Here is a 72,089-nt window from a genome sequence, read left to right as displayed (position 1 = left end):
GTTTGTGTTTTGAGCGGCTCCTGGGAGACGAGTATTAGATTCCGATGCACCAGTGCAGGTTTACTGTATCCCTTGGTCCTTCACATTGACGATGAAATACAGAAATCGCATCGGAATTGAATATAAAACGCACATTGCCGACTTAAGTACAAGAAGAGTGAATCTTCTAAGACTTTGTGGTTTGAGCGGTTCCTGGAAGTCCAGTATTGGATTCCGATGCACCAGTGCAGGTTTACTGTATCCCTTGGACCTTCACATTGACGATGAAACACAGAAATCGCATCGGAATTGCATATTAAAGGCACAATGCCGACTTAAGTACAAGAAGAGTGAGTCTTCTAACAGTTTGTGCTTTGAGCGGCTCCTGGGAGCCGAGTATTAGATTCCGATGCACCAGTGCAGGTTTACTGTATCCCTTGGACGTTCACATTGACGATGAAACACAGAAATCGCATCCGAATTGAACATAAAACGCACAATGCCGTCTTAAGTACAAGAAGAGTGAGTCTTGTAACAGTTTGTGCTTTGAGCGGCTCCTGGGAGACGAGTATGAGATTCCGATGCACCAGTGCAGGTTTACTGTATCCCTTGGACCATCACATTGACGATTAAACACAGAAATCGCATCGGAATTGAATATAAGAGGCACAATGCCGACTCAAGTACAAGATGTGTGAATCTTCTAGGAGTTTGTGCTTTGAGCGGCTCCTGGGAGACCAGTATTGGATTCCGATGCACCAGTGCAGGTTAACTGTATCCCTTGGTCCTTCCCATTGACGATGTAACACAGAAATCGCTTCGGAATTGAATATAAAAGGTACAATGCCGACTTAAGTACAAGAAGATTGAGTCTTCTAACAGTTTGAGCTTTGAGCGGCTCCTGGGAGACCAGTATTAGATTCCGATGCACCAGTGCAGGTTTACTGTATCCCTTGGACCTTCACAGTGACGATGAAACACAGAAATCGCATCGGTATTGAATATAAAAGGCACAATGCCGACTTATGTACAAGGAAAGTGAATCTTCTAAGAGTTTGTGCTTTGAGCGGCACCTGGGAGACCAGTATTGGATTCCGATGCACCAGTGCAGGTTTACTGTATCCCTTGAACCTTCACATTGACGATGAAACACAGAAATCGCATCGGAATTGAATATAAAACGCACAATGCCGACTTAAGTACAAGAAGAGTGAATCTTCTAAGAGTTTGTGGTTTGAGCGGTTCCTGGAAGACCAGTGTTGGATTCCGATGCACCAGTGCAGGATCACTGTATCCCTAGGACCTTCACAATGACGATGAAAAACAGAAATCGCATCGGAATTCAATATAAAAGGTACAATGCCGACTTAAGTAGGAGAAGAGTGAATCTTCTAAGAGTTTGTGTTGTGAGCGGCTCCTGGGAGACCAGTATTGGATTCCGATGCACCAGTGCAGGTTTACTGTATCCCTTGGACCTTCACATTGACGATGAAACACAGAAATCGCATCGGAATTGAATATAAAAGGCACAATGCCGACTTAAGTACAAGAAGAGTGAATCTTCTAAGAGTTTGGTCTTTGAGCGGCTCCTGGGCGACCAGTATTGGATTCCGATGCACCAGTGCAGGTTTACTGTATCCCTTGGACCTTCACATTGACGATGAAACACAGATATCGCATCGGAATTGAATGTAAAAGGCACAATGCCGACTTAAGTACAAGAAGTGTGAATCTTCTAAGAGTTTGTGGTTTGAGCGGCTCCTGGGAGACCAGTATTGGATTCCGATGCACCAGTGCAGGTTAACTGTATCACTTGCGCCTTCACATTGAGGATGAAATACAGAAATCGCATCGGAATTGAATATAAAAGGCACAATGCCGACTTAACTACAAGAAGAGTGAGTATTCTAACAGTTTTTGGTTTGAGCGGCTCCTGGGAGACCAGTATTTGATTCCAATGCACCAGTGCAGGTTTACTGTATCCCTTGGACCTTCACATTGACGATGAAACACAGAAATCGCATCGGAATTGAATATAAAATGCACAATGCCGACTTAAGTGCAAGAAGAGTGAGTCTTCTAACAGCTTGTGCTTTGAGCGGCTCCTGGGAGACCAGTATTGGATTCTGATGCACCAGTGCAGGTTTACTGTATCCCTTGGACCTTCACATTGACGATGAAATACAGAAATCGCATCGGAATTGAATATAAAAGACACAATGCCGACATAAGTACAAGAAGAGTGAATCTTCTAAGAGTTTGTGCTTTGAGCGGCTCCTGGGAGACCAGTAGTAGATTCCGATGCACCAGTGCAGGTTTACTGTATCCCTTGGCCCTTCACATTGACGATGAAACACAGAAATCGCATCGGAATTGAATATAAAACGCACAATGCCGACTCAAGTACAAGATGAGTGAATCTTCTAGGAGTTTGTGCTTTGAGCGGCTCCTGGGAGACCAGTATTGGATTCCGATGCACCAGTGCAGGTTAACTGTATCCCTTGGTCCTTCACATTGACGATGAAACACAGAAATCGCTTCGGAATTGAATATAAAAGGCACAATGCCGACTTAAGTACAAGAAGAGTGAGTCTTCTAACAGTTTGAGCTTTGAGCGGCTCCTGGGAGACCAGTATTAGATTCCGATGCACCAGTGCAGGTTTACTGTATCCCTTGGACCTTCACATTGACGATGAAACACAGAAATCGCATCGGTATTGAATATAAAAGGCACAATGCCGACTTATGTACAAGGAAAGTGAATCTTCTAAGAGTTTGTGCTTTGAGCGGCACCTGGGAGACCAGTATTGGATTCCGATGCACCAGTGCAGGTTTACTGTATCCCTTGGACCTTCACATTGACGATGAAACACAGAAATCGCTTCGGAATTGAATATAAAAGGTACAATGCCGACTTAAGTACAAGAAGATTGAGTCTTCTAACAGTTTGAGCTTTGAGCGGCTCCTGGGAGACCAGTATTAGATTCCGATGCACCAGTGCAGGTTTACTGTATCCCTTGGTCCTTCACATTGACGATGAAATACAGAAATCGCATCGGAATTGAATATAAAACGCACATTGCCGACTTAAGTACAAGAAGAGTGAATCTTCTAAGACTTTGTGGTTTGAGCGGTTCCTGGAAGACCAGTATTGGATTCCGATGCACCAGTGCAGGTTTACTGTATCCCTTTGACCTTCACACTGACGATGAAACACAGAAATCGCATCGGAATTGAATATTAGAGGCACAATGCCGACTTAAGTACAAGAAGAGTGAGTCTTGTAAAAGTTTGTGCTTTGAGCGGCTCCTGGGAGACGAGTATTAGATTCCGATGCACCGGTGCAGGTTTACTGTATCCCTTGGACCTTCACATTGACGATGAAACACAGAAATCGCATCGGAATTGAATATAAGAGGCACAATGCCGACTCAAGTACAAGATGTGTGAATCTTCTAGGAGTTTGTGCTTTGAGCGGCTCCTGGGAGACCAGTATTGGATTCCGATGCACCAGTGCAGGTTAACTGTATCCCTTGGTCCTTCCCATTGACGATGAAACACAGAAATCGCTTCGGAATTGAATATAAAAGGTACAATGCCGACTTAAGTACAAGAAGAGTGAGTCTTCTAACAGTTTGTGTCTTGAGCGGCTCCTGAGAGACGAGTATTAGATTCCGATGCACCAGTGCAGGTTTACTGTATCCCTTGTTCCTTCACATTGACGATGAAATACAGAAATCGCATCGGAATTGAATATAAAAGGTACAATGCCGACTTAAGTACAAGAAGATTGAGTCTTCTAACAGTTTGAGCTTTGAGCGGCTCCTGGGAGACCAGTATTAGATTCCGATGCACCAGTGCAGGTTTACTGTATCCCTTGGACCTTCACAGTGACGATGAAACACAGAAATCGCATCGGTATTGAATATAAAAGGCACAATGCCGACTTATGTACAAGAAGAGTGAGTCTTCTAACAGTTTGTGCTTTGAGCGTCTCCTGGGAGACGAGTATTAGATTCCGATGCACCAGTGCAGGTTTACTGTATCCCTTGGACGTTCACATTGACGATGAAACACAGAAATCGCATCCGAATTGAACATAAAACGCACAATGCCGTCTTAAGTACAAGAAGAGTGAGTCTTGCAACAGTTTGTGCTTTGAGCGGCTCCTGGGAGACGAGTATCAGATTCCGATGCACCAGTGCAGGTTTACTGTATCCCTTGGACCTTCACATTGACGATGAAACACAGAAATCGCATCGGAATTGAATATAAGAGGCACAATGCCGACTCAAGTACAAGATGTGTGAATCTTCTAGGAGTTTGTGCTTTGAGCGGCTCCTGGGAGACCAGTATTGGATTCCGATGCACCAGTGCAGGTTAACTGTATCCCTTGGTCCTTCCCATTGACGATGAAACACAGAAATCGCTTCGGAATTGAATATAAAAGGTACAATGCCGACTTAAGTACAAGAAGAGTGAGTCTTCTAACAGTTTGAGCTTTGAGCGGCTCCTGGGAGACCAGTATTAGATTCCGATGCACCAGTGCAGGTTTACTGTATCCCTTGGACCTTCACATTGACGATGAAACACAGAAATCGCATCGGTATTGAATATAAAAGGCACAATGCCGACTTATGTACAAGGAAAGTGAATCTTCTAAGAGTTTGTGCTTTGAGCGGCACCTGGGAGACCAGTATTGGATTCCGATGCACCAGTGCAGGTTTACTGTATCCCTTGAACCTTCACATTGACGATGAAACACAGAAATCGCATCGGAATTGAATATAAAACGCACAATGCCGACTTAAGTACAAGAAGAGTGAATCTTCTAAGAGTTTGTGGTTTGAGCGGTACCTGGAAGACCAGTGTTGGATTCCGATGCACCAGTGCAGGTTCACTGTATCCCTTGGACCTTCACAATGACGATGAAACACAGAAATCGCATCGGAATTCAATATAAAAGTACAATGCCGACTTCAGTAGGAGAAGAGTGAATCTTCTAAGAGTTTGTGTTGTGAGCGGCTCCTGGGAGACCAGTATTGGATTCCGATGCACCAGTGCAGGTTTACTGTATCCCTTGGACTTTCACATTGACGATGAAACACAGAAATCGCATCGGAATTGAATATAAAAGGCACAATGCCGACTTAAGTACAAGAAGAGTGAATCTTCTAAGAGTTTGGTCTTTGAGCGGCTCCTGGGCGACCAGTATTGGATTCCGATGCACCAGTGCAGGTTTACTGTATCCCTTGGAACTTCACATTGACGATGAAACACAGAAATCGCATCGGAATTGAATGTAAAAGGCACAATGCCGACTTAAGTACAAGAAGAGTGAATCTTCTAAGAGTTTGTGGTTTGAGCGGCTCCTGGGAGACCAGTATTGGATTCCGATGCACCAGTGCAGGTTAACTGTATCACTTGCGCCTTCACATTGAGGATGAAATACAGAAATCGCATCGGAATTGAATATAAAAGGCACAATGCCGACTTAACTACAAGAAGAGTGAGTATTCTAACAGTTTGTGCTTTGAGCGGCTCCTGGGAGACCAGTATTAGATTCAGATGCACCAGTGCAGGTTTACTGTATTCCTTGGACATTCACATTGACGATGAAACACAGATATCTCATCGGAATTGAATAAAAAGGCACAATGCCGACATAAGTACAAGAAGAGTGAGTATTCTAACAGTTTGAGGTTTGAGCGGCTCCTGGGAGACCAGTATTTGATTCCGATGCACCAGTGCAGGTTTACTGTATCCCTTGGACCTTCACATTGACGATGAAACACAGAAATCGCATCGGAATTGAATATAAAATGCACAATGCCGACTTAAGTGCAAGAAGAGTGAGTCTTCTAACAGCTTGTGCTTTGAGCGGGTCCTGGGAGACCAGTATTGGATTCCGATGCACCAGTGCAGGTTTACTGTATCCCTTGGACCTTCACATTGACGATGAAACACAGAAATCGCTTCGGAATTGAATATAAAAGACACAATGCCGACATAAGTACAAGAAGAGTGAATCTTCTAAGAGTTTGTGCTTTGAGCGGCTCCTGGGAGACCAGTAGTAGATTCCGATGCACCAGTGCAGGTTTACTGTATCCCTTGGACCTTCACATTGACGATGAAACACAGAAATCGCATCGGAATTGAATATAAAAGGCACAATGCCGACTCAAGTACAAGATGAGTGAATCTTCTAGGAGTTTGTGCTTTGAGCGGCTCCTGGGAGACCAGTATTGGATTCCGATGCACCAGTGCAGGTTAACTGTATCCCTTGGTCCTTCACATTGACGATGAAACACAGAAATCGCTTCGGAATTGAATATAAAAGGCACAATGCCGACTTAAGTACAAGAAGAGTGAGTCTTCTAACAGTTTGAGCTTTGAGCGGCTCCTGGGAGACCAGTATTAGATTCCGATGCACCAGTGCAGGTTTACTGTATCCCTTGGACCTTCACATTGACGATGAAACACAGAAATCGCATCGGTATTGAATATAAAAGGCACAATGCCGACTTATGTACAAGGAAAGTGAATCTTCTAAGAGTTTGTGCTTTGAGCGGCACCTGGGAGACCAGTATTGGATTCCGATGCACCAGTGCAGGTTTACTGTATCCCTTGGACCTTCACATTGACGATGAAACACAGAAATCGCATCGGAATTGAATATAAAAGGCACAATGCCGACTTAAGTACAAGAAGAGTAAATCTTCTATGAGTTTGTGCTTTGAGCGGCTCCTGGGAGACGAGTATTAGATTCCGATGCACCAGTGCAGGTTTACTGTATCCCTTGGACCTTAACATTGACGATGAAACACAGAAATCGTATCGGAATTGAATATTAAAGGCACAATGCCGACTTAAGTACAAGAAGAGTGAGTCTTCTAACAGTTTGTGCTTTGAGCGGCTCCTGGGAGACGAGTATTAGATTCCGATGCACCAGTGAAGTTTTAGTGTATCCTTTGGTCCTTCACATTGACGATGAAATACAGAAATCGCATCGGAATTGAATATAAAACGCACATTGCCGACTTAAGTACAAGAAGAGTGAATCTTCTAAGACTTTGTGGTTTGAGCGGTTCCTGGAAGACCAGTATTGGATTCCGATGCACCAGTGCAGGTTTACTGTATCCCTTGGACCTTCACACTGACGATGAAACACAGAAATCGTATCGGAATTGAATATTAGAGGCACAATGCCGACTTAAGTACAAGAAGAGTGAGTCTTGTAAAAGTTTCTGCTTTGAGCGGCTCCTGGGAGACGAGTATTAGATTCCGATGCACCGGTGCAGGTTTACTGTATCCCTTGGACCTTCACATTGACGATGAAACACAGAAATCGCATCGGAATTGAATATAAGAGGCACAATGCCGACTCAAGTACAAGATGTGTGAATCTTCTAGGAGTTTGTGCTTTGAGCGGCTCCTGGGAGACCAGTATTGGATTCCGATGCACCAGTGCAGGTTAACTGTATCCCTTGGTCCTTCCCATTGACGATGAAACACAGAAATCGCTTCGGAATTGAATATAAAAGGTAAAATGCCGACTTAAGTACAAGAAGAGTGAGTCTTCTAACAGTTTGAGCTTTCAGCGGCACCTGGGAGACCAGTATTAGATTCCGATGCACCAGTGCAGGTTTACTGTATCCCTTGGACTTTCACATTGACGATGAAACACAGAAATCGCATCGGAATTGAATATAAAATTCACAATGCCGACTTAAGTACAAGAAGAGTGAATCTTCTAAGAGTTTGGTCTTTGAGCGGCTCCTGGGCGACCAGTATTGGATTCCGATGCACCAGTGCAGGTTTACTGTATCCCTTGGACCTTCACATTGACGATGAAACACAGAAATCGCATCGGAATTGAATGTAAAAGGCACAATTCCGACTTAAGTACAAGAAGAGTGAATCTTCTAAGAGTTTGTGGTTTGAGCGGCTCTTGGGAGACCAGTATTGGATTCCGATGCACCAGTGCAGGTTAACTGTATCACTTGCGCCTTCACATTGAGGATGAAATACAGAAATCGCATCGGAATTGAATATAAAAGGCACAATGCCGACTTAACTACAAGAAGAGTGAGTATTCTAACAGTTTGTGCTTTGAGCGGCTCCTGGGAGACCAGTATTAGATTCCGATGCACCAGTGCAGGTTTACTGTATTCCTTGGACATTCACATTGACGATGAAACACAGATATCTCATCGGAATTGAATAAAAAGGCACAATGCCGACATAAGTACAAGAAGAGTGAGTATTCTAACAGTTTGTGGTTTGAGCGGCTCCTGGGAGACCAGTATTTGATTCCGATGCACCAGTGCAGGTTTACTGTATCCCTTGGACCTTCACATTGACGATGAAACACAGAAATCGCATCGGAATTGAATATAAAATGCACAATGCCGACTTAAGTGCAAGAAGAGTGAGTCTTCTAACAGGTTGTGCTTTGAGCGGCTCCTGGGAGACCAGTATTGGATTCCGATGCACCAGTGCAGGTTTACTGTATCCCTTGGACCTTCACATTGACGATGAAACACAGAAATTATATCGGAATTGAATATAAAAGACACAATGCCGACTTATGTACAAGAAGAGTGAATCTTCTAACAGTTTGTGCTTTGAGCGGCTCCTGGGAGACGAGTATTAGATTCCGATGCACCAGTGCAGGTTTACTGTATCCCTTGGTCCTTCACATTGACGATGAAATACAGAAATCGCATCGGAATTGAATATAAAACGCCATTGCCGACTTAAGTACAAGAAGAGTGAATCTTCTAAGACTTTGTGGTTTGAGCGGTTCCTGGAAGACCAGTATTGGATTCCGATGCACCAGTGCAGGTTTACTGTATCCCTTGGACCTTCACACTGACGATGAAACACAGCAATCGCATCGGAATTGAATATTAGAGGCACAATGCCGACTTAAGTACAAGAAGAGTGAGTCTTGTAAAAGTTTGTGCTTTGAGCGGCTCCTGGGAGACGAGTATTAGACTCCGATGCACCAGTGCAGGTTTACTGTATCCCTTGGACGTTCACATTGACGATGAAACACAGAAGTCGCATCGGAATTGAACATAAAACGCACAATGCCGACTTAAGTACAAGAAGAGTGAATCTTCTAAGATTTTGTGGTTTGAGCGGTTCCTGGAAGACCAGTATTGGATTCCGATGCACCAGTGCAGGTTTACTGTATCCCTTGGACCTTCACATTGACGATGAAACACAGAAATCGCATCGGAATTGAATATAAAAGACACAATGCCGACATAAGTACAAGAAGAGTGAATCTTCTAACAGTTTGTGCTTTGAGCGGCTCTTGGGAGTCCAGTATTGAATTCCGATGCACCAGTGCAGGTTTACTGTATACCTTGGACCTTCACATTGAGGATGAAACACAGAAATTGCATCGGAATTGAATATAAAATTCACCTTGCCGACTTAAGTACAAGAAGAGTGAGTCTTGTAACAGTTTGTGCTTTGAGCGGCTCCTGGGAGACCAGTATTAGATTCCGATGCACCAGGGCAGGTTTACTGTATCCCTTGGACCTTCACATTGACGATGAAACTCAGAAATCGCATCGGAATTGAATATTAAAGGCACAATGCCGACTTAAGCACAAGAAGAGTGAGTCCTGTAACAGTTTGTGCTTTGAGCGGCTCCTGGGAGACGAGTATCAGATTCCGATGCACCAGTGCAGGTTTACTGTATCCCTTGGACCTTCACATTGACGATGAAACACAGAAATCGCATCGGAATTGAATATAAAAGGCACAATGCCGACTTAAGTACAAGAAGAGTGAGTCTTCTAACAGTTTGTGTTTTGAGCGGCTCCTGGGAGACGAGTATTAGATTCCGATGCACCAGTGCAGGTTTACTGTATCCCTTGGTCCTTCACATTGACGATGAAATACAGAAATCGCATCGGAATTGAATATAAAACGCACATTGCCGACTTAAGTACAAGAAGAGTGAATCTTCTAAGACTTTGTGGTTTGAGCGGTTCCTGGAAGACCAGTATTGGATTCCGATGCACCAGTGCAGGTTTACTGTATCCCTTGGACCTTCACATTGACGATGAAACACAGAAATCGCATCGGAATTGCATATTAAAGGCACAATGCCGATTAAGTACAAGAAGAGTGAGGCTTCTAACAGATTGTGCTTTGAGCGGCAAATGGGAGACGAGTATTAGATTCCGATGCACCAGTGCCGGTTTACTGTATCCCTTGGACGTTCACATTGACGATGAAACACAGAAATCGCATCCGAATTGAACATAAAACGCACAATGCCGTCTTAAGTACAAGAAGAGTGAGTCTTGTAACAGTTTGTGCTTTGAGCGGCTCCTGGGAGACGAGTATCAGATTCCGATGCACCATTGCAGGTTTACTGTATCCCTTGGACCTTCACATTGACGATGAAACACAGAAATCGCATCGGAATTGAATATAAGAGGCACAATGCCGACTCAAGTACAAGATGTGTGAATCTTCTAGGAGTTTGTGCTTTGAGCGGCTCCTGGGAGACCAGTATTGGATTCCGATGCACCAGTGCAGGTTAACTGTATCCCTTGGTCCTTCACATTGACGATGAAACACAGAAATCGCTTCGGAATTGAATATAAAAGGCACAATGCCGACTTAAGTACAAGAAGAGTGAGTCTTCTAACAGTTTGAGCTTTGAGCGGCTCCTGGGAGACCAGTATTAGATTCCGATGCACCAGTGCAGGTTTACTGTATCCCTTGGACCTTCACATTGACGATGAAACACAGAAATCGCATCGGTATGGAATATAAAACGCACAATGCCGACTTATGTACAAGGAAAGTGAATCTTCTAAGAGTTTGTGCTTTGAGCGGCACCTGGGAGACCAGTATTGGATTCCGATGCACCAGTGCAGGTTTACTGTATCCCTTGGACCTTCAAATTGACGATGAAACACAGAAATCGCATCGGAATTGAATATAAAAGGCACAATGCCGACTTAAGTACAAGAAGAGTAAATCTTCTAAGAGTTTGTGCTTTGAGCGGCTCCTGGGAGACCAGTATTGGATTCCGATGCACCAGTGCAGGTTTACTGTATCCCTTGGACCTTCACATTGACGATGAAACACAGAAATCGCATCGGAATTGAATATATAAAACGTACAATGCCGACTTAAGTAGAAGAAGAGTGAATCTTCTAAGAGTTTGTGCTTTGAGCGGCTCTTGGGAGTCCAGTATTGAATTCCGATGCACCAGTGCAGTTTTACTGTATACCTTGGACCTTCACATTGAGGATGAAACACAGAAATTGCATCGGAATTGAATATAAAAGTCACCTTGCCGACTTAAGTACAAGAAGAGTGAGTCTTGTAACAGTTTGTGCTTTGAGCGGCTCCTGGGAGACCAGTATTAGAATCCGATGCACCAGTGCAGGTTTACTGTATCCCTTGGACCTTCACATTGACGATGAATCTCAGAAATCGCATCGGAATTGAATATTAAAGGCACAATGCCGACTTAAGTACAAGAAGAGTGAGTCTTGTAACAGTTTGTACTTTGAGCGGCTCCTGGGAGACGAGTATCAGATTCCGATGCCCCAGTGCAGGTTTACTGTATCCCTTGGACCTTCACATTGACGATGAAACACAGAAATCGCATCGGAATTGAATATAAAACGCACAATGCCGACTTAAGTACAAGAAGAGTGAATCTTCTAAGAGTTTGTGGTTTGAGCGGTTCCTGGAAGACCAGTGTTGGATTCCGATGCACCAGTGCAGGTTCGCTGTATCCCTTGGACCTTCACAATGACGATGAAACACAGAAATCGCATCGGAATTCAATATAAAAGGTACAATGCCGACTTCAGTAGGAGAAGAGTGAATCTTCTAAGAGTTTGTGTTGTGAGCGGCTCCTGGGAGACCAGTATTGGATTCCGATGCACCAGTGCAGGTTTACTGTATCCCTTGGACTTTCACATTGACGATGAAACACAGAAATCGCATCGGAATTGAATATAAAAATTCACTATGCCGACTTAAGTACAAGAAGAGTGAATCTTCTAAGAGTTTGGTCTTTGAGCGGCTCCTGGGCGACCAGTATTGGATTCCGATGCACCAGTGCAGGTTTACTGTATCCCTTGGACCGTCACATTGACGATGAAACACAGAAATCGCATCGGAATTGAATGTAAAAGGCACAATGCCGACTTAAGTACAAGAAGAGTGAATCTTCTAAGAGTTTGTGGTTTGAGCGGCTCTTGGGAGACCAGTATTGGATTCCGATGCACCAGTGCAGGTTAACTGTATCACTTGCGCCTTCACATTGAGGATGAAATACAGAAATCGCATCGGAATTGAATATAAAAGGCACAATGCCGACTTAACTACAAGAAGAGTGAGTATTCTAACAGTTTGTGCTTTGAGCGGCTCCTGGGAGACCAGTATTAGATTCCGATGCACCAGTGCAGGTTTACTGTATTCCTTGGACATTCACATTGACGATGAAACACAGATATCTCATCGGAATTGAATAAAAAGGCACAATGCCGACATAAGTACAAGAAGAGTGAGTATTCTAACAGTTTGTGGTTTGAGCGGCTCCTGGGAGACCAGTATTTGATTCCGATGCACCAGTGCAGGTTTACTGTATCCCTTGGACCTTCACATTGACGATGAAACACAGAAATCGCATCGGAATTGAATATAAAATGCACAATGCCGACTTAAGTGCAAGAAGAGTGAGTCTTCTAACAGGTTGTGCTTTGAGCGGCTCCTGGGAGACCAGTATTGGATTCCGATGCACCAGTGCAGGTTTACTGTATCCCTTGGACCTTCACATTGACGATGAAACACAGAAATTATATCGGAATTGAATATAAAAGACACAATGCCGACTTATGTACAAGAAGAGTGAATCTACTAACAGTTTGTGCTTTGAGCGGCTCCTGGGAGACGAGTATTAGATTCCGATGCACCAGTGCAGGTTTACTGTATCCCTTGGTCCTTCACATTGACGATGAAATACAGAAATCGCATCGGAATTGAATATAAAACGCCATTGCCGACTTAAGTACAAGAAGAGTGAATCTTCTAAGACTTTGTGGTTTGAGCGGTTCCTGGAAGACCAGTATTGGATTCCGATGCACCAGTGCAGGTTTACTGTATCCCTTGGACCTTCACACTGACGATGAAACACAGCAATCGCATCGGAATTGAATATTAGAGGCACAATGCCGACTTAAGTACAAGAAGAGTGAGTCTTGTAAAAGTTTGTGCTTTGAGCGGCTCCTGGGAGACGAGTATTAGACTCCGATGCACCAGTGCAGGTTTACTGTATCCCTTGGACGTTCACATTGACGATGAAACACAGAAGTCGCATCGGAATTGAACATAAAACGCACAATGCCGACTTAAGTACAAGAAGAGTGAATCTTCTAAGATTTTGTGGTTTGAGCGGTTCCTGGAAGACCAGTATTGGATTCCGATGCACCAGTGCAGGTTTACTGTATCCCTTGGACCTTCACATTGACGATGAAACACAGAAATCGCATCGGAATTGAATATAAAAGACACAATGCCGACATAAGTACAAGAAGAGTGAATCTTCTAACAGTTTGTGCTTTGAGCGGCTCTTGGGAGTCCAGTATTGAATTCCGATGCACCAGTGCAGGTTTACTGTATACCTTGGACCTTCACATTGAGGATGAAACACAGAAATTGCATCGGAATTGAATATAAAATTCACCTTGCCGACTTAAGTACAAGAAGAGTGAGTCTTGTAACAGTTTGTGCTTTGAGCGGCTCCTGGGAGACCAGTATTAGATTCCGATGCACCAGGGCAGGTTTACTGTATCCCTTGGACCTTCACATTGACGATGAAACTCAGAAATCGCATCGGAATTGAATATTAAAGGCACAATGCCGACTTAAGCACAAGAAGAGTGAGTCCTGTAACAGTTTGTGCTTTGAGCGGCTCCTGGGAGACGAGTATCAGATTCCGATGCACCAGTGCAGGTTTACTGTATCCCTTGGACCTTCACATTGACGATGAAACACAGAAATCGCATCGGAATTGAATATAAAAGGCACAATGCCGACTCAAGTACAAGATGAGTGAATCTTCTAGGAGTTTGTGCTTTGAGCGGCTCCTGGGAGACCAGTATTGGATTCCGATGCACCAGTGCAGGTTAACTGTATCCCTTGGTCCTTCACATTGACGATGAAACACAGAAATCGCTTCGGAATTGAATATAAAAGGCACAATGCCGACGTAAGTACAAGGAGAGTGAGTCTTCTAACAGTTTGAGCTTTGAGCGGCTCCTGGGAGACCAGTATTAGATTCCGATGCACCAGTGCAGGTTTACTGTATCCCTTGGACCTTCACATTGACGATGAAACACAGAAATCGCATCGGAATTGAATATAAAAGGCACAATGCCGACTTAAGTACAAGAAGAGTAAATCTTCTAAGAGTTTGTGCTTTGAGCGGCTCCTGGGAGACCAGTATTGGATTCCGATGCACCAGTGCAGGTTTACTGTATCCCTTGGACCTTCACATTGACGATGAAACACAGAAATCGTATCGGAATTGAATATTAAAGGCACAATGCCGACTTAAGTACAAGAAGAGTGAGTCTTCTAACAGTTTGTGTTTTGAGCGGCTCCTGGGAGACGAGTATTAGATTCCGATGCACCAGTGCAGGTTTACTGTATCCCTTGGTCCTTCACATTGACGATGAAATACAGAAATCGCATCGGAATTGAATATAAAACGCACATTGCCGACTTAAGTACAAGAAGAGTGAATCTTCTAAGACTTTGTGGTTTGAGCGGTTCCTGGAAGACCAGTATTGGATTCCGATGCACCAGTGCAGGTTTACTGTATCCCTTGGACCTTCACATTGACGATGAAACACAGAAATCGCATCGGAATTGCATATTAAAGGCACAATGCCGATTAAGTACAAGAAGAGTGAGGCTTCTAACAGTTTGTGCTTTGAGCGGCTAATGGGAGACGAGTATTAGATTCCGATGCACCAGTGCAGGTTTACTGTATCCCTTGGACGTTCACATTGACGATGAAACACAGAAATCGCATCCGAATTGAACATAAAACGCACAATGCCGTCTTAAGTACAAGAAGAGAGAGTCTTGTAACAGTTTGTGCTTTGAGCGGCTCCTGGGAGACGAGTATCAGATTCCGATGCACCATTGCAGGTTTACTGTATCCCTTGGACCTTCACATTGACGATGAAACACAGAAATCGCATCGGAATTGAATATAAGAGGCACAATGCCGACTCAAGTACAAGATGTGTGAATCTTCTAGGAGTTTGTGCTTTGAGCGGCTCCTGGGAGACCAGTATTGGATTCCGATGCACCAGTGCAGGTTAACTGTATCCCTTGGTCCATCACATTGACGATGAAACACAGAAATCGCTTCGGAATTGAATATAAAAGGCACAATGCCGACTTAAGTACAAGAAGAGTGAGTCTTCTAACAGTTTGAGCTTTGAGCGGCTCCTGGGAGACCAGTATTAGATTCCGATGCACCAGTGCAGGTTTACTGTATCCCTTGGACCTTCACATTGACGATGAAACACAGAAATCGCATCGGTATGGAATATAAAACGCACAATGCCGACTTATGTACAAGGAAAGTGAATCTTCTAAGAGTTTGTGCTTTGAGCGGCACCTGGGAGACCAGTATTGGATTCCGATGCACCAGTGCAGGTTTACTGTATCCCTTGGACCTTCACATTGACGATGAAACACAGAAATCGCATCGGAATTGAATATATAAAACGTACAATGCCGACTTAAGTAGAAGAAGAGTGAATCTTCTAAGAGTTTGTGCTTTGAGCGGCTCTTGGGAGTCCAGTATTGAATTCCGATGCACCAGTGCAGGTTTACTGTATACCTTGGACCTTCACATTGAGGATGAAACACAGAAATTGCATCGGAATTGAATATAAAAGTCACCTTGCCGACTTAAGTACAAGAAGAGTGAGTCTTGTAACAGTTTGTGCTTTGAGCGGCTCCTGGGAGACCAGTATTAGAATCCGATGCACCAGTGCAGGTTTACTGTATCCCTTGGACCTTCACATTGACGATGAATCTCAGAAATCGCATCGGAATTGAATATTAAAGGCACAATGCCGACTTAAGTACAAGAAGAGTGAGTCTTGTAACAGTTTGTGCTTTGAGCGGCTCCTGGGAGACGAGTATCAGATTCCGATGCCCCAGTGCAGGTTTACTGTATCCCTTGGACCTTCACATTGACGATGAAACACAAAAATCGCATCGGAATTGAATATAAAAGGCACAATGCCGACTCAAGTACAAGATGAGTGAATCTTCTAGGAGTTTGTGCTTTGAGCGGCTCCTGGGAGACCAGTATTGGATTCCGATGCACCAGTGCAGGTTAACTGTATCCCTTGGTCCTTCACATTGACGATGAAACACGGAAATCGCTTCGGAATTGAATATAAAAGGCACAATGCCGACTTAAGTACAAGAAGAGTGAGTCTTCTAACATTTTGAGCTTTGAGCGGCTCCTGGGAGACCAGTATTAGATTCCGATGCACCAGTGCAGGTTTACTGTATCCCTTGGACCTTAACATTGACGATGAAACACAGAAATCGCATCGGTATTGAATATAAAAGGCACAATGCCGACTTATGTACAAGGAAAGTGAATCTTCTAAGAGTTTGTGCTTTGAGCGGCACCTGAGAGACCAGTATTGGATTCCTATGCACCAGTGCAGGTTTACTGTATCCCTTGGACCTTCACATTGACGATGAAACACAGAAATCGTATCGGAATTGAATATTAAAGGCACAATGCCGACTTAAGTACAAGAAGAGTGAGTCTTCTAACAGTTTGTGCTTTGAGCGGCTCCTGGGAGACGAGTATTAGATTCCGATGCAGCAGTGAAGGTTTACTGTATCCCTTGGTCCTTCACATTTACGATGAAATACAGAAATCGCATTGGAATTGAATAAAAAACGCACATTGCCGACTTAAGTACAAGAAGAGTGAATCTTCTAAGACTTTGTGGTTTGAGCGGTTCCTGGAAGACCAGTATTGGATTCCGATGCACCAGTGCAGGTTTACTGTATCCCTTGGACCTTCACATTGACGAAGAAACACAGAAATGACATCGGAATTGAATATTAAAGGCACAATGCCGACTTAAGTACAAGAAGAGTGAGTCTTGTAACAGTTTGTGCTTTGAGCGGCTCCTGGGAGACGAGTATTAGATTCCGATGCACCAGTGCAGGTTTACTGTATCCCTTGGACGTTCACATTGACGATGAAACACAGAAATCGCATCGGAATTGAACATAAAACGCACAATGCCGACTTAAGTACAAGAAGAGTGAGTCTTGTAACAGTTTGCGCTTTGAGCGGCTCCTGGGAGACGAGTATCAGATTCCGATGCACCAGTGCAGGTTTACTGTATCCCTTGGACCTTAACATTGACGATGAAACACAGAAATCGCATCGGTATTGAATATAAAAGGCACAATGCCGACTTATGTACAAGGAAAGTGAATCTTCTAAGAGTTTGTGCTTTGAGCGGCACCTGAGTGACCAGTATTGGATTCCTATGCACCAGTGCAGGTTTACTGTATCCCTTGGTCCTTCACATTGACAATGAAATACAGAAATCGCATCGGAATTGAATATCAAACGCACATTGCCGACTTAAGTACAAGAAGAGTGAATCTTCTAAGACTTTGTGGTTTGAGCGGTTCCTGGAAGACCAGTATTGGATTCCGATGCACCAGTGCAGGTTTACTGTATCCCTTGGACCTTCACATTGACGATGAAACACAGAAATCGCATCGGAATTGCATATTAAAGGCACAATGCGGAGTTAAGTACAAGAAGAGATAGTCTTCTAACAGTTTGTGCTTTGAGCGGCTCCTGGGAGACGAGTGTTAGATTTCGATGCACCAGTGCAGGTTTACTGTATCCCTTGGACGTTCACATTGACGATGAAACACGGAAATCGCATCCGAATTGAACATAAAACGCACAATGCCGACTTAAGTACAAGAAGAGAGTCTTGTAACAGTTTGTGCTTTGAGCGGCTCCTGGGAGACGATTATCAGATTCCGATGCACCAGTGCTGGTTTACTGTATCCCATGGACCTTCACATTGACGATGAAACACAGAAATCGCATCGGAATTGAATATAAGAGGCACAATGCCGACTCAAGTACAAGATGTGTGAATCTTCTAGGAGTTTGTGCTTTGAGCGGCTCCTGGGAGACCAGTATTGGATTCCGATGCACCAGTGCAGGTTAACTGTATCCCTTGGTCCTTCACATTGACGATGAAACACTCAAATCGCTTCGGAATTGAATATAAAAGGCACAATGCCGACTTAAGTACAAGAAGAGTGAGTCTTCTAACAGTTTGAGCTTTGAGCGGCTCCTGGGAGACCAGTATTAGATTCCGATGCACCAGTGCAGGTTTACTGTATCCCTTGGACCTTCACATTGACGATGAAACACAGAAATCGCATCGGTATTGAATATAAAAGGCACAATGCCGACTTATGTACAAGGAAAGTGAATTTTTAAGAGTTTGTGCTTTGAGCGGCACCTGGGAGACCAGTATTGGATTCCGATGGACCAGTGCAGGTTTACTGTATCCCTTGGACCTTCACATTGACGATGAAACACAGAAATCGCATCGGAATTGAATATAAAAGGCACAATGCCGACTTAAGTACAAGAAGAGTAAATCTTCTAAGAGTTTGTGCTTTGAGCGGCTCCTGGGAGACCAGTATTGGATTCCGATGCACCAGTGCAGGTTTACTGTATCCCTTGGACCTTCACATTGACGATGAAACACAGAAATCGTATCGGAATTGAATATTAAAGGCACAATGCCGACTTAAGTACAAGAAGAGTGAGTCTTCTAACAGTTTGTGCTTTGAGCGGTTCCTGGGAGACGAGTATTAGATTCCGATGAACCAGTGCAGGTTTACTGTATCCCTTGGTCCTTCACATTGACGATGAAATACAGAAATCGCATCGGAATTGAATATAAAACGCACATTGCCGACTTAAGTACAAGAAGAGTGAATCTTCTAAGACTTTGTGGTTTGAGCGGTTCCTGGAAGACCAGTATTGGATTCCGATGCACCAGTGCAGGTTTACTGTATCCCTTGGACGTTCACATTGACGATGAAACACAGAAATCGCATCGGAATTGAATATTAAAGGCACAATGCCGACTTAAGTACAAGAAGAGTGAGTCTTGTAACAGTTTGTGCTTTGAGCGGCTCCTGGGAGACGAGTATTAGATTCCGATGCACCAGTGCAGGTTTACTGTATCCCGTGGACGTTCACATTGACGATGAAACACAGAAATCGCATCGGAATTGAACATAAAACGCACAATGCCGACTTAAGTACAAGAAGAGTGAATCTTCTAAGAGTTTGCGGTTTGAGCGGTTCCTGGAAGACCAGTATTGGATTCCAATGCACCAGTGCAGGTTTACTGTATCCCTTGGACCTTCAAATTGACGATGAAACACAGAAATCGCATCGGAATTGAATATAAAACGCACAATGCCGACTTAAGTAGAAGAAGAGTGAATCTTCTAAGAGTTTGTGCTTTGAGCGGCTCTTGGGGGTCCAGTATTGAATTCCGATGCACCAGTGCAGGTTTACTGTATACCTTGGACCTTCACATTGAGGATGAAACACAGAAATTGCATCGGAATTGAATATAAAAGTCACCTTGCCGACTTAAGTACAAGAAGAGTGAGTCTTGTAACAGTTTGTGCTTTGAGCGGCTCCTGGGAGACCAGTATTAGAATCCGATGCACCAGAGCAGGTTTACAGTATCCCTTGGACCTTCACATTGACGATGAATCTCAGAAATCGCATCGGAATTGAATATTAAAGGCACAATGCCGACTTAAGTACAAGAAGAGTCAGTCTTGTAACAGTTTGTGCTTTGAGCGGCTCCTGGGAGACGAGTATCAGATTCCGATGCCCCAGTGCAGGTTTACTGTATCCCTTGGACCTTCACATTGACGATGAAACACAGAAATCGCATCGGAATTGAATATAAAAGGCACAATGCCGACTCAAGTACAAGATGAGTGAATCTTCTAGGAGTTTGTGCTTTGAGCGGCTCCTGGGAGACCAGTATTGGATTCCGATGCACCAGTGCAGGTTAACTGTATCCCTAGGTCCTTCACATTGACGATGAAACACGGAAATCGCTTCGGAATTGAATATAAAAGGCACAATGCCGACTTAAGTACAAGAAGAGTGAGTCTTCTAACATTTTGAGCTTTGAGCGGCTCCTGGGAGACCAGTATTAGATTCCGATGCACCAGTGCAGGTTTACTGTATCCCTTGGACCTTAACATTGACGATGAAACACAGAAATCGCATCGGTATTGAATATAAAAGGCACAATGCCGACTTATGTACAAGGAAAGTGAATCTTCTAAGAGTTTGTGCTTTGAGCGGCACCTGAGAGACCAGTATTGGATTCCTATGCACCAGTGCAGGTTTACTGTATCCCTTGGACCTTCACATTGACGATGAAACACAGAAATCGTATCGGAATTGAATATTAAAGGCACACTGCCGACTTAAGTACAAGAAGATTGAGTCTTCTAACAGTTTGTGCTTTGAGCGGCTCCTGGGAGACGAGTATTAGATTCCGATGCACCAGTGCAGGTTTACTGTATCCCTTGGACGTTCACATTGGCGATGAAACACAGAAATCGCATCGGAATTGAACATAAAACGCACAATGCCGACTTAAGTACAAGAAGAGTGAATCTTCTAAGAGTTTGTGGTTTGAGCGGTTCCTGGAGGACCAGTATTGGATTCCGATGTACCAGTGCAGGTTTACTGTATACCTTGGACCTACAAAATGACGATGAAACACAGAAATCGCATCGGAATTGAATATAAAAGGCACAATGCCGACTTAAGTACAAGAAGAGTGAATCTTCTAAGAGTTTGTGGTTTGAGCGGTTCCTGGAAGACCAGTATTGGATTCCGATGCACCAGTGCAGGTTTACTGTATCCCTTGGACCTTCACATTGACGATGAAACACAGATATCGCATCGGAATTGAACATAAAACGCACAATGGCGACTTAAGTACAAGAAGAGTGAATCTTCTAAGAGTTTGTGGTTTGAGCGGTTCCTGGAAGACCAGTATTGGATTCCGATGCACCAGTGCAGGTTTACTGTATCCCTTGGACCTTCAAATTGACGATGAAACACAGAAATCGCATCGGAATTGAATATAAAACATACAATGCCGACTTAAGTAGAAGAAAAGTGAATCTTCTAAGAGTTTGTGGTTTGAGCGGTTCCTGGGAGACCAGTATTGGATTCCGATGCACCAGTGCAGGTTAACTGTATCACTTGCGCCTTCACATTGAGGATGAAATACAGAAATCGCATCGGAATTGAATACAAAAGGCACAATGCCGACTTAACTACAAGAAGAGTGAGTATTCTAACAGTTTGTGCTTTGAGCGGCTCCTGGGAGACCAGTATTAGATTCCGATGCACCAGTGCGGGTTTACTGTATTCCTTGGACATTCACATTGACGATGAAACACAGATATCTCATCGGAATTGAATAAAAAGGCACAATGCCGACATAAGTACAACAAGTGTGAGTATTCTAACAGTTTGTGGTTTGAGCGGCTCCTGGGAGACGAGTATCAGATTCCGATGCCCCAGTGCAGGTTTACTGTATCCCTTGGACCTTCACATTGACGATGAAACACAGAAATCGCATCGGAATTGAATATAAAAGACACAATGCCGACATAAGTACAAGAAGAGTGAATCTTCTAAGAGTTTGTGCTTTGAGCGGCACCTGGGAGACCAGTATTTGATTCCGATGCACCAGTGCAGGTATACTGTATCCCTTGGACCTTCACATTGACGATGAAACACAGAAATCGCATCGGAATTGAATATAAAATGCACAATGCCGACTTAAGTGCAAGAAGAGTGAGTCTTCTAACAGCTTGTGATTTGAGCGGCTCCTGGGAGACCAGTATTGGATTCCGATGCACCAGTGCAGGTTTACTGTATCCCTTGGACCTTCACATTGACGATGAAACACAGAAATCGCATCGGAATTGAATATAAAAGACACAATGCCGACATAAGTACAAGAAGAGTGAATCTTCTAAGAGTTTGTGCTTTGAGCGGCTCCTGGGAGACCAGTAGTAGATTTCGATGCACCAGTGCAGGTTTACTGTATCCCTTGGACCTTCACATTGACGATGAAACACAGAAATCGCATCGGAATTGAATATAAAACGCACAATGCCGACTCAAGTACAAGATGAGTGAATCTTCTAGGAGTTTGTGCTTTGAGCGGCTCCTGGGAGACCAGTATTGGATTCCGATGCACCAGTGCAGGTTAACTGTATCCCTTGGTCCTTCACATTGACGATGAAACACAGAAATCGCTTCGGAATTGAATATAAAAGGCACAATGCCGACTTAAGTACAAGAAGAGTGAGTCTTCTAACAGTTTGAGCTTTGAGCGGCTCCTGGGAGACCAGTATTAGATTCCGATGCACCAGTGCAGGTTTACTGTATCCCTTGGACCTTCACATTGACGATGAAACACAGAAATCGCATCGGTATTGAATATAAAAGGCACAATGCCGACTTATGTACAAGGAAAGTGAATCTTCTAAGAATTTGTGCTTTGAGCGGCACCTGGGAGACCAGTATTGGATTCCGATGCACCAGTGCAGGTTTACTGTATCCCTTGGACCTTCACATTGACGATGAAACACAGAAATCGCATCGGTATTGAATATAAAAGGCACAATGCCGACTTATGTACAAGGAAAGTGAATCTTCTAAGAGTTTGTGCTTTGAGCGGCACCTGGGAGACCAGTATTGGATTCCGATGGACCAGTGCAGGTTTACTGTATCCCTTGGACCTTCACATTGACGATGAAACACAGAAATCGCATCGGAATTGAATATAAAAGGCACAATGCCGACTTAAGTACAAGAAGAGTAAATCTTCTAAGAGTTTGTGCTTTGAGCGGCTCCTGGGAGACCAGTATTAGATTCCAATGCACCAGTGCAGGTTTACTGTATCCCTTGGACCATCACATTGACGATGAAACACAGAAATCGCATCGGTATTGAATATAAAAGGCACAATGCCGACTTATGTACAAGGAAAGTGAATCTTCTAAGAGTTTGTGCTTTGAGCGGCACCTGGGAGACCAGTATTGGATTCCGATGGACCAGTGCAGGTTTACTGTATCCCTTGGACCTTCACATTGACGATGAAACACAGAAATCGCATCGGAATTGAATATAAAAGGCACAATGCCGACTTAAGTACAAGAAGAGTAAATCTTCTAAGAGTTTGTGCTTTGAGCGGCTCCTGGGAGACCAGTATTGGATTCCGATGCACCGGTGCAGGTTTACTGTATCCCTTGGACCGTCACATTGACGATGAAACACAGAAATCGTATCGGAATTGAATATTAAAGGCACAATGCCGACTTAAGTACAAGAAGAGTGAGTCTTCTAACAGTTTGTGTTTTGAGCGGTTCCTGGGAGACGAGTATTAGATTCCGATGAACCAGTGCAGGTTTACTGTATCCCTTGGTCCTTCACATTGACGATGAAATACAGAAATCGCATCGGAATTGAATATAAAACGCACATTGCCGACTTAAGTACAAGAAGAGTGAATCTTCTAAGACTTTGTGGTTTGAGCGGTTCCTGGAAGACCAGTATTGGATTCCGATGCACCAGTGCAGGTTTACTGTATCCCTTGGACGTTCACATTGACGATGAAACACAGAAATCGCATCGGAATTGAATATTAAAGGCACAATGCCGACTTAAGTACAAGAAGAGTGAGTCTTGTAACAGTTTGTGCTTTGAGCGGCTCCTGGGAGACGAGTATTAGATTCCGATGCACCAGTGCAGGTTTACTGTATCCCTTGGACGTTCACATTGACGATGAAACACAGAAATCGCATCGGAATTGAACATAAAACGCACAATGCCGACTTAAGTACAAGAAGAGTGAATCTTCTAAGAGTTTGCGGTTTGAGCGGTTCCTGGAAGACCAGTATTGGATTCCGATGCACCAGTGCAGGTTTACTGTATCCCTTGGACCTTCAAATTGACGATGAAACACAGAAATCGCATCGGAATTGAATATAAAACGCACAATGCCGACTTAAGTAGAAGAAGAGTGAATCTTCTAAGAGTTTGTGCTTTGAGCGGCTCTTGGGGGTCCAGTATTGAATTCCGATGCACCAGTGCAGGTTTACTGTATACCTTGGGCCTTCACATTGAGGATGAAACACAGAAATTGCATCGGAATTGAATATAAAAGTCACCTTGCCGACTTAAGTACAAGAAGAGTGAGTCTTGTAACAGTTTGTGCTTTGAGCGGCTCCTGGGAGACCAGTATTAGAATCCGATGCACCAGTGCAGGTTTACAGTATCCCTTGGACCTTCACATTGACGATGAATCTCAGAAATCGCATCGGAATTGAATATTAAAGGCACAATGCCGACTTAAGTACAAGAAGAGTCAGTCTTGTAACAGTTTGTGCTTTGAGCGGCTCCTGGGAGACGAGTATCAGATTCCGATGCCCCAGTGCAGGTTTACTGTATCCCTTGGACCTTCACATTGACGATGAAACACAGAAATCGCATCGGAATTGAATATAAAAGGCACAATGCCGACTCAAGTACAAGATGAGTGAATCTTCTAGGAGTTTGTGCTTTGAGCGGCTCCTGGGAGACCAGTATTGGATTCCGATGCACCAGTGCAGGTTAACTGTATCCCTTGGTCCTTCACATTGACGATGAAACACGGAAATCGCTTCGGAATTGAATATAAAAGGCACAATGCCGACTTAAGTACAAGAAGAGTGAGTCTTCTAACATTTTGAGCTTTGAGCGGCTCCTGGGAGACCAGTATTAGATTCCGATGCACCAGTGCAGGTTTACTGTATCCCTTGGACCTTAACATTGACGATGAAACACAGAAATCGCATCGGTATTGAATATAAAAGGCACAATGCCGACTTATGTACAAGGAAAGTGAATCTTCTAAGAGTTTGTGCTTTGAGCGGCACCTGAGAGACCAGTATTGGATTCCTATGCACCAGTGCAGGTTTACTGTATCCCTTGGACCTTCACATTGACGATGAAACACAGAAATCGTATCGGAATTGAATATTAAAGGCACACTGCCGACTTAAGTACAAGAAGAGTGAGTCTTCTAACAGTTTGTGCTTTGAGCGGCTCCTGGGAGACGAGTATTAGATTCCGATGCACCAGTGCAGGTTTACTGTATCCCTTGGTCCTTCACATTTACGATGAAATACAGAAATCGCATCGGAATTGAATATAAAACGCACATTGCCGACTTAAGTACAAGAAGAGTGAATCTTCTAAGACTTTGTGGTTTGAACGGTTCCTGGAAGACCAGTATTGGATTCCGATGCACCAGTGCAGGTTTACTGTATCCCTTGGACCTTCACATTGACGATGAAACACAGAAATGACATCGGAATTGAATATTAAAGGCACAATGCCGACTTAAGTACAAGAAGAGTGAGTCTTGTAACAGTTTGTGCTTTGAGCGGCTCCTGGGAGACGAGTATTAGATTCCGATGCACCAGTGCAGGTTTACTGTATCCCTTGGACCTTAACATTGACGATGAAACACAGAAATCGCATCGGTATTGAATATAAAAGGCACAATGCCGACTTATGTACAAGGAAAGTGAATCTTCTAAGAGTTTGTGCTTTGAGAGGCACCTGAGAGACCAGTATTGGATTCCTATGCACCAGTGCAGGTTTACTGTATCCCTTGGTCCTTCACATTGACGATGAAATACAGAAATCGCATCGGAATTGAATATCAAACGCACATTGCCGACTTAAGTACAAGAAGAGTGAATCTTCTAAGACTTTGTGGTTTGAGCGGTTCCTGGAAGACCACTATTGGATTCCGATGCACCAGTGCAGGTTTACTGTATCCCTTGGACCTTCACATTGACGATGAAAAACAGAAATCGCATCGGAATTGAATATTAAAGGCACAATGCCGACTAAAGTACAAGAAGAGTGAGTCTTGTAACAGTTTGTGCTTTGAGCGGCTCCTGGGAGACGAGTATTAGATTCCGATGCACCAGTGCAGGTTTACTGTATCCCTTGGACGTTCACATTGGCGATGAAACACAGAAATCGCATCGGAATTGAACATAAAACGCACAATGCCGACTTAAGTACAAGAAGAGTGAATCTTCTAAGAGTTTGTGGTTTGAGCGGTTCCTGGAGGACCAGTATTGGATTCCGATGTACCAGTGCAGGTTTACTGTATACCTTGGACCTACAAAATGACGATGAAACACAGAAATCGCATCGGAATTGAATATAAAAGGCACAATGCCGACTTAAGTACCAGAAGAGTGAATCTTCTAAGAGTTTGTGCTTTGAGCGGCTCCTGGGAGACCAGTATTGGATTCCGATGCACCAGTGCAGGTTAACTGTATCCCTTGGTCCTTCACATTGACGATGAAACACAGAAATCGCTTCGGAATTGAATATAAAAGGCACAATGCCGACTTAAGTACAAGAAGAGTGAGTCTTCTAACAGTTTGAGCTTTGAGCGGCTCCTGGGAGACCAGTATTAGATTCCGATGCACCAGTGCAGGTTTACTGTATCCCTTGGACCTTCACATTGACGATGAAACACAGAAATCGCATCGGTATTGAATATAAAAGGCACAATGCCGACTTATGTACAAGGAAAGTGAATCTTCTAAGAATTTGTGCTTTGAGCGGCACCTGGGAGACCAGTATTGGATTCCGATGCACCAGTGCAGGTTTACTGTATCCCTTGGACCTTCACATTGACGATGAAACACAGAAATCGCATCGGTATTGAATATAAAAGGCACAATGCCGACTTATGTACAAGGAAAGTGAATCTTCTAAGAGTTTGTGCTTTGAGCGGCACCTGGGAGACCAGTATTGGATTCCGATGGACCAGTGCAGGTTTACTGTATCCCTTGGACCTTCACATTGACGATGAAACACAGAAATCGCATCGGAATTGAATATAAAAGGCACAATGCCGACTTAAGTACAAGAAGAGTAAATCTTCTAAGAGTTTGTGCTTTGAGCGGCTCCTGGGAGACCAGTATTAGATTCCAATGCACCAGTGCAGGTTTACTGTATCCCTTGGACCATCACATTGACGATGAAACACAGAAATCGCATCGGTATTGAATATAAAAGGCACAATGCCGACTTATGTACAAGGAAAGTGAATCTTCTAAGAGTTTGTGCTTTGAGCGGCACCTGGGAGACCAGTATTGGATTCCGATGGACCAGTGCAGGTTTACTGTATCCCTTGGACCTTCACATTGACGATGAAACACAGAAATCGCATCGGAATTGAATATAAAAGGCACAATGCCGACTTAAGTACAAGAAGAGTAAATCTTCTAAGAGTTTGTGCTTTGAGCGGCTCCTGGGAGACCAGTATTGGATTCCGATGCACCGGTGCAGGTTTACTGTATCCCTTGGACCGTCACATTGACGATGAAACACAGAAATCGTATCGGAATTGAATATTAAAGGCACAATGCCGACTTAAGTACAAGAAGAGTGAGTCTTCTAACAGTTTGTGTTTTGAGCGGTTCCTGGGAGACGAGTATTAGATTCCGATGAACCAGTGCAGGTTTACTGTATCCCTTGGTCCTTCACATTGACGATGAAATACAGAAATCGCATCGGAATTGAATATAAAACGCACATTGCCGACTTAAGTACAAGAAGAGTGAATCTTCTAAGACTTTGTGGTTTGAGCGGTTCCTGGAAGACCAGTATTGGATTCCGATGCACCAGTGCAGGTTTACTGTATCCCTTGGACGTTCACATTGACGATGAAACACAGAAATCGCATCGGAATTGAATATTAAAGGCACAATGCCGACTTAAGTACAAGAAGAGTGAGTCTTGTAACAGTTTGTGCTTTGAGCGGCTCCTGGGAGACGAGTATTAGATTCCGATGCACCAGTGCAGGTTTACTGTATCCCTTGGACGTTCACATTGACGATGAAACACAGAAATCGCATCGGAATTGAACATAAAACGCACAATGCCGACTTAAGTACAAGAAGAGTGAATCTTCTAAGAGTTTGCGGTTTGAGCGGTTCCTGGAAGACCAGTATTGGATTCCGATGCACCAGTGCAGGTTTACTGTATCCCTTGGACCTTCAAATTGACGATGAAACACAGAAATCGCATCGGAATTGAATATAAAACGCACAATGCCGACTTAAGTAGAAGAAGAGTGAATCTTCTAAGAGTTTGTGCTTTGAGCGGCTCTTGGGGGTCCAGTATTGAATTCCGATGCACCAGTGCAGGTTTACTGTATACCTTGGGCCTTCACATTGAGGATGAAACACAGAAATTGCATCGGAATTGAATATAAAAGTCACCTTGCCGACTTAAGTACAAGAAGAGTGAGTCTTGTAACAGTTTGTGCTTTGAGCGGCTCCTGGGAGACCAGTATTAGAATCCGATGCACCAGTGCAGGTTTACAGTATCCCTTGGACCTTCACATTGACGATGAATCTCAGAAATCGCATCGGAATTGAATATTAAAGGCACAATGCCGACTTAAGTACAAGAAGAGTCAGTCTTGTAACAGTTTGTGCTTTGAGCGGCTCCTGGGAGACGAGTATCAGATTCCGATGCCCCAGTGCAGGTTTACTGTATCCCTTGGACCTTCACATTGACGATGAAACACAGAAATCGCATCGGAATTGAATATAAAAGGCACAATGCCGACTCAAGTACAAGATGAGTGAATCTTCTAGGAGTTTGTGCTTTGAGCGGCTCCTGGGAGACCAGTATTGGATTCCGATGCACCAGTGCAGGTTAACTGTATCCCTTGGTCCTTCACATTGACGATGAAACACGGAAATCGCTTCGGAATTGAATATAAAAGGCACAATGCCGACTTAAGTACAAGAAGAGTGAGTCTTCTAACATTTTGAGCTTTGAGCGGCTCCTGGGAGACCAGTATTAGATTCCGATGCACCAGTGCAGGTTTACTGTATCCCTTGGACCTTAACATTGACGATGAAACACAGAAATCGCATCGGTATTGAATATAAAAGGCACAATGCCGACTTATGTACAAGGAAAGTGAATCTTCTAAGAGTTTGTGCTTTGAGCGGCACCTGAGAGACCAGTATTGGATTCCTATGCACCAGTGCAGGTTTACTGTATCCCTTGGACCTTCACATTGACGATGAAACACAGAAATCGTATCGGAATTGAATATTAAAGGCACACTGCCGACTTAAGTACAAGAAGAGTGAGTCTTCTAACAGTTTGTGCTTTGAGCGGCTCCTGGGAGACGAGTATTAGATTCCGATGCACCAGTGCAGGTTTACTGTATCCCTTGGTCCTTCACATTTACGATGAAATACAGAAATCGCATCGGAATTGAATATAAAACGCACATTGCCGACTTAAGTACAAGAAGAGTGAATCTTCTAAGACTTTGTGGTTTGAAGGGTTCCTGGAAGACCAGTATTGGATTCCGATGCACCAGTGCAGGTTTACTGTATCCCTTGGACCTTCACATTGACGATGAAACACAGAAATGACATCGGAATTGAATATTAAAGGCACAATGCCGACTTAAGTACAAGAAGAGTGAGTCTTGTAACAGTTTGTGCTTTGAGCGGCTCCTGGGAGACGAGTATTAGATTCCGATGCACCAGTGCAGGTTTACTGTATCCCTTGGACCTTAACATTGACGATGAAACACAGAAATCGCATCGGTATTGAATATAAAAGGCACAATGCCGACTTATGTACAAGGAAAGTGAATCTTCTAAGAGTTTGTGCTTTGAGAGGCACCTGAGAGACCAGTATTGGATTCCTATGCACCAGTGCAGGTTTACTGTATCCCTTGGTCCTTCACATTGACGATGAAATACAGAAATCGCATCGGAATTGAATATCAAACGCACATTGCCGACTTAAGTACAAGAAGAGTGAATCTTCTAAGACTTTGTGGTTTGAGCGGTTCCTGGAAGACCACTATTGGATTCCGATGCACCAGTGCAGGTTTACTGTATCCCTTGGACCTTCACATTGACGATGAAAAACAGAAATCGCATCGGAATTGAATATTAAAGGCACAATGCCGACTAAAGTACAAGAAGAGTGAGTCTTGTAACAGTTTGTGCTTTGAGCGGCTCCTGGGAGACGAGTATTAGATTCCGATGCACCAGTGCAGGTTTACTGTATCCCTTGGACGTTCACATTGGCGATGAAACACAGAAATCGCATCGGAATTGAACATAAAACGCACAATGCCGACTTAAGTACAAGAAGAGTGAATCTTCTAAGAGTTTGTGGTTTGAGCGGTTCCTGGAGGACCAGTATTGGATTCCGATGTACCAGTGCAGGTTTACTGTATACCTTGGACCTACAAAATGACGATGAAACACAGAAATCGCATCGGAATTGAATATAAAAGGCACAATGCCGACTTAAGTACCAGAAGAGTGAATCTTCTAAGAGTTTGTGCTTTGAGCGGCTCTTGGGAGTCCAGTATTGAATTCCGATGCACAAGTGTAGGTTTACTGTATACCTTGGACCTTCACATTGAGGATGAAACACAGAAATTGCATCGGAATTGAATATAAAAGTCACCTTGCCGACTTAAGTACAAGAAGAGTGAGTCTTGTAACAGTTTGTGCTTTGAGCGGCTCCTGGGAGACGAGTATCAGATTCCGATGCACCAGTGCAGGTTTACTGTATCCCTTGGACATTCACATTGACGATGAAACACAGAAATCGCATCGGAATTGAATATAAAACGCACAATGCCGACTTAAGTACAAGAAGAGTGAATCTTCTAAGAGTTTGTGGTTTGAGCGGTTCCTGGAAGACCAGTGTTGGATTCCGATGCACCGGTGCAGGTTCATTGTATCCCTTGGACCTTCAATTGACGATGAAACACAGAAATCGCATCGGAATTCAATATAAAAGGTACAATGCCGACTTAAGTAGGAGAAGAGTGAATCTTCTAAGAGTTTGGTCTTTGAGCGGCTCCTGGACGACCAGTATTGGATTCCGATGCACCAGTGCAGGTTTACTGTGTCCCTTGGACCTTCACATTGACGATGAAACACAGAAATCGCATCGGAATTGAATATAAAAGGCACAATGCCGACTCAAGTACAAGAAGAGTGAATCTTCTAAGAGTTTGTGGTTTGAGCGGCTCCTGGGAGACGAGTATTGGATTCCGATGCACCAGTGCAGGTTAACTGTATCCCTTGCGCCATCACATTTAGGATGAAATACAGAAATCAAATCGGAATTGAATATAAGAGGCACAATGCCGACTTAACAACAAGAAGAGTGAGTATTCTAACAGTTTGTGCTTTGAGCGGCTCCTGGGACACCAGTATTAGATTCCGATGCACCAGTGCAGGTTTACTGTATTCCTTGGACATTCACATTGACGATGAAACACAGATATCTCATCGGAATTGAATATAAAAGGCACAATGCCGACTTAAGTACAAGAAGAGTGAGTATTCTAACAGTTTGTGGTTTGAGCGGCTCCTGTGAGACCAGTATTTGATTCCGATGCACCAGTGCAGGTTTACTGTATCCCTTGGACCTTCACATTGACGATGAAACACAGAAATCGCATCGGAATTGAATATAAAATGCACAATGCCGACTTAAGTGCAAGAAGAGTGAGTCTTCTAACAGCTAGTGCTTTGAGCGGCTCCTGGGAGACCAGTATTGGATTCCGATGCACCAGTGCAGGTTTACTGTATCCCTTGGACCTTCACATTGACGATGAAACACAGATATCGCATCGGAATTGAACATAAAACGCACAATGGCGACTTAAGTACAAGAAGAGTGAATCTTCTAAGAGTTTGTGGTTTGAGCGGTTCCTGGAAGACCAGTATTGGATTCCGATGCACCAGTGCAGGTTTACTGTATCCCTTGGACCTTCAAATTGACGATGAAACACAGAAATCGCATCGGAATTGAATATAAAACATACAATGCCGACTTAAGTAGAAGAAAAGTGAATCTTCTAAGAGTTTGTGGTTTGAGCGGTTCCTGGAAGACCAGTGTTGGATTCCGATGCACCAGTGCAGGTTCACTGTATCCCTTGGACCTTCACAATGACGATGAAACACAGAAATCGCATCGGAATTCAATATAAAAGGTACAATGCCGACTTCAGTAGGAGAAGAGTGAATCTTCTAAGAGTTTGTGTTGTGAGCGGCTCCTGGGAGACCAGTATTGGATTCCGATGCACCAGTGCAGGTTTACTGTATCCCTTGGACTTTCACATTGACGATGAAACACAGAAATCGCATCAGAATTGAATATAAAAGGCACAATGCCGACTTAAGTACAAGAAGAGTGAATCGTCTAAGAGTTTGGTCTTTGAGCGGCTCCTGGGCGACCAGTATTGGATTCCGATGCACCAGTGCAGGTTTACTGTATCCCTTGGACCTTCACATTGACGATGAAACACAGAAATCGCATCGGAATTGAATGTAAAAGGCACAATGCCGACTTAAGTACAAGAAGAGTGAATCTTCCAAGAGTTTGTGGTTTCAGCGGCTCCTGGGAGACCAGTATTGGATTCCGATGCACCAGTGCAGGTTAACTGTATCACTTGCGCCTTCACATTCAGGATGAAATACAGAAATCGCATCGGAATTGAATACAAAAGGCACAATGCCGACTTAACTACAAGAAGAGTGAGTATTCTAACAGTTTGTGCTTTGAGCGGCTCCTGGGAGACCAGTATTAGATTCCGATGCACCAGTGCGGGTTTACTGTATTCCTTGGACATTCACATTGACGATGAAACACAGATATCTCATCGGAATTGAATAAAAAGGCACAATGCCGACATAAGTACAAGAAGAGTGAGTATTCTAACAGTTTGTGGTTTGAGCGGCTCCTGGGAGACGAGTATCAGATTCCGATGCCCCAGTGCAGGTTTACTGTATCCCTTGGACCTTCACATTGACGATGAAACACAGAAATCGCATCGGAATTGAATATAAAAGACACAATGCCGACATAAGTACAAGAAGAGTGAATCTTCTAAGAGTTTGTGCTTTGAGCGGCACCTGGGAGACCAGTATTTGATTCCGATGCTCCAGTGCAGGTATACTGTATCCCTTGGACCTTCACATTGACGATGAAACACAGAAATCGCATCGGAATTGAATATAAAATGCACAATGCCGACTTAAGTGCAAGAAGAGTGAGTCTTCTAACAGCTTGTGATTTGAGCGGCTCGTGGGAGACCAGTATTGGATTTCGATGCACCAGTGCAGGTTTACTGTATCCCTTGGACCTTCACATTGACGATGAAACACAGAAATCGCATCGGAATTGAATATAAAAGACACAATGCCGACATAAGTACAAGAAGAGTGAATCTTCTAAGAGTTTGTGCTTTGAGCGGCTCCTGGGAGACCAGTAGTAGATTTCGATGCACCAGTGCAGGTTTACTGTATCCCTTGGACCTTCACATTGACGATGAAACACAGAAATCGCATCGGAATTGAATATAAAACGCACAATGCCGACTCAAGTACAAGATGAGTGAATCTTCTAGGAGTTTGTGCTTTGAGCGGCTCCTGGGAGACCAGTATTGGATTCCGATGCACCAGTGCAGGTTAACTGTATCCCTTGGTCCTTCACATTGACGATGAAACACAGAAATCGCTTCGGAATTGAATATAAAAGGCACAATGCCGACTTAAGTACAAGAAGAGTGAGTCTTCTAACAGTTTGAGCTTTGAGCGGCTCCTGGGAGACCAGTATTAGATTCCGATGCACCAGTGCAGGTTTACTGTATCCCTTGGACCTTCACATTGACGATGAAACACAGAAATCGCATCGGAATTGAATATAAAAGGCACAATGCCGACTTAAGTACAAGAAGAGTAAATCTTCTAAGAGTTTGTGCTTTGAGCGGCTCCTGGGAGACGAGTATTAGATTCCGATGCACCAGTGCAGGTTTACTGTATCCCTTGGACCTTCACATTGACGATGAAACACAGAAATCGTATCGGAATTGAATATTAAAGGCACAATGCCGACTTAAGTACAAGAAGAGTGAGTCTTCTAACAGTTTGTGCTTTGAGCGGCTCCTGGGAGACGAATATTAGATTCCGATGCACCAGTGAAGTTTTAGTGTATCCTTTGGTCCTTCACATTGACGATGAAATACAGAAATCGCATCGGAATTGAATATAAAACGCACATTGCCGACTTAAGTACAAGAAGAGTGAATCTTCTAAGAGTTTGTGGTTTGAGCGGCTCCTGGGAGACCAGTATTGGATTCCGATGCACCAGTGCAGGTTAACTGTATCACTTGCGCCTTCACATTGAGGATGAAATACAGAAATCGCATCGGAATTGAATATAAAAGGCACAATGCCGACTTAACTACAAGAAGAGTGAGTATTCTAACAGTTTGTGCTTTGAGCGGCTCCTGGGAGACCAGTATTAGATTCCGATGCACCAGTGCAGGTTTACTGTATTCCTTGGACATTCACATTGACGATGAAACACAGATATCTCATCGGATTTGAATAAAAAGGCACAATGCCGACATAAGTACAAGAAGAGTGAGTATTCTAACAGTTTGTGGTTTGAGCGGCTCCTGGGAGACCAGTATTTGATTCCGATGCACCAGTGCAGGTTTACTGTATCCCTTGGACCTTCACATTGACGATGAAACACAGATATCGCATGGGAATTGAATATAAAATGCACAATGCCGACTTAAGTGCAAGAAGAGTGAGTCTTCTAACAGCTTGTGCTTTGAGCGGCTCCTGGGAGACCAGTATTGGATTCCGATGCACCAGTGCAGGTTTACTGTATCACTTGGACCTTCACATTGACGATGAAACACAGAAATCGCTTCGGAATTGAATATAAAAGACACAATGCCGACATAAGTACAAGAAGAGTGAATCTTCTAAGAGTTTGTGCTTTGAGCGGCTCCTGGGAGACCAGTAGTAGATTCCGATGCACCAGTGCAGGTTTACTGTATCCCTTGGACCTTCACATTGACGATGAAACACAGAAATCGAATCGGAATTGAATATAAAACGCACAATGCCGACTCAAGTACAAGATGAGTGAATCTTCTAGGAGTTTGTGCTTTGAGCGGCTCCTGGGAGACCAGTATTGGATTCCGATGCACCAGTGCAGGTTAACTGTATCCCTTGGTCCTTCACATTGACGATGAAACACAGAAATCGCTTCGGAATTGAATATAAAAGGCACAATGCCGACTTAAGTACAAGAAGAGTGAGTCTCCTAACAGTTTGAGCTTTGAGCGGCTCCTGGGAGACCAGTATTAGATTCCGATGCACCAGTGCAGGTTTACTGTATCCCTTGGACCTTCACATTGACGATGAAACACAGAAATCGTATCGGAATTGAATATTAAAGGCACAATGCCGACTTAAGTAGAAGAAGAGTGAGTCTTCTAACAGTTTGTGCTTTGAGCGGCTCCTGGGAGACGAGTATTAGATTCCGATGCACCAGTGAAGTTTTAGTGTATCCTTTGGTCCTTCACATTGACGATGAAATACAGAAATCGCATCGGAATTGAATATAAAACGCACATTGCCGACTTAAGTACAAGAAGAGTGAATCTTCTAAGACTTTGTGGTTTGAGCGGTTCCTGGAAGACCAGTATTGGATTCCGATGCACCAGTGCAGGTTTACTGTATCCCTTGGACCTTCACACTGACGATGAAACACAGAAATCCCATCGGAATTGAATATTAGAGGCACAATGCCGACTTAAGTGCAAGAAGAGTGAGTCTTGTAAAAGTTTGTGCTTTGAGCGGCTCCTGGGAGACGAGTATTAGATTCCGATGCACCGGTGCAGGTTTGCTGTATCGCTTGGACCTTCACATTGACGATGAAACACAGAAATCGCATTGGAATTGAATATAAGAGGCACAATGCCGACTCAAGTACAAGATGTGTGAATCTTGTAGGAGTTTGTGCTTTGAGCGGCTCCTGGGAGACCAGTATTGGATTCCGATGCACCAGTGCAGGTTAACTGTATCCCTTGGTCCTTCCCATTGACGATGAAACACAGAAATCGCTTCGGAATTGAATATAAAAGGTACAATGCCGACTTAAGTACAAGAAGAGTGAGTCTTCTAACAGTTTGAGCTTTGAGCGGCACCTGGGAGACCAGTATTAGATTCCGATGCACCAGTGCAGGTTTACTGTATCCCTTGGACCTTCACATTGACGATGAAACACAGAAATCGCATCGGTATTGAATATAAAAGGCACAATGCCGACTTATGTACATGGAAAGTGAATCTTCTAAGAGTTTGTGCTTTGAGCGGCACCTGGGAGACCAGTATTGGATTCCGATGCACCAGTGCAGGTTTACTGTATCCCTTGGACCTTCACATTGACGATGAAACACAGAAATCGCATCGGAATTGAATATAAAACGCACAATGCCGACTTAAGTACAAGAAGAGTGAATCTTCTAAGAGTTTGTGGTTTGAGCGGTTCCTGGAAGACCAGTGTTGGATTCCGATGCACCAGTGCAGGTTCACTGTATCCCTTGGACCTTCACAATGACGATGAAACACAGAAATCGCATCGGAATTCAATATAAAAGGTACAATGCCGACTTCAGTAGGAGAAGAGTGAATCTTCTAAGAGTTTGTGTTGTGAGCGGCTCCTGGGAGACCAGTATTGGATTCCGATGCACCAGTGCAGGTTTACTGTATCCCTTGGACTTTCACATTGACGATGAAACACAGAAATCGCATCGGAATTGAATATAAAATTCACAATGCCGACTTAAGTACAAGAAGAGTGAATCTTCTAAGAGTTTGGTCTTTGAGCGGCTCCTGGGCGACCAGTATTGGATTCCGATGCACCAGTGCAGGTTTACTGTATCCCTTGGACCTTCACATTGACGATGAAACACAGAAATCGCATCGGAATTGAATGTAAAAGGCACAATGCCGACTTAAGTACAAGAAGAGTGAATCTTCTAAGAGTTTGTGGTTTGAGCGGCTCCTGGGAGACCAGTATTGGATTCCGATGCACCAGTGCAGGTTAACTGTATCACTTGCGCCTTCACATTGAGGATGAAATACAGAAATCGCATCGGAATTGAATATAAAAGGCACAATGCCGACTTAACTACAAGAAGAGTGAGTATTCTAACAGTTTGTGCTTTGAGCGGCTCCTGGGAGACCAGTATTAGATTCCGATGCACCAGTGCAGGTTTACTGTATTCCTTGGACATTCACATTGACGATGAAACACAGATATCTCATCGGAATTGAATAAAAAGGCACAATGCCGACATAAGTACAAGAAGAGTGAGTATTCTAACAGTTTGTGGTTTGAGCGGCTCCTGGGAGACCAGTATTTGATTCCGATGCACCAGTGCAGGTTTACTGTATCCCTTGGACCTTCACATTGACGATGAAACACAGAAATCGCATCGGAATTGAATATAAAATGCACAATGCCGACTTAAGTGCAAGAAGAGTGAGTCTTCTAACAGCTTGTGCTTTGAGCGGCTCCTGGGAGACCAGTATTGGATTCCGATGCACCAGTGCAGGTTTACTGTATCCCTTGGACCTTCACATTGACGATGAAACACAGAAATTATATCGGAATTGAATATAAAAGACACAATGCCGACTTATGTACAAGAAGAGTGAATCTTCTAGCAGTTTGTGCTTTGAGCGGCTCCTGGGAGACGAGTATTAGATTCCGATGCACCAGTGCAGGTTTACTGTATCCCTTGGTCCTTCACATTGACGATGAAATACAGAAATCGCATCGGAATTGAATATAAAACGCACATTGCCGACTTAAGTACAAGAAGAGTGAATCTTCTAAGACTTTGTGGTTTGAGCGGTTCCTGGAAGACCAGTATTGGATTCCGATGCACCAGTCCAGGTTTACTGTATCCCTTGGACCTTCACACTGACGATGAAACACAGAAATCGCATCGGAATTGAATATTAGAGGCACAATGCCGACTTAAGTACAAGAAGAGTGAGTCTTGTAAAAGTTTGTGCTTTGAGCGGCTCCTGGGAGACGAGTATTAGACTCAGATGCACCAGTGCAGGTTTACTGTATCCCTTGGACGTTCACATTGACGATGAAACACAGAAATCGCATCGGAATTGAACATAAAACGCACAATGCCGACTTATGTACAAGGAAAGTGAATCTTCTAAGAGTTTGTGCTTTGAGCGGCACCTGGGAGACCGGTATTGGATTCCGATGCACCAGTGCAGGTTTACTGTATCCCTTGGACCTTCACATTGACGATGAAACACAGAAATCGCATCGGAATTGAATATAAAAGGCACAATGCCGACTTAAGTACAAGAAGAGTAAATCTTCTAAGAGTTTGTGCTTTGAGCGGCTCCTGGGAGACGAGTATTAGATTCCGATGCACCAGTGCAGGTTTACTGTATCCCTTGGACCTTCACATTGACGATGAAACACAGATATCGTATCGGAATTGAATATTAAAGGCACAATGCCGACTTAAGTACAAGAAGAGTGAGTCTTCTAACAGTTTGTGCTTTGAGCGGCTCCTGGGAGACGAGTATTAGATTCCGATGCACCAGTGAAGTTTTAGTGTATCCTTTGGTCCTTCACATTGACGATGAAATACAGAAATCGCATCGGAATTGAATATAAAACGCACATTGCCGACTTAAGTACAAGAAGAGTGAATCTTCTAAGACTTTGTGGTTTGAGCGGTTCCTGGAAGACCAGTATTGGATTCCGATGCACCAGTGCAGGTTTACTGTATCCCTTGGACCTTCACACTGACGATGAAACACAGAAATCGCATCGGAATTGAATATTAGAGGCACAATGCCGACTTAAGTGCAAGAAGAGTGAGTCTTGTAAAAGTTTGTGCTTTGAGCGGCTCCTGGGAGACGAGTATTAGATTCCGATGCACCGGTGCAGGTTTGCTGTATCCCTTGGACCTTCACATTGACGATGAAACACAGAAATCGCATCGGAATTGAATATAAGAGGCACAATGCCGACTCAAGTACAAGATGTGTGAATCTTGTAGGAGTTTGTGCTTTGAGCGGCTCCTGGGAGACCAGTATTGGATTCCGATGCACCAGTGCAGGTTAACTGTATCCCTTGGTCCTTCCCATTGACGATGAAACACAGAAATCGCTTCGGAATTGAATATAAAAGGTACAATGCCGACTTAAGTACAAGAAGAGTGAGTCTTCTAACAGTTTGAGCTTTGAGCGGCACCTGGGAGACCAGTATTAGATTCCGATGCACCAGTGCAGGTTTACTGTATCCCTTGGACCTTCACATTGACGATGAAACACAGAAATCGCATCGGTATTGAATATAAAAGGCACAATGCCGACTTATGTACATGGAAAGTGAATCTTCTAAGAGTTTGTGCTTTGAGCGGCACCTGGGAGACCAGTATTGGATTCCGATGCACCAGTGCAGGTTTACTGTATCCCTTGGACCTTCACATTGACGATGAAACACAGAAATCGCATCGGAATTGAATATAAAACGCACAATGCCGACTTAACTACAAGAAGAGTGAATCTTCTAAGAGTTTGTGGTTTGAGCGGTTCCTGGAAGACCAGTGTTGGATTCCGATGCACCAGTGCAGGTTCACTGTATCCCTTGGACCTTCACAATGACGATGAAGCACAGAAATCGCATCGGAATTCAATATAAAAGGTACAATGCCGACTTCAGTAGGAGAAGAGTGAATCTTCTAAGAGTTTGTGTTGTGAGCGGCTCCTGGGAGACCAGTATTGGATTCCGATGCACCAGTGCAGGTTTACTGTATCCCTTGGACTTTCACATTGACGATGAAACACAGAAATCGCATCGGAATTGAATATAAAATTCACAATGCCGACTTAAGTACAAGAAGAGTGAATCTTCTAAGAGTTTGGTCTTTGAGCGGCTCCTGGGCGACCAGTATTGGATTCCGATGCACCAGTGCAGGTTTACTGTATCCCTTGGACCTTCACATTGACGATGAAACACAGAAATCGCATCGGAATTGAATGTAAAAGGCACAATGCCGACTTAAGTACAAGAAGAGTGAATCTTCTAAGAGTTTGTGGTTTGAGCGGCTCCTGGGAGACCAGTATTGGATTCCGATGCACCAGTGCAGGTTAACTGTATCACTTGCGCCTTCACATTGAGGATGAAATACAGAAATCGCATCGGAATTGAATATAAAAGGCACAATGCCGACTTAACTACAAGAAGAGTGAGTATTCTAACAGTTTGTGCTTTGAGCGGCTCCTGGGAGACCAGTATTAGATTCCGATGCACCAGTGCAGGTTTACTGTATTCCTTGGACATTCACATTGACGATGAAACACAGATATCTCATCGGAATTGAATAAAAAGGCACAATGCCGACATAAGTACAAGAAGAGTGAGTATTCTAACAGTTTGTGGTTTGAGCGGCTCCTGGGAGACCAGTATTTGATTCCGATGCACCAGTGCAGGTTTACTGTATCCCTTGGACCTTCACATTGACGATGAAACACAGAAATCGCCTCGGAATTGAATATAAAATGCACAATGCCGACTTAAGTGCAAGAAGAGTGAGTCTTCTAACAGCTTGTGCTTTGAGCGGCTCCTGGGAGACCAGTATTGGATTCCGATGCACCAGTGCAGGTTTACTGTATCCCTTGGACCTTCACATTGACGATGAAACACAGAAATTATATCGGAATTGAATATAAAAGACACAATGCCGACTTATGTACAAGAAGAGTGAATCTTCTAACAGTTTGTGCTTTGAGCGGCTCCTGGGAGACGAGTATTAGATTCCGATGCACCAGTGCAGGTTTACTGTATCCCTTGGTCCTTCACATTGACGATGAAATACAGAAATCGCATCGGAATTGAATATAAAACGCACATTGCCGACTTAAGTACAAGAAGAGTGAATCTTCTAAGACTTTGTGGTTTGAGCGGTTCCTGGAAGACCAGTATTGGATTCCGATGCACCAGTCCAGGTTTACTGTATCCCTTGGACCTTCGCACTGACGATGAAACACAGATATCGCATCGGAATTGAATATTAGAGGCACAATGCCGACTTAAGTACAAGAAGAGTGAGTCTTGTAAAAGTTTGTGCTTTGAGCGGCTCCTGGGAGACGAGTATTAGACTCCGATGCACCAGTGCAGGTTTACTGTATCCCTTGGACGTTCACATTGACGTTGAAACACAGAAATCGCATCGGAATTGAACATAAAACGCACAATGCCGACTTAAGTACAAGAAGAGTGAATCTTCTAAGATTTTGTGGTTTGAGCGGTTCCTGGAAGACCAGTATTGGATTCCGATGCACCAGTGCAGGTTTACTGTATCCCTTGGACCTTCACATTGACGATGAAACACAGAAATCGCATCGGAATTGAATATAAAAGACACAATGCCGACATAAGTACAAGAAGAGTGAATCTTCTAACAGTTTGTGCTTTGAGCGGCTCTTGGGAGTCCAGTATTGAATTCCGATGCACCAGTGCAGGTTTACTGTATACCTTGGACCTTCACATTGAGGATGAAACACAGAAATTGCATCGCAATTGAATATAAAATTCACCTTGCCGACTTAAGTACAAGAAGAGTGAGTCTTGTAACAGTTTGTGCTTTGAGCGGCTCCTGGGAGACCAGTATTAGATTCCGATGCACCAGGGCAGGTTTACTGTATCCCTTGGACCTTCACATTGACGATGAAACTCAGAAATCGCATCGGAATTCAATATTAAAGGCACAATGCCGACTTAAGCACAAGAAGAGTGAGTCCTGTAACAGTTTGTGCTTTGAGCGGCTCCTGGGAGACGAGTATCAGATTCCGATGCACCAGTGCAGGTTTACTGTATCCCTTGGACCTTCACATTGACGATGAAACACAGAAATCGCATCGGAATTGAATATAAAAGGTACAATGCCGACTCAAGTACAAGATGAGTGAATCTTCTAGGAGTTTGTGCTTTGAGCGGCTCCTGGGAGACCAGTATTGGATTCCGATGCACCAGTGCAGGTTAACTGTATCCCTTGGTCCTTCACATTGACGATGAAACACAGAAATCGCATCGGAATTGAATATAAAAGGCACAATGCCGACGTAAGTACAAGGAGAGTGAGTCTTCTAACAGTTTGTGTTTTGAGCGGCTCCTGGGAGACGAGTATTAGATTCCGATGCACCAGTGCAGGTTTACTGTATCCCTTGGTCCTTCACATTGACGATGAAATACAGAAATCGCATCGGAATTGAATATAAAACGCACATTGCCGACTTAAGTACAAGAAGAGTGAATCTTCTAAGACTTTGTGGTTTGAGCGGTTCCTGGAAGACCAGTATTGGATTCCGATGCACCAGTGCAGGTTTACTGTATCCCTTGGACCTTCACATTGACGATGAAACACAGAAATCGCATCGGAATTGCATATTAAAGGCACAATGCCGATTAAGTACAAGAAGAGTGAGTCTTCTAACAGTTTGTGCTTTGTGCGGCTAATGGGAGACGAGTATTAGATTCCGATGCACCAGTGCAGGTTTACTGTATCCCTTGGACGTTCACATTGACGATGAAACACAGAAATCGCATCCGAATTGAACATAAAACGCACAATGCCGTCTTAAGTACAAGGAGAGTGAGTCTTGTAACAGTTTGTGCTTTGAGCGGCTCCTGGGAGACGAGTATCAGATTCCGATGCACCATTGCAGGTTTACTGTATCCCTTGGACCTTCACATTGACGATGAAACACAGAAATCGCATCGGAATTGAATATAAGAGGCACAATGCCGACTCAAGTACAAGATGTGTGAATCTTCTAGGAGTTTGTGCTTTGAGCGGCTCCTGGGAGACCAGTATTGGATTCCGATGCACCAGTGCAGGTTAACTGTATCCCTTGGTCCTTCACATTGACGATGAAACACAGATATCGCTTCGGAATTGAATATAAAAGGCACAATGCCGACTTAAGTACAAGAAGAGTGAGTCTTCTAACAGTTTGAGCTTTGAGCGGCTCCTGGGAGACCAGTATTAGATTCCGATGCACCAGTGCAGGTTTACTGTATCCCTTGGACCTTCACATTGACGATGAAACACAGAAATCGCATCGGTATTGAATATAAAACGCACAATGCCGACTTATGTACAAGGAAAGTGAATCTTCTACGAGTTTGAGCTTTGAGCGGCACCTGGGAGACCAGTATTGGATTCCGATGCACCAGTGCAGGTTTACTGTATCCCTTGGACCTTCACATTGACGATGAAACACAGAAATCGCATCGGAATTGAATATAAAAGGCACAATGCCGACTTAAGTACAAGAAGAGTAAATCTTCTAAGAGTTTGTGCTTTGAGCGGCTCCTGGGAGACCAGTATTGGATTCCGATGCACCAGTGCAGGTTTACTGTATCCCTTGGACCTTCACATTGGCGATGAAACACAGAAATCGTATCGGAATTGAATATTAACGGCACAATGCCGACTTAAGTAATAGAAGAGTGAGTCTTCTAACAGTTTGTGTTTTGAGCGGCTCCTGGGAGACGAGTATTAGATTCCGATGCACCAGTGCAGGTTTACTGTATCCCTTGGTCCTTCACATTGACGATGAAATACAGAAATCGCATCGGAACTGAATATAAAACGCACATTGCCGACTTAAGTACAAGAAGAGTGAATCTTCTAAGACTTTGTGGTTTGAGCGGTTCCTGGAAGACCAGTATTGGATTCCGATGCACCAGTGCAGGTTTACTGTATCCCTTGGACCTTCACATTGACGATGAAACACAGAAATCGCATCGGAATTGCATATTAAAGGCACAATGCGGAGTTAAGTACAAGAAGAGATAGTCTTCTAACAGTTTGTGCTTTGAGCGGCTCCTGGGAGTCGAGTATTAGATTCCGATGCACCAGTGCAGGTTTACTGTATCCCTTGGACGTTCACATTGACGATGAAACACGGAAATCGCATCCGAATTGAACATAAAACGCACAATGCCGTCTTAAGTACAAGAAGAGTGAGTCTTGTAACAGTTTGTGCTTTGAGCGGCTCCTGGGAGACGAGTATCAGATTCCGATGCACCAGTGCAGGTTTACTGTATCCCTTGGACCTTCACATTGACGATGAATCTCAGAAATCGCATCGGAATTGAATATTAAAGGCACAATGCCGACTTAAGTACAAGAAGAGTGAGTCTTGTAACAGTTTGTGCTTTGAGCGGCTCCTGGGAGACGAGTATCAGATTCCGATGCCCCAGTGCAGGTTTACTGTATCCCTTGGACCTTCACATTGACGATGAAACACAGAAATCGCATCGGAATTGAATATAAAAGGCACAATGCCGACTCAAGTACAAGATGAGTGGATCTTCTAGGAGTTTGTGCTTTGAGCGGCTCCTGGGAGACCAGTATTGGATTCCGATGCACCAGTGCAGGTTAACTGTATCCCTTGGTCCTTCACATTGACGATGAAACACGGAAATCGCTTCGGAATTGAATATAAAAGGCACAATGCCGACTTAAGTACAAGAAGAGTGAGTCTTCTAACATTTTGAGCTTTGAGCGGCTCCTGGGAGACCAGTATTAGATTCCGATGCACCAGTGCAGGTTTACTGTATCCCTTGGACCTTAACATTGACGATGAAACACAGAAATCGCATCGGTATTGAATATAAAAGGCACAATGCCGACTTATGTACAAGGAAAGTGAATCTTCTAAGAGTTTGTGCTTTGAGCGGCACCTGAGAGACCAGTATTGGATTCCTATGCACCAGTGCAGGTTTACTGTATCCCTTGGACCTTCACATTGACGATGAAACACAGAAATCGCATCGTAATTGAATATAAGAGGCACAATGCCGACTCAAGTACAAGATGTGTGAATCTTCTAGGAGTTTGTGCTTTGAGCGGCTCCTGGGAGACCAGTATTGGATTCCGATGCACCAGTGCAGGTTAACTGTATCCCTTGGTCCTTCACATTGACGATGAAACACTCAAATCGCTTCGGAATTGAATATAAAAGGCACAATGCCGACTTATGTACAAGGAAAGTGAATCTTCTAAGAATTTGTGCTTTGAGCGGCACCTGGGAGACCAGTATTGGATTCCGATGCACCAGTGCAGGTTTACTGTATCCCTTGGACCTTCACATTGACGATGAAACACAGAAATCGCATCGGTATTGAATATAAAAGGCACAATGCCGACATAAGTACAAGAAGAGTAAATCTTCTAAGAGTTTGTGCTTTGAGCGGCTCCTGGGAAACCAGTATTGGATTCCGATGCACCAGTGCAGGTTTACTGTATCCCTTGGACCTTCACATTGACGATGAAACACAGAAATCGTATCGGAATTGAATATTAAAGGCACAATGCCGACTTAAGTACAAGAAGAGTGAGTCTTCTAACAGTTTGTGCTTTGAGCGGCTCCTGGGAGACGAGTATTAGATTCCGATGAACCAGTGCAGGTTTACTGTATCCCTTGGTCCTTCAAATTGACGATGAAACACAGAAATCGCATCGGAATTGAATATATAAAACGTACAATGCCGACTTAAGTAGAAGAAGAGTGAATCTTCTAAGAGTTTGTGCTTTGAGCGGCTCTTGGGAGTCCAGTATTGAATTCCGATGCACCAGTGCAGGTTTACTGTATACCTTGGACCTTCACATTGAGGATGAAACACAGAAATTGCATCGGAATTGAATATAAAAGTCACCTTGCCGACTTAAGTACAAGAAGAGTGAGTCTTGTAACAGTTTGTGCTTTGAGCGGCTCCTGGGAGACCAGTATTAGAATCCGATGCACCAGTGCAGGTTTACTGTATCCCTTGGACCTTCACATTGACGATGAATCTCAGAAATCGCATCGGAATTGAATATTAAAGGCACAATGCCGACTTAAGTACAGGAAGAGTGAGTCTTGTAACAGTTTGTGCTTTGAGCGGCTCCTGGGAGACGAGTATCAGATTCCGATGCCCCAGTGCAGGTTTACTGTATCCCTTGGACCTTCACATTGACGATGAAACACAGAAATCGCATCGGAATTGAATATAAAAGGCACAATGCCGACTCAAGTACAAGATGAGTGGATCTTCTAGGAGTTTGTGATTTGAGCGGCTCCTGGGAGACCAGTATTGGATTCCGATGCACCAGTGCAGGTTAACTGTATCCCTTGGTCCTTCACATTGACGATGAAACACGGAAATCGCTTCGGAATTGAATATAAAAGGCACAATGCCGACTTAAGTACAAGAAGAGTGAGTCTTCTAACATTTTGAGCTTTGAGCGGCTCCTGGGAGACCAGTATTAGATTCCGATGCACCAGTGCAGGTTTACTGTATCCCTTGGACCTTAACATTGACGATGAAACACAGAAATCGCATCGGTATTGAATATAAAAGGCACAATGCCGACTTATGTACAAGGAAAGTGAATCTTCTAAGAGTTTGTGCTTTGAGCGGCACCTGAGAGACCAGTATTGGATTCCTATGCACCAGTGCAGGTTTACTGTATCCCTTGGACCTTCACATTGACGATGAAACACAGAAATCGTATCGGAATTGAATATTAAAGGCACAATGCCGACTTAAGTACAAGAAGAGTGAGTCTTCTAACAGTTTGTGCTTTGAGCGGCTCCTGGGAGACGAGTATTAGATTCCGATGCACCAGTGCAGGTTTACTGTATCCCTTGGTCCTTCACATTGACGATGAAATACAGAAATCGCATCGGAATTGAATATAAAACGCACATTGCCGACTTAAGTACAAGTAGAGTGAATCTTCTAAGACTTTGTGGTTTGAGCGGTTCCTGGAAGACCAGTATTGGATTCCGATGCACCAGTGCAGGTTTACTGTATCCCTTGGACCTTCACATTGACGATGAAACACAGAAATGACATCGGAATTGAATATTAAAGGCACAATGCCGACTTAAGTACAAGAAGAGTGAGTCTTGTAACAGTTTGTGCTTTGAGCGGCTCCTGGGAGACGAGTATTAGATTCCGATGCACCAGTGCAGGTTTACTGTATCCCTTGGACGTTCACATTGACGATGAAACACAGAAATCGCATCGGAATTGAACATAAAACGCACAATGCCGACTTAAGTACAAGAAGAGTGAGTCTTGTAACAGTTTGCGCTTTGAGCGGCTCCTGGGAGACGAGTATCAGATTCCGATGCACCAGTGCAGGTTTACTGTATCCCTTGGACCTTAACATTGACGATGAAACACAGAAATCGCATCGGTATTGAATATAAAAGGCACAATGCCGACTTATGTACAAGGAAAGTGAATCTTCTAAGAGTTTGTGCTTTGAGCGGCACCTGAGAGACCAGTATTGGATTCCTATGCACCAGTGCAGGTTTACTGTATCCCTTGGTCCTTCACATTGACGATGAAATACAGAAATCGCATCGGAATTGAATATCAAACGCACATTGCCGACTTAAGTACAAGAAGAGTGAATCTTCTAAGACTTTGTGGTTTGAGCGGTTCCTCTGAAGACCACTATTGGATTCCGATGCACCAGTGCAGGTTTACTGTATCCCTTGGACCTTCACATTGACGATGAAAAACAGAAATCGCATCGGAATTGAATATTAAAGGCACAATGCCGACTGAAGTACAAGAAGAGTGAGTCTTGTAACAGTTTGTGCTTTGAGCGGCTCCTGGGAGACGAGTATTAGATTCCGATGCACCAGTGCAGGTTTACTGTATCCCTTGGACGTTCACATTGGCGATGAAACACAGAAATCGCATCGGAATTGAACATAAAACGCACAATGCCGACTTAAGTACAAGAAGAGTGAATCTTCTAAGAGTTTGTGGTTTGAGCGGTTCCTGGAAGACCAGTATTGGATTCCGATGTACCACTGCAGGTTTACTGTATCCCTTGGACCTTCAAAATGACGATGAAACACAGAAATCGCATCGGAATTGAATATAAAAGGCACAATGCCGACTTAAGTACAAGAAGAGTGAATCTTCTAAGAGTTTGTGCTTTGAGCGGCTCTTGGGAGTCCAGTATTGAATTCCGATGCACAAGTGCAGGTTTACTGTATACCTTGGACCTTCACATTGAGGATGAAACACAGAAATTGCATCGGAATTGAATATAAAAGTCACCTTGAGGACTTAAGTACAAGAAGAGTGAGTCTTGTAACAGTTTGTGCTTTGAGCGGCTCCTGGGAGACGAGTATCAGATTCCGATGCACCAGTGCAGGTTTACTGTATCCCTTGGACCTTCACATTGACGATGAAACACAGAAATCGCATCGGAATTGAATATAAAACGCACAATGCCGACTTAAGTACAAGAAGAGTGAATCTTCTAAGAGTTTGTGGTTTGAGCGGTTCCTGGAAGACCAGTGTTGGATTCCGATGCACCGGTGCAGGTTCATTGTATCCCTAGGACCTTCAATTGACGATGAAACACAGAAATCGCATCGGAATTCAATATCAAAGGTACAATGCCGACTTAAGAAGGAGAAGAGTGAATCTTCTAAGAGTTTGGTCTTTGAGCGGCTCCTGGATGACCAGTATTGGATTCCGATGCACCAGTGCAGGTTTACTGTGTCCCTTGGACCTTCACATTGACGATGAAACACAGAAATCGCATCGGAATTGAATATAAAAGGCACAATGCCGACTCAAGTACAAGAAGAGTGAATCTTCTAAGAGTTTGTGGTTTGTGCGGCTCCTGGGAGACCAGTATTGGATTCCGATGCACCAGTGCAGGTTAACTGTATCCCTTGCGCCATCACATTTAGGATGAAATACAGAAATCGCATCGGAATTGAATATAAAAGGCACAATGCCGACTTAACAACAAGAAGAGTGAGTATTCTAACAGTTTGTGCTTTGAGCGGCTCCTGGGACACCAGTATTAGATTCCGATGCACCAGTGCAGGTTTACTGTATTCCTTGGACATTCACATTGACGATGAAACACAGATATCTCATCGGAATTGAATATAAAAGGCACAATGCCGACTTAAGTACAAGAAGAGTGAGTATTCTAACAGTTTGTGGTTTGAGCGGCGCCTGTGAGACCAGTATTTGATTCCGATGCATCAGTGCAGGTTTATTGTATCCCTTGGACCTTCACATTGACGATGAAACACAGAAATCGCATCGGAATTGAATATAAAATGCACAATGCCGACTTAAGTGCAAGAAGAGTGAGTCTTCTAACAGCTTGTGCTTTGAGCGGCTCCTGGGAGACCAGTATTGGATTCCGATGCACCAGTGCAGGTTTACTGTATCCCTTGGACCTTCACATTGACGATGAAACACAGATATCGCATCGGAATTGAACATAAAACGCACAATGGCGACTTAAGTACAAGAAGAGTGAATCTTCTAAGAGTTTGTGGTTTGAGCGGTCCTGGAAGACCAGTATTGGATTCCGATGCACCAGTGCAGGTTTACTGTATCCCTTGGACCTTCAAATTGACGATGAAACACAGAAATCGCATCGGAATTGAATATAATACGTACAATGCCGACTTAAGTAGAAGAAGAGTGAATCTTCTAAGAGTTTGTGCTTTGAGCGGCTCTTGGGAGTCCAGTATTGAATTCCGATGCACCAGTGCAGGTTTACTGTATACCTTGGACCTTCACATTGAGGATGAAATACAGCAATTGCATCGGAATTGAATATAAAAGTCACTTTGCCGACTTAAGTACAAGAAGAGTGAGTCTTGTAACAGTTTGTGCTTTGAGCGGCTCCTGGGAGACCAGTATTAGATTCCGATGCACCAGTGCAGGTTTACTGCATCCCTTGGACCTTCACATTGACGATGAAACTCAGAAATCGCATCGGAATTGAATATTAAAGGCACAATGCCGACTTAAGAACAAGAAGAGTGAGTCTTGTAACAGTTTGTGCTTTGAGCGGCTCCTGGGAGACGAGTATCAGAATCCGATGCACCAGTGCAGGTTTACTGTATCCCTTGGACCTTCACATTGACGATGAAACACAGAAATCGCATCGGAATTGAATATAAAACGCACAATGCCGACTTAAGTACAAGAAGAGTGAATCTTCTAAGAGTTTGTGGTTTGAGCGGTTCCTGGAAGACCAGTGTTGGATTCCGATGCACCGGTGCAGGTTCACTGTAATCCTTGGACCTTCACATTGACGATGAAACACAGATATCGCATCGGAATTGAATATTAGAGGCACAATGCCGACTTAAGTACAAGAAGAGTGAGTCTTGTAAAAGTTTGTGCTTTGAGCGGCTCCTGGGAGACGAGTATTAGATTCCGATGCACCGGTGCAGGTTTACTGTATCCCTTGGACCTTCACATTGACGATGAAACACAGAAATCGCATCGGAATTGAATATAAGAGGCACAATGCCGACTCAAGTACAAGATGTGTGAATCTTCTAGGAGTTTGTGCTTTGAGCGGCTCCTGGGAGACCAGTATTGGATTCCGATGCACCAGTGCAGGTTAACTGTATCCCTTGGTCCTTCCCATTGACGATGAAACACAGAAATCGCTTCGGAATTGAATATAAAAGGTACAATGCCGACTTAAGTACAAGAAGAGTGAGTCTTCTAACAGTTTGAGCTTTGAGCGGCACCTGGGAGACCAGTATTAGATTCCGATGCACCAGTGCAGGTTTACTGTATCCCTTGGACCTTCACATTGACGATGAAACACAGAAATCGCATCGGTATTGAATATAAAAGGCACAATGCCGACTTATGTACATGGAAAGTGAATCTTCTAAGAGTTTGTGCTTTGAGCGGCACCTGGGAGACCAGTATTGGATTCCGATGCACCAGTGCAGGTTTACTGTATCCCTTGGACCTTCACATTGACGATGAAACACAGAAATCGCATCGGAATTGAATATAAACGCACAATGCCGACTTAAGTACAAGAAGAGTGAATCTTCTAAGAGTTTGTGGTTTGAGCGGATCCTGGAAGACCAGTGTTGGATTCCGATGCACCAGTGCAGGTTCACTGTATCCCTTGGACCTTCACAATGACGATGAAACACAGAAATCGCATCGGAATTCAATATAAAAGGTACAATGCCGACTTCAGTAGGAGAAGAGTGAATCTTCTAAGAGTTTGTGTTGTGAGCGGCTCCTGGGAGACCAGTATTGGATTCCGATGCACCAGTGCAGGTTTACTGTATCCCTTGGACTTTCACATTGACGATGAAACACAGAAATCGCATCGGAATTGAATATAAAAGGCACAATGCCGACTTAAGTACAAGAAGAGTGAATCTTCTAAGAGTTTGGTCTTTGAGCGGCTCCTGGGCGACCAGTATTGGATTCCGATGCACCAGTGCAGGTTTACTGTATCCCTTGGACCTTCACATTGACGATGAAACACAGAAATCGCATCGGAATTGAATGTAAAAGGCACAATGCCGACTTAAGTACAAGAAGAGTGAATCTTCCAAGAGTTTGTGGTTTGAGCGGCTCCTGGGAGACCAGTATTGGATTCCGATGCACAAGTGCAGGTTAACTGTATCACTTGCGCCTTCACATTGAGGATGAAATACAGAAATCGCATCGGAATTGAATATAAAAGGCACAATGCCGACTTAACTCCAAGAAGAGTGAGTATTCTAACAGTTTGTGCTTTGAGCGGATCCTGGGAGACCAGTATTAGATTCCGATGCACCAGTGCAGGTTTACTGTATTCCTTGGACATTCACATTGACGATGAAACACAGATATCTCATCGGAATTGAATAAAAAGGCACAATGCCGACATAAGTACAAGAAGAGTGAGTATTCTAACAGTTTGTGGTTTGAGCGGCTCCTGGGAGACCAGTATTTGATTCCGATGCACCAGTGCAGGTATACTGTATCCCTTGGACCTTCACATTGACGATGAAACACAGAAATCGCATCGGAATTGAATATAAAATGCACAATGCCGACTTACGTGCAAGAAGAGTGAGTCTTCTAACAGCTTGTGCTTTGAGCGGCTCCTGGGAGACCAGTATTGGATTCCGATGCACCAGTGCAGGTTTACTGTATCCCTTGGACCTTCACATTGACGATGAAACACAGAAATCGCATCGGAATTGAATATAAAAGACACAATGCCGACATAAGTACAAGATGAGTGAATCTTCTAGGAGTTTGTGCTTTGAGCGGCTCCTGGGAGACCAGTATGGGATTCCAATGCACCAGTGCAGGTTAACTGTATACCTTGGTCCTTCACATTGACGATGAAACACAGAAATCGCTTCGGAATTGAATATAAAAGGCACAATGCCGACTTAAGTACAAGAAGAGTGAGTCTTCTAACAGTTTGAGCTTTGAGCGGCTCCTGGGAGACCAGTATTAGATTCCGATGGACCAGTGCAGGTTTACTGTATCCCTTGGACCTTCACATTGACGATGAAACACAGAAATCGCATCGGTATTGAATATAAAAGGCACAATGCCGACTTATGTACAAGGAAAGTGAATCTTCTAAGAGTTTGTGCTTTGAGCGGCACCTGGGAGACCAGTATTGGATTCCGATGCACCAGTGCAGGTTTACTGTATCCCTTGGCCCTTCACATTGACGATGAAACACAGAAATCGCATCGGAATTGAATATAAAAGGCACAATGCCGACTTAAGTACAAGAAGAGTAAATCTTCTAAGAGTTTGTGCTTTGAGCGGCTCCTGGGAGACGAGTATTAGATTCCGATGCACCAGTGCAGGTTTACTGTATCCCTTGGACCTTCACATTGACGATGAAACACAGAAATCGTATCGGAATAGAATATTAAAGGCACAATGCCGACTTAAGTACAAGAAGAGTGAGTCTTCTAACAGTTTGTGCTTTGAGCGGCTCCTGGGAGACGAATATTAGATTCCGATGCACCAGTGAAATTTTAGTGTATCCTTTGGTCCTTCACATTGACGATGAAATACAGAAATCGCATCGGAATTGAATATAAAACGCACATTGCCGACTTAAGTACAAGAAGAGTGAATCTTCTAAGACTTTGTGGTTTGAGCGGTTCCTGGAAGACCAGTATTGGATTCCGATGCACCAGTGCAGGTTTACTGTATCCCTTGGACCTTCACACTGACGATGAAACACAGAAATCGCATCGGAATTGAATATTAGAGGCACAATGCCGACTTAAGTACAAGAAGAGTGAGTCTTGTAAAAGTTTGTGCTTTGAGCGGCTCCTGGGAGACGAGTATTAGATTCCGATGCACCGGTGCAGGTTTACTGTATCCCTTGGACCTTCACATTGACGATGAAACACAGAAATCGCATCGAAATTGAATATAAGAGGCACAATGCCGACTCAAGTACAAGATGTGTGAATCTTCTAGGAGTGTGTGCTTTGAGCGGCTCCTGGGAGACCAGTATTGGATTCCGATGCACCAGTGCAGGTTAACTGTATCCCTTGGTCCTTCCCATTGACGATGAAACACAGAAATCGCTTCGGAATTGAATATAAAAGGTACAATGCCGACTTAAGTACAAGAAGAGTGAGTCTTCTAACAGTTTGAGCTTTGAGCGGCACCTGGGAGACCAGTATTAGATTCCGATGCACCAGTGCAGGTTTACTGTATCCCTTGGACCTTCACATTGACGATGAAACACAGAAATCGCATCGGTATTGAATATAAAAGGCACAATGCCGACTTATGTACATGGAAAGTGAATCTTCTAAGAGTTTGTGCTTTGAGCGGCACCTGGGAGACCAGTATTGGATTCCGATGCACCAGTGCAGGTTTACTGTATCCCTTGGACCTTCACATTGACGATGAAACACAGAAATCGCATCGGAATTGAATATAAAACGCACAATGCCGACTTAAGTACAAGAAGAGTGAATCTTCTAAGAGTTTGTGGTTTGAGCGGTTCCTGGAAGACCAGTGTTGGATTCCGATGCACCAGTGCAGGTTCACTGTATCCCTTGGACCTTCACAATGACGATGAAACACAGAAATCGCATCGGAATTCAATATAAAAGGTACAATGCCGACTTAAGTAGGAGAAGAGTGAATCTTCTAAGAGTTTGTGTTGTGAGCGGCTCCTGGGAGACCAGTATTGGATTCCGATCCACCAGTGCAGGTTTACTGTATCCCTTGGACATTCACATTGACGATGAAACACAGAAATCGCATCGGAATTGAATATAAAAGGCACAATGCCGACTTAAGTACAAGAAGAGTGAATCTTCTAAGAGTTTGGTCTTTGAGCGGCTCCTGGGCGACCAGTATTGGGTTCCAATGCACCAGTGCAGGTTTACTGTATCCCTTGGACCTTCCCATTGACGATGAAACACAGAAATCGCATCGGAATTGAATGTAAAAGGCACAATGCCGACTTAAGTACAAGAAGAGTGAATCTTCTAAGAGTTTGTGGTTTGAGCGGCTCCTGGGAGACCAGTATTGGATTCCGATGCACCAGTGCAGGTTAACTGCATCACTTGCGCCTTCACATTGAGGATGAAATACAGAAATCGCATCGGAATTGAATATAAAAGGCACAATGCCGACTTAACTACAAGAAGAGTGAGTATTCTAACAGTTTGTGCTTTGAGCGGCTCCTGGGAGACCAGTATTAGATTCCGATGCACCAGTGCAGGTTTACTGTATTCCTTGGACATTCACATTGACGATGAAACACAGATATCTCATCGGAATTGAATAAAAAGGCACAATGCCGACATAAGTACAAGAAGAGTGAGTATTCTAACAGTTTGTGGTTTGAGCGGCTCCTGGGAGACCAGTATTGGATTCCGATGCACCAGTGCAGGTTTACTGTATCCCTTGGACCTTCACATTGACGATGAAACACAGAAATCGCATCGGAATTGAATATAAAAGACACAATGCCGACATAAGTACAAGAAGAGTGAATCTTCTAACAGTTTGTGCTTTGAGCGGCTCCTGGGAGACGAGTATTAGATTCCGATGCACCAGTGCAGGTTTACTGTATCCCTTGGTCCTTCACATTGACGATGAAATACAGAAATCGCATCGGAATTGAATATAAAACGCACATTGCCGACTTAAGTACAAGAAGAGTGAATCTTCTAAGACTTTGTGGTTTGAGCGGTTCCTGGAAGACCAGTATTGGATTCCGATGCACCAGTGCAGGTTTACTGTATCCCTTGGACCTTCACACTGACGATGAAACACAGAAATCGCATCGGAAATGAATATTAGAGGCACAATGCCGACTTAAGTACAAGAAGAGTGAGTCTTGTAAAAGTTTGTGCTTTGAGCGGCTCCTGGTAGACGAGTATTAGACTCCGATGCACCAGTGCAGGTTTACTGTATCCCTTGGACGTTCACATTGACGATGAAACACAGAAATCGCATCGGAATTGAACATAAAACGCACAATGCCGACTTAAGTACAAGAAGAGTGAATCTTCTAAGAGTTTGTGGTTTGAGCGGTTCCTGGAAGACCAGTATTGGATTCCGATGCACCAGTGCAGGTTTACTGTGTCCCTTGGACCTTCACATTGACGATGAAACACAGGAATCGCATCGGAATTGAATATAAAACACACAATGCCGACATAAGTACAAGAAGAGTGAATCTTCTAACAGTTTGTGCTTTGAGCGGCTCTTGGGAGTCCAGTATTGAATTCCGATGCACCAGTGCAGGTTTACTGTATACCTTGGACCTTCACATTGAGGATGAAACACAGAAATTGCATCGGAATTGAATATAAAATTCACCTTGCCGACTTAAGTACAAGAAGAGTGAGTCTTGTAACAGTTTGTGCTTTGAGCGGCTCCTGGGAGTCGAGTATTAGATTCCGAGTCACCAGTGCAGGTTTACTGTATCCCTTGGACGTTCACATTGACGATGAAACACAGAAATCGCATCCGAATTGAACATAAAACGCACAATGCCGTCTTAAGTACAAGAAGAGTGAGTCTTGTAACAGTTTGTGCTTTGAGCGGCTCCTGGGAGACGAGTATCAGATTCCGATGCACCAGTGCAGGCTTACTGTATACCTTGGACCTTCACATTGACGATGAAACACAGAAATCGCATCGGAATTGAATATAAAACGCACAATGCCGACTTAAGTACAAGAAGAGTGAATCTTCTAAGAGTTTGTGGTTTGAGCGGTTCCTGGAAGACCAGTGTTGGATTCCGATGCACCAGTGCAGGTTCACTGTATCCCTTGGACCTTCACAATGACGATGAAACACAGAAATCGCATCGGAATTCAATATAAAAGGTACAATGCCGACTTAAGTAGGAGAAGAGTGAATCTTCTAAGAGTTTGTGTTGTGAGCGGCTCCTGGGAGACCAGTATTGGATTCCGATGCACCAGTGCAGGTTTACTGTATCCCTTGGACATTCACATTGACGATGAAACACAGAAATCGCATCGGAATTGAATATAAAAGGCACAATGCCGACTTAAGTACAAGAAGAGTGAATCTTCTAAGAGTTTGGTCTTTGAGCGGCTCCTGGGCGACCAGTATTGGGTTCCGATGCACCAGTGCAGGTTTACTGTATCCCTTGGACCTTCCCATTGACGATGAAACACAGAAATCGCATCGGAATTGAATGTAAAAGGCACAATGCCGACTTAAGTACAAGAAGAGTGAATCTTCTAAGAGTTTGTGGTTTGAGCGGCTCCTGGGAGACCAGTATTGGATTCCGATGCACCAGTGCAGGTTAACTGCATCACTTGCGCCTTCACATTGAGGATGAAATACAGAAATCGCATCGGAATTGAATATAAAAGGCACAATGCCGACTTAACTACAAGAAGAGTGAGTATTCTAACAGTTTGTGCTTTGAGCGGCTCCTGGGAGACCAGTATTAGATACCGATGCACCAGTGCAGGTTTACTGTATTCCTTGGACATTCACATTGACGATGAAACACAGATATCTCATCGGAATTGAATAAAAAGGCACAATGCCGACATAAGTACAAGAAGAGCGAGTATTCTAACAGTTTGTGGTTTGAGCGGCTCCTGGGAGACCAGTATTTGATTCCGATGCACCAGTGCAGGTTTACTGTATCCCTTGGACGTTCACATTGACGATGAAACACAGAAATCGCATCGGAATTGAACATAAAACTCACAATGCCGACTTAAGTACAAGAAGAGTGAATCTTCTAAGACTTTGTGGTTTGAGTGGTTCCTGGAAGACCAGTATTAGATTCCGATGCACCAGGGCAGGTTTACTGTATCCCTTGGACCTTCACATTGACGATGAAACTCAGAAATCGCATCGGAATTGAATATTAAAGGCACAATGCCGACTTAAGCACAAGAAGAGTGAGTCCTGTAACAGTTTGTGCTTTGAGCGGCTCCTGGGAGACGAGTATCAGATTCCGATGCACCAGTGCAGGTTTACTGTATCCCTTGGACCTTCACATTGACGATGAAACACAGAAATCGCATCGGAATTGAATATAAAAGGCACAATGCCGACTTAAGTACAAGAAGAGTAAATCTTCTAAGAGTTTGTGCTTTGAGCGGCTCCTGGGAGACCAGTATTGGATTCCGATGCACCAGTGCAGGTTTACTGTATCCCTTGGACCTTCACATTGACGATGAAACACAGAAATCGTATCGGAATTGAATATTAAAGGCACAATGCCGACTTAAGTACAAGAAGAGTGAGTCTTCTAACAGTTTGTGTTTTGAGCGGCTCCTGGGAGACGAGTATTAGATTCCGATGCACCAGTGCAGGTTTACTGTATCCCTTGGTCCTTCACATTGACGATGAAATACAGAAATCGCATCGGAATTGAATATAAAACGCACATTGCCGACTTAAGTACAAGAAGAGTGAATCTTCTAAGACTTTGTGGTTTGAGCGGTTCCTGGAAGACCAGTATTGGATTCCGATGCACCAGTGCAGGTTTACTCTATCCCTTGGACCTTCACATTGACGATGAAACACAGAAATCGCATCGGAATTGCTTATTAAAGGCACAATGCCGATTAAGTACAAGAAGAGTGAGTCTTCTAACAGTTTGTGCTTTGAGCGGCTCCTGGGAGTCGAGTATTAGATTCCGAGTCACCAGTGCAGGTTTACTGTTTCCCTTGGACGTTCACATTGACGATGAAACACAGAAATCGCATCCGAATTGAACATAAAACGCACAATGCCGTCTTAAGTACAAGAAGAGTGAGTCTTGTAACAGTTTGTGCTTTGAGCGGCTCCTGGGAGACGAGTATCAGATTCCGATGCACCATTGCAGGTTTACTGTATGCCTTGGACCTTCACATTGACGATGAAACACAGAAATCGCATCGGAATTGAATATAAGAGGCACAATGCCGACTCAAGTACAAGATGTGTGAATCTTCTAGGAGTTTGTGCTTTGAGCGGCTCCTGGGAGACCAGTATTGGATTCCGATGCACCAGTGCAGGTTAACTGTATCCCTTGGTCCTTCACATTGACGATGAAACACAGAAATCGCTTCGGAATTGAATATAAAAGGCACAATGCCGACTTAAGTACAAGAAGAGTGAGTCTTCTAACAGTTTGAGCTTTGAGCGGCTCCTGGGAGACCAGTATTAGATTCCGATGCACCAGTGCAGGTTTACTGTATCCCTTGGACCTTAACATTGACGATGAAACACAGAAATCGCATCGGTATTGAATATATAAAACGTACAATGCCGACTTAAGTAGAAGAAGAGTGAATCTTCTAAGAGTTTGTGCTTTGAGCGGCTCTTGGGAGTCCAGTATTGAATTCCGATGCACCAGTGCAGGTTTACTGTATACCTTGGACCTTCACATTGAGGATGAAACACAGAAATGGCATCGGAATTGAATATAAAAGTCACCTTGCCGACTTAAGTACAAGAAGAGTGAGTCTTGTAACAGTTTGTGCTTTGAGCGGCTCCTGGGAGACCAGTATTAGATTCCGATGCACCAGTGCAGGTTTACTGTATCCCTTGGACCTTCACATTGACGATGAATCTCAGAAATCGCATCGGAATTGAATATTAAAGGCACAATGCCGACTTAAGTACAAGAAGAGTGAGTCTTGTAACAGTTTGTGCTTTGAGCGGCTCCTGGGAGACGAGTATCAGATTCCGATGCACTAGTGCAGGTTTACTGTATCCCTTGGACCTTCACATTGACGATGAAACACAGAAATCGCATCGGAATTGAATATAAAAGGCACAATGCCGACTCAAGTACAATATGAGTGAATCTTCTAGGAGTTTGTGCTTTGAGCGGCTCCTGGGAGACCAGTATTGGATTCCGATGCACCAGTGCAGGTTAACTGTATCCCTTGGTCCTTCACATTGACGATGAAACACGGAAATCGCTTCGGAATTGAATATAAAAGGCACAATGCCGACTTAAGTACAAGAAGAGTGAGTCTTCTGACATTTTGAGCTTTGAGCGGCTCCTGGGAGACCAGTATTAGATTCCGATGCACCAGTGCAGGTTTACTGTATCCCTTGGACCTTAACATTGACGATGAAACACAGAAATCGCATCGGTATTGAATATAAAAGGCACAATGGCGACTTATGTACAAGGAAAGTGAATCTTCTAAGAGTTTGTGCTTTGAGCGGCACCTGAGAGACCAGTATTGGATTCCTATGCACCAGTGCAGGTTTACTGTATCCCTTGGACCTTCACATTGACGATGAAACACAGAAATCGTATCGGAATTGAATATTAAAGGCACAATGCCGATTTAAGTACAAGAAGAGTGAGTCTTCTAACAGTTTGTGCTTTGAGCGCCTCCTGGGAGACGAGTATTAGATTCCGATGCACTAGTGCAGGTTTACTGTATCCCTTGGTCCTTCACACTTACGATGAAATACAGAAATCGCATCGGAATTGAATATAAAACGCACATTGCCGACTTAAGTACAAGAAGAGTGAATCTTCTAAGACTTTGTGGTTTGAGCGGTTCCTGGAAGACCAGTATTGGATTCCGATGCACCAGTGCAGGTTTACTGTATCCCTTGGACCTTCACATTGACGATGAAACACAGAAATGACATCGGAATTGAATATTAAAGGCACAATGCCGACTTAAGTACAAGAAGAGTGAGTCTTGTAACAGTTTGTGCTTTGAGCGGCTCCTGGGAGACGAGTATTAGATTCCGATGCACCAGTGCAGGTTTACTGTATCCCTTGGACGTTCGCATTGACGATGAAACACAGAAATCGCATCGGAATTGAACATAAAACGCACAATGCCGACTTAAGTACAAGATGAGTGAGTCTTGTAACAGTTTGCGCTTTGAGCGGCTCCTGGGAGACGAGTATCAGATTCCGATGCACCAGTGCAGGTTTACTGTATCCCTTGGACCTTAACATTGACGATGAAACACAGAAATCGCATCGGTATTGAATATAAAAGGCACAATGCCGACTTATGTACAAGGAAAGTGAATCTTCTAAGAGTTTGTGCTTTGAGCGGCACCTGAGAGACCAGTATTGGATTCCTATGCACCAGTGCAGGTTTACTGTATCCCTTGGTCCTTCACATTGACGATGAAATAAAGAAATCGCATCGGAATTGAATATCAAACGCACATTGCCGACTTAAGTACAAGAAGAGTGAATCTTCTAAGACTTTGTGGTTTGAGCGGTTCCTGGAAGACCACTATTGGATTCCGATGCACCAGTGCAGGTTTACTGTATCCCTTGGACCTTCACATTGACGATGAAAAACAGAAATCGCATCGGAATTGAATATTAAAGGCACAATGCCGACTGAAGTACAAGAAGAGTGAGTCTTGTAACAGTTTGTGCTTTGAGCGGCTCCTGGGAGACGAGTATTAGATTCCGATGCACCAGTGCAGGTTTACTGTATCCCTTGGACGTTCACATTGGCGATGAAACACAGAAATTGCATCGGAATTGAACATAAAACGCACAATGCCGACTTAAGTACAAGAAGAGTGAATCTTCTAAGAGTTTGTGGTTTGAGCGGTTCCTGGAAGACCAGTATTGGATTCCGATGTACCAGTGCAGGTTTACTGTATCCCTTGGACCTTCAAAATGACGATGAAACACAGAAATCGCATCGGAATTGAATATAAAACGTACAATGCCGACTTAAGTACAAGATGAGTGAGTCTTCTAACAGCTTGTGCTTTGAGCGGCTCCAGGGAGACCAGTATTGGAATCCGATGCACCAGTGCAGGTTTACTGTATACCTTGGACCTTCACATTGATGATGAAACACAGAAATTGCATCGGAATTGAATATAAAATCACCTTGCCGACTTAAGTACAAGAAGAGTGAGTCTTGTAACAGTTTGTGCTTTGAGCGGCTCCTGGGAGACGAGTATCAGATTCCGATGCACCAGTGCAGGTTTACTGTATCCCTTGGACCTTCACATTGACGATGAAACACAGAAATCGCATCGGAATTGAATATAAAACGCACAATGCCGACTTAAGTACAAGAAGAGTGAATCTTCTAAGAGTTTGTGGTTTGAGCGGTTCCTGGAAGACCAGTGTTGGATTCCGATGCACCGGTGCAGGTTCATTGTATCCCTTGGACCTTCAATTGACGATGAAACACAGAAATCGCATCGGAATTCAATATAAAAGGTACAATGCCGACTCAAGTACAAGAAGAGTGAATCTTCTAAGAGTTTGTGGTTTGAGCGGCTCCTGGGAGACCAGTATTGGATTCCGATGCACCAGTGCAGGTTAACTGTATCCCTTGCGCCATCACATTTAGGATGAAATACAGAAATCGCGACGGAATTGAATATAAAAGGCACAATCCCGACTTAACAACAAGAAGAGTGAGTATTCTAACTGTTTGTGCTTTGAGCGGCTCCTGGGACACCAGTATTAGATTCCGATGCACCAGTGCAGGTTTACTGTATTCCTTGGACATTCACATTGACGATGAAACACAGATATCTCATCGGAATTGAATATAAAAGGCACAATGCCGACTTAAGTACAAGAAGAGTGAGTATTCTAACAGTTTGTGGTTTGAGCGGCTCCTGTGAGACCAGTATTTGATTCCGATGCACCAGTGCAGGTTTACTGTATCCCTTGGACCTTCACATTGACGATGAAACACAGAAATCGCATCGGAATTGAATATAAAATGCACAATGCCGACTTAAGTGCAAGAAGAGTGAGTCTTCTAACAGCTTGTGCTTTGAGCGGCTCCTGGGAGACCAGTATTGGATTCCGATGCACCAGTGCAGGTTTACTGTATCCCTTGGACCTTCACATTGACGATGAAACACAGATATCGCATCGGAATTGAACATAAAACGCACAATGGCGACTTAAGTACAAGAAGAGTGAATCTTCTAAGGGTTTGTGGTTTGAGCGGTTCCTGGAAGACCAGTATTGGATTCCGATGCACCAGTGCAGGTTTACTGTATCCCTTGGACCTTCAAATTGACGATGAAACACAGAAATCGCATCGGAATTGAATATAAAACGTACAATGCCGACTTAAGTAGAAGAAGAGTGAATCTTCTAAGAGTTTGTGCTTTGAGCGGCTCTTGCGAGTCCTGTATTGAATTCCGATGCACCAGTGCAGGTTTACTGTATACCTTGGACCTTCACATTGAGGATGAAGCACGCAATTGCATCGGAATTGAATATAAAAGTCACTTTGCCGACTTAAGTACAAGAAGAGTGAGTCTTGTAACAGTTTGTGCTTTGAGCGGCTCCTGGGAGACCAGTATTAGATTCCGATACACCAGTGCAGGTTTACTGCATCCCTTGGACCTTCACATTGACGATGAAACACAGATATCGCATCGGAATTGAACATAAAACGCACAATGGCGACTTAAGTACAAGAAGAGTGAATCTTCTAAGAGTTTGTGGTTTGAGCGGTTCCTGGAAGACCAGTGTTGGATTCCGATGCACCGGTGCAGGTTTACTGTATCCCTTGGACCTTCACATTGACGATGAAACACAGATATCGCATCGGAATTGAACATAAAACGCACAATGGCGACTTAAGTACAAGAAGAGTGAATCTTCTAAGAGTTTGTGGTTTGAGCGGTTCCTGGAAGACCAGTGTTGGATTCCGATGCACCGGTGCAGGTTCACTGTAATCCTTGGACCTTCACATTGACGATGAAACACAGAAATCGCATCGGAATTCAATATAAAAGGTACAATGCCGACTTAAGTAGGAGAAGAGTGAATCTTGTAACCGTTTGTGCTTTGAGCGGCTCCTGGGAGGCGAGTATCAGATTCCGATGCACCAGTGCAGGTTTACTGTATCCCTTGGACCTTCACATTGACGATGAAACACAGAAATCGCATCAGAATTGAATATAAAATGCACAATGCCGACTTAAGTGCAAGAAGAGTGAGTCTTCTAACAGCTTGTGCTTTGAGCGGCTCCTGGGAGACCAGTATTGGATTCCGATGCACCAGTGCAGGTTTACTGTATTCCTTGGACATTCACATTGACGATGAAACACAGATATCTCATCGGAATTGAATACAAAAGGCACAATGCCGACTTAAGTACAAGAAGAGTGAGTATTCTAACAATTTGTGGTTTGAGCGGCTCCTGTGAGACCAGTATTTGATTCCGATGCACCAGTGCAGGTTTACTGTATCCCTTGGACCTTCACATAGACGATGAAACACAGAAATCGCATTGGAATTGAATATAAAATGCACAATGCCGACTCAAGTGCAAGAAGAGTGAGACTTCTAACAGCTTGTGCTTTGAGCGGCTTCTGGGAGACCAGTATTGGATTCCGATGCACCAGTGCAGGTTTACTGTATCCCTTGGACCTTCACATTGACGATGAAACACAGATATCGCCTCGGAATTGAATACAAAAGACACAATGCCGACATAAGTACAAGAAGAGTGAATCTTCTAAGAGTTTGTGCTTTGAGCTGCTCCTGGGAGACCAGTATTAGATTCCGATGCACCAGTGCAGGTTTACTGTATCCCTTGGACCTTCACATTGACGATGAAACACACAAAGCGCATTGGAATTGAATATAAAAGGTACAATGCCGACTTAAGTACAAGATGAGTGAATCGTCTAAGAGTTTGTGCTTTGAGCGGCTCCTGGGAGACCAGTATTAGATTCCGATGCACCAGTGCATTTTTACTGTATCTCTTGGACCTTCACATTGACGATGAAACGCAGAAATCGCATCGGAATTGAATATAAAAGACACAATGCCGACATAAGTACAAGAAGAGTGAATCTTCTGAGAGTTTGTGCTTTGAGCGGCTCCTGGGAGACCAGTTTTGGATTCCGATGCACCAGTGCAGGTACACTGTATCCCTTGGACCTTCACATTGACAATGAAACACAGAAATCGCATCGGAATTGAATATTAAAGGCACAATGCCGACTTAAGAACAAGAAGAGTGAGTCGTGTAACAGTTTGTGCTTTGAGCGGCTCCTGGGAGACGAGTATTAGATTCCGATGCACCAGTGCAGGTTTGCTGTATCCCTTGGACCTTCACATTGACGATGAAACACAGAAATCGCATCGGAATTGACTATAAAAGGCACAATGCCAACTTAAGTACAAGAAGAGTAAATCTTCTAAGAGTTTGTGCTTTGAGCGTCTCCTGGGAGACCAGTATTGGATTCCGATGCACCAGTGCAGGTTTACTGTATCCCTTGGACCTTCACATTGACGATGAAACACAGAAATCGTATCGGAATTGAATATTAAAGGCACAATGCCGACTTAAGTACAAGAAGAGTGAGTCTTCTAACAGTTTGTGCTTTGAGCGGCTCCTGGGAGACGAGTATTAGATTCCGATGCACCAGTGCAGGTTTACTGTATCTCTTGGACCTTCACATTGACGATGAAATACAGAAATCGCATCGGAATTGAATATAAGACGCACAAAGCCGACTTAAGTACAAGAAGAGTGAATCTTCTAAGACTTTGTGGTTTGAGCGGTTCCTGGAAGACCAGTATTGGATTCCGATGCACCAGTGCATGTTTACTGTATCCCTTGGACCTTTACATTGACGATGAAACACAGAAATCGCATCGGAATTGAATATTAAAGGCACAATGCCGACTTAAGTACAAGAAGAGTGAGTCTTGTAACTGTTTGTGCTTTGAGCGGCTCCTGGGAGACGAGTATTGGATTCCGATGCACCAGTGCAGGTTTACTGTATCCCTTGGACCTTCACATTGACGATGAAACACAGAAATCGCATCGGAATTGAATATAAAACGCACAATGCCGACTTAAGTACAAGAAGAGTGAATCTTCTAAGAGTTTGTGGTTTGAGCGGTTCCTGGAAGACCAGTGTTGGATTCCGATGCACCAGTGCCGGTTCACTGTATCCCTTGGACTTTCACATTGACGATGAAACACAGAAATCGCATCGGAATTCAATATAAAAGGTACAATGCCGACTTAAGTAGGAGAAGAGTGAATCTTCTAAGATTTTGGTCTTAGAGCGGCTCCTGGACGACCAGTATTGGATTCCGATGCACCAGTGCAGGCTTACTGTATCCCTTGGACCTTCACATTGACGATGAAACACAGAAATCACATCGGAATTGAATATAAAAGGCACAATGCCGACTTAAGTACAAGAAGAGTGATTCTTCTAAGAGTTTGTGGTTTGAGCGGCTCCTGGGAGACCAGTATTGGATTCCGATGCACCAGTGCAGGTTAACTGTATCCCTTGCGCCATCACATTGAGGATGAAATACAGAAACCGCATCGGAATTGAATATAAAAGGCACAATGCCGACTTAACTACAAGAAGAGTGAGTATTCTAACAGTTTGTGCTTTGAGCGGCTCCTGGGAGACCAGTATTAGATTCCGATGCACCAGTGCAGGTTTACTGTATTCCTTGACATTCACATTGACGATGAAACACAGATATCTCAACGGAATTGAATATAAAAGGCACAATGCCGACTTAAGTACAAGAAGAGTGAGAATTCTAACAGTTTGTGGTTTGAGCGGCTTCTGTGAGACCAGTATTTGATTCCGATGCACCAGTGCAGGTTTACTGTATCCCTTGGACCTTCACATTGACGTTGAAACACAGAAATCGCATCGGAATTGAATATAAAATGCACAATGCCGACTTAAGTGCAAGAAGAGTGAGTCTTCTAACAGCTTGTGCTTTGAGCGGCTCCTGGGAGACCAGTATTGGATTCCGATGCACCAGTGCAGGTTTACTGTATCCCTTGGTCCTTCACATTGACGATGAAACACAGAAATCGCATCGGAATTGAATATAAAAGACACAATGCCGACATAAGTACAAGAAGAGTGAATCTTCTAAGAGTTTGTGCTTTGAGCGGCTCCTGGGAGACCAGTATTAGATTCCGATGCACCAGTGCAGGTTTACTGTATCCCTTGGACCTTCACATTGACGATGAAACACACAAAGCGCATCGGAATTGAATATAAAAGGCACAATGCCGACATAAGTACAAGAAGAGTGAATCTTCTAAGAGTTTGTGCTTTGAGCGGCTCCTGGGAGACCAGTATTAGATTCCAATGCACCAGTGCATTTTTACTGTATCTCTTGGACCTTCACATTGACGATGAAACACAGAAATCGCATCGGAATTGAATATAAAAGGCACAATGCCGACATAAGTACAAGAAGAGTGAATCTTCTGAGACTTTGTGCTTTGAGCGGCTCCTGGGAGACCAGTTTTGGATTCCGATGCACCAGTGGAGGTTTACTGTATCCCTTGGACCTTCACATTGACAATGAAACACAGAAATCGCATCGGAATTGAATATTAAAGGCACAATGCCGACTTAAGTACAAGAAGAGTGAGTCGTGTAACAGTTTGTGCTTTGAGCGGCTCCTGGGAGACGAGTATTAGATTCCGATGCACCAGTGCAGGTTTGCTGTATCCCTTGGACCTTCACATTGACGATGAAACACAGAAATCGCATCGGAATTGAATATAAAAGGCACAATGCCAACTTAAGTACAAGAAGAGTAAATCTTCTAAGAGTTTGTGCTTTGAGCGGCTCCTGGGAGACAAGTATTGGATTCCGATGCACCAGTGCAGGTTTACTGTATCCCTTGGACCTTCACATTGACGATGAAACACAGAAATCGTATCGGAATTGAATATTAAAGGCACAATGCCGACTTAAGTACAAGAAGAGTGAGTCTTCTAAGAGTTTGTGCTTTGAGCGGCTCCTGGGAGACGAGTATTAGATTCCGATGCACCAGTGCAGGTTTACTGTATCCCTTGGACCTTCACATTGACGATGAAATACAGAAATCGCATCGGAATTGAATATAAAACGCACAAAGCCGACTTAAGTACAAGAAGAGTGAATCTTCTAAGACTTTGTGGTTTGAGCGGTTCCTGGAAGACCAGTATTGGATTCCGATGCACCAGTGCATGTTTACTGTATCCCTTGGACTTTCACATTGACGATGAAACATTGAAATCGCATCGGAATTCAATATAAAAGGTACAATGCCGACTTAAGTAGGAGAAGAGTGAATCTTCTAAGAGTTTGGTCTTTGAGCGGCTCCTGGACGACCAGTATTGGATTCCGATGCACCAGTGCAGGTTTACTGTATCCCTTGGACCTTCACATCACATTCACGATGAAACACAGAAATCACATCGGAATTGAATATAAAAGGCACAATGCCGACTCAAGTACAAGAAGAGTGATTCTTCTAAGAGTTTGTGGTTTGAGCGGCTCCTGGGAGACCAGTATTGGATTCCGATGCACCAGTGCAGGTTTACTGTATCCCTTGGACCTTCACATTGACAATGAAACACAGAAATCGCATCGGAATTGAATATTAAAGGCACAATGCCGACTTAAGAACAAGAAGAGTGAGTCGTGTAGCAGTTTGTGCTTTGAGCGGCTCCTGGGAGACGAGTATTAGATTCCGATGCACCAGTGCAGGTTTGCTGTATCCCTTGGACCTTCACATTGACGATGAAACACAGAAATCGTATCGGAATTGAATATTAAAGGCACAATGCCGACTTAAGTACAAGAAGAGTGAGTCTTCTAACAGTTTGTGTTTTGAGCGGCTCCTGGGAGACGAGTATTAGATTCCGATGCACCAGTGCAGGTTTACTGTATCCCTTGGACCTTCACATTGACGATGAAATACAGAAATCGCATCGGAATTGAATATAAAACGCACAAAGCCGACTTAAGTACAAGAAGAATGAATCTTCTAAGACTTTGTGGTTTGAGCGGTTCCTGGAAGACCAGTATTGGATTCCGATGCACCAGTGCATGTTTACTGTATCCCTTGGACCTTTACATTGACGATGTAACACAGAAATCGCATCGGAATTGAATATTAAAGGCACAATGCCGACTTAAGTACAAGAAGAGTGAGTCTTGTAACTGTTTGTGCTTTGAGCGGCTCCTGGGAGACGAGTATTGGATTCCGATGCACCAGTGCAGGTTTACTGTATCCCTTGGACCTTCACATTGACGATGAAACACAGAAATCGCATCGGAATTGAATATAAAACGCACAATGCCGACTTAAGTACAAGAAGAGTGAATCTTCTAAGAGTTTGTGGTTTGAGCGGTTCCTGGAAGACCAGTGTTGGATTCCGATGCACCAGTGCCGGTTCACTGTATCCCTTGGACTTTCACATTGACGATGAAACACAGAAATCGCATCGGAATTCAATATAAAAGGTACAATGCCGACTTAAGTAGGAGAAGAGTGAATCTTCTAAGATTTTGGTCTTTGAGCGGCTCCTGGACGACCAGTATTGGATTCCGATGCACCAGTGCAGGCTTACTGTATCCCTTGGACCTTCACATTGACGATGAAACACAGAAATCACATCGGAATTGAATATAAAAGGCACAATGCCGACTTAAGTACAAGAAGAGTGATTCTTCTAAGAGTTTGTGGTTTGAGCGGCTCCTGGGAGACCAGTATTGGATTCCGATGCACCAGTGCAGGTTAACTGTATCCCTTGCGCCATCACATTGAGGATGAAATACAGAAACCGCATCGGAATTGAATATAAAAGGCACAATGCCGACTTAACTACAAGAAGAGTGAGTATTCTAACAGTTTGTGCTTTGAGCGGCTCCTGGGAGACCAGTATTAGATTCCGATGCACCAGTGCAGGTTTACTGTATTCCTTGACATTCACATTGACGATGAAACACAGATATCTCAACGGAATTGAATATAAAAGGCACAATGCCGACTTAAGTACAAGAAGAGTGAGAATTCTAACAGTTTGTGGTTTGAGCGGCTTCTGTGAGACCAGTATTTGATTCCGATGCACCAGTGCAGGTTTACTGTATCCCTTGGACCTTCACATTGACGTTGAAACACAGAAATCGCATCGGAATTGAATATAAAATGCACAATGCCGACTTAAGTGCAAGAAGAGTGAGTCTTCTAACAGCTTGTGCTTTGAGCGGCTCCTGGGAGACCAGTATTGGATTCCGATGCACCAGTGCAGGTTTACTGTATCCCTTGGTCCTTCACATTGACGATGAAACACAGAAATCGCATCGGAATTGAATATAAAAGACACAATGCCGACATAAGTACAAGAAGAGTGAATCTTCTAAGAGTTTGTGCTTTGAGCGGCTCCTGGGAGACCAGTATTAGATTCCGATGCACCAGTGCAGGTTTACTGTATCCCTTGGACCTTCACATTGACGATGAAACACACAAAGCGCATCGGAATTGAATATAAAAGGCACAATGCCGACATAAGTACAAGAAGAGTGAATCTTCTAAGAGTTTGTGCTTTGAGCGGCTCCTGGGAGACCAGTATTAGATTCCAATGCACCAGTGCATTTTTACTGTATCTCTTGGACCTTCACATTGACGATGAAACACAGAAATCGCATCGGAATTGAATATAAAAGGCACAATGCCGACATAAGTACAAGAAGAGTGAATCTTCTGAGACTTTGTGCTTTGAGCGGCTCCTGGGAGACCAGTTTTGGATTCCGATGCACCAGTGGAGGTTTACTGTATCCCTTGGACCTTCACATTGACAATGAAACACAGAAATCGCATCGGAATTGAATATTAAAGGCACAATGCCGACTTAAGTACAAGAAGAGTGAGTCGTGTAACAGTTTGTGCTTTGAGCGGCTCCTGGGAGACGAGTATTAGATTCCGATGCACCAGTGCAGGTTTGCTGTATCCCTTGGACCTTCACATTGACGATGAAACACAGAAATCGCATCGGAATTGAATATAAAAGGCACAATGCCAACTTAAGTACAAGAAGAGTAAATCTTCTAAGAGTTTGTGCTTTGAGCGGCTCCTGGGAGACAAGTATTGGATTCCGATGCACCAGTGCAGGTTTACTGTATCCCTTGGACCTTCACATTGACGATGAAACACAGAAATCGTATCGGAATTGAATATTAAAGGCACAATGCCGACTTAAGTACAAGAAGAGTGAGTCTTCTAAGAGTTTGTGCTTTGAGCGGCTCCTGGGAGACGAGTATTAGATTCCGATGCACCAGTGCAGGTTTACTGTATCCCTTGGACCTTCACATTGACGATGAAATACAGAAATCGCATCGGAATTGAATATAAATCGCACAAAGCCGACTTAAGTACAAGAAGAGTGAAACTTCTAAGACTTTGTGGTTTGAGCGGTTCCTGGAAGACCAGTATTGGATTCCGATGCACCAGTGCATGTTTACTGTATCCCTTGGACTTTCACATTAACGATGAAACATTGAAATCGCATCGGAATTCAATATAAAAGGTACAATGCCGACTTAAGTAGGAGAAGAGTGAATCTTCTAAGAGTTTGGTCTTTGAGCGGCTCCTGGACGACCAGTATTGGATTCCGATGCACCAGTGCAGGTTTACTGTATCCCTTGGACCTTCACATCACATTCACGATGAAACACAGAAATCACATCGGAATTGAATATAAAAGGCACAATGCCGACTCAAGTACAAGAAGAGTGATTCTTCTAAGAGTTTGTGGTTTGAGCGGCTCCTGGGAGACCAGTATTGGATTCCGATTAACCAGTGCAGGTTAACTATATCCCTTGCGCCATCACATTGAGGATGAAATACAGAAATCGCATCGGAATTGAATATAAAAGGTACAATGACGACTTAACTACAAGAAGAGTGAGTATTCTAACAGTTTGTGCTTTGAGCGGCTCCTGGGAGACCAGTATTAGATTCCGATGCACCAGTGCAGGTTTACTGTATTCCTTGGACATTCACATTGACGATGAAACACAGATATCTCAACGGAATTGAATATAAAAGGCACAATGCCGACTTAAGTACAAGAAGAGTGAGTATTCTAACAGTTTGTGGTTTGAGCGGCTCCTGTGAGACCAGTATTTGTTTCCGATGCACCAGTGCAGGTTTACTGTATCCCTTGGACCTTCACATTGACGTTGAAACACAGAAATCGCATCGGAATTGAATATAAAATGCACAATGCCGACTTAAGTGCAAGAAGAGTGAGTCTTCTAACAGCTTGTGCTTGAGCGGCTCCTGGGAGACCAGTATTGGATTCCGATGCACCAGTGCAGGTTTACTGTATCCCTTGGACCTTCACATTGACGATGAAACACAGAAATCGCATCGGAATTGAATATAAAAGACACAATGCCGACATAAGTACAAGAAGAGTGAATCTTCTAAGAGTTTGTGCTTTGAGCGGCTCCTGGGAGACCAGTATTAGATTCCAATGCACCAGTGCATTTTTAGTGTATCTCTTGGACCTTCACATTGACGATGAAACACAGAAATCTCATCGGAATTGAATATAAAAGGCACAATGCCGACATAAGTACAAGAAGAGTGAATCTTCTGAGAGTTTTTGCTTTGAGCGGCTCCTGGGAGACCAGTTTTGGATTCCGATGCACCAGTGGATGTTTACTGTATCCCTTGGACCTTCACATTGACAATGAAACACAGAAATCGCATCGGAATTGAATATTAAAGGCACAATGCCGACTTAAGTACAAGAAGAGTGAGTCGTGTAACAGTTTGTGCTTTGAGCGGCTCCTGGGACACGAG

This window comes from Schistocerca nitens, unplaced genomic scaffold (assembly GCF_023898315.1).
Source record: "Schistocerca nitens isolate TAMUIC-IGC-003100 unplaced genomic scaffold, iqSchNite1.1 HiC_scaffold_528, whole genome shotgun sequence".
Lineage (NCBI taxonomy): Eukaryota > Metazoa > Arthropoda > Insecta > Orthoptera > Acrididae > Schistocerca > Schistocerca nitens.
Note: the sequence above shows the minus strand (reverse complement) of the source record.